The following is a 72089-nucleotide window of genomic DNA, read 5'->3' as shown; positions in this document are numbered from 1 at the left end:
TGGCATGTCGAATAGGTTCTGGGGAGCTTGGGCGGCGCAGAGGAATAGACGCTAGCAGCGGAAAAGGAGGAGTCAGCCGAGGAGGAGAGGGAGGAGGATGGAGTAGGAGGAGGAGGAGAAGAAGAGCCAGGCCTGCATGCAATCTGTGGCGGTAAAACCAAATCTACACGGGTGCCACAGGATACATGCTTGACGGCCGTCAGAAGGTCCCCCCAGTGGGCAGTAAAAGTGATATACCTTCCCTGCCCGTGTTTGCTAGACCACGTGTCTGTGGTCAGATGTATCCTGGCACCGACACTGTGTGCCAGAGATACATTCACTTGCCGCTGAACATGGCCATATAGCTCTGGGATTCCCTTCTGTGAGAAATACTTCCTTCCTGGCACCTTCCATTGTGGTGTTCCAATGGCCACAAATTTTGGAAAGGCCTCTGAGTCCACCAGTTTAAATGGCAGTAGTTGGCGGGCTATCAGTTCTGACAAGCCAGCCGTCAACCGTTGGGCAAGAGGGTTATCCAGCGTCATCATTTTTTTATGCTCGAACATTAGGCCCACGGAAGCCTGCCTTTTTGCAGAAAAACGTGAGCTTGGCGTGATGGAAGGTGGAGTGGAGGACAATTGTGAGGAGAGAGGAGAAGTAGAAGACGAGGCTGGACGGTGAGAGCCTGGAGTGTGGCTTTGTGTGTTCCGTTGCTCCCACTGGGCTCGGTGATGGCTGCTCATGTGCCTTCTTAAGGTGGTCGTCCCTAGGTGAGTTTTGGGCTTACTGCGACTAATGCGTTGACTGCAAAGATTGCAGATGGCAACGCTATTGTCAGCAGCGGAAACGTTAAAAAAAGCCCACACTGCGGAGCCATGTGTCGGTGTCCTGGGAGCGCCAGATGTGACCGTACATGGTCGATGACTCGCTCCTGATACATTTGCAGTCTGCTTTGTCCCTCCTGTGCAATGTAAGTTATTCCTGCTTCTCCTCCCTATCTGCTGGTCCATATCTCCCTCTGAACTCCCCTCCTCTTCCTCTCTTGTGTGCACCCACATGACATCACTAGACACGTCATCATCTACGTCACCTTCCCCACCGCTATAAGTAGAGATCTCAGAGTAGGCAGCAACACCGGGGACCAACCTCCTCCTTGGGCTGATCTGGGTACTGTCGTCAGACTGCTGAGTAGCGGCTGTTGCTACCTCCTCTTCCTGATCCAATACCAAGAGTGGCTGCGCATCAGAAATGTCTTGATATGGATCGGAAAATAATTCCTGTGACTCAAGCGGAAGGTATGTGGTGGTGGTGGTGTTGTTGGTGGTAGTGTCTTTGGGGGTGAGCAGAGAGTGAAGAAGAGGGTACAGATCGAGAGGATGAGGAGGGTGCAGAAGAGTAAGGCTGAGCGAGCCACTCAACCAAGTCTGGTGCATCCTTTAAAGTAATTGAACGCACCTTCTGCAACTTCCCACTTTGGCTCAAGCCTGTTGCTACTGCCCTACCCCTACCACCCCTGCGGAAGGGCCTGCCTCTTCCTCTGCCTGTCATTTTTTAAATGACCCTGTGACAAAACTCTCAGTCCCTATACTGATGAAGGACTGCTGCAGTATAGGGCAGCGGTCAGCAGTAGTGCACCTCAACCCTATGTATTGTGGACCTATACAAGTCCTTACAGAATAGCAGACTGTACCTCACTCAACCCTATGTACTGTAGCACACTACAACAGGTTACCAGTCCTTATAAGGACCTTTGTGGAACAAGTAGGTTGTGTGTGACTGATTAGCAGACTGTACGTCAGTCCCTATACTGATAAAGGACTGCTGCAGTATAGGGCAGCAGTCAGCAGTAGTGCACCTCAACCCTATGTATTGTGGACCTATACCAGTCCTCATAGAATAGCAGACTGTACCTCACTCAACCCTATGTACTGTAGCACCCTAGACCAAATTACCAGTCCTTATAAGGACCTTTGTGGAACAAGTAGGTTGTGTGTGACTGATTAGCAGACTGTACGTCAGTCCCTATACTGATAAAGGACTGCTGCAGTATAGGGCAGCGGTCAGCAGTAGTGCACCTCAACCCTATGTATTGTGGACCTATACCAGTCCTTAAGGAATAGCAGACTGTACCTCACTCAACCCTATGTACTGTAGTACCCTATACCTTACCAGTCCTTATAAGGACCTTTGTGGAACAAGTAGGTTGTGACTGATTAGCAGACTGTACGTCAGTCCCTATACTGATAAAGAACTGCTTCAGTATAGGGCAGCAGTCAGCAGTAGTGCACCTCAACCCTATGTATTGTGGACCTATACCAGTCCTTATAGAATAGCAGACTGTACCTCACTCAACCCTATGTACTGTAGCAACCTAGACCAAGTTACCAGTCCTTATAAGGACCTTTGTGGAACAAGTAGGTTGTGTGTGACTGATTAGTAGACTGTACGTCAGTCCCTATACTGATAAAGGACTGCTGCAGTATAGGGCAGCGGTCAGCAGTAGTGCACCTCAACCCTATGTATTGTGGACCTATACCAGTCCTTATAGAATAGCAGACTGTACCTCACTCAACCCTATGTACTGTAGCACCCTAGACCAGGTTACCAGTCCTCATAAGGACCTTTGTGGAACAAGTAGGTTGTGTGTGACTGATTAGCAGACTGTACGTCAGTCCCTATACTGATGAAGGACTGCTGCAGTATAGGGCAGCAGTCAGCAGTAGTGCACCTCAACCCTATGTATTGTGGACCTATACCAGTCCTTATAGAATAGCAGACTGTACCTCACTCAACCCTATGTACTGTAGCACCCTAGACCAAGTTACCAGTCCTTATAAGCACCTTTGTGGAACAAGTAGGTTGTGTGTGACTGATTAGCAGACTGTACGTCAGTCCCTATACTGATGAAGGACCGCTGCAGTATAGGGCAGCAGTCAGCAGTAGTGCACATCAACCCTATGTATTGTGGACCTATACCAGTCCTTATAGAATAGCAGACTGTACCTCACTCAACCCTGTGTACTGTAGCACCCTACACCAGGTAACCAGTCCTTATAAGGACCTTTGTGGAATAAGTAGGTTGTGTGTGACTAATTAGCAGACTGTACGTCAGTCCCTATACTGATGAAGGACTGCTGCAGTATAGGGCAGCGGTCAGCAGTAGTGCACCTCAACCCTATGTATTGTGGACCTATACAAGTCCTTACAGAATAGCAGACTGTACCTCACTCAACCCTATGTACTGTAGCACCCTACAACAGGTTAGCAGTCCTTATAAGGACCTTTGTGGAACAAGTAGGTTGTGTGTGACTGATTAGTAGACTGTACGTCAGTCCCTATACTGATGAAGGACTTCTGCAGTATAGGGCAGCGGTCAGCAGTACTGCACCTCAACCCTATGTATTGTGGACCTATACCAGTCCTTAAGGAATAGCAGACTGTACCTCACTCAACCCTATGTACTGTAGTACCCTATACCTTACCAGTCCTTATAAGGACCTTTGTGGAACAAGTAGGTTGTGACTGATTAGCAGACTGTACGTCGGTCCCTATACTGATAAAGAACTGCTTCAGTATAGGGCAGCAGTCAGCAGTAGTGCACCTCAACCCTATGTATTGTGGACCTATACCAGTCCTTATAGAATAGCAGACTGTACGTCACTCAACCCTATGTACTGTAGCACCCTAGACCAAGTTACCAGTCCTTATAAGGACCTTTGTGGAACAAGTAGGTTGTGTGTGACTGATTAGTAGACTGTACGTCAGTCCCTATACTGATAAAGGACTGCTGCAGTATAGGGCAGCGGTCAGCAGTAGTGCACCTCAACCCTATGTATTGTGGACCTATACCAGTCCTTATAGAACAGCAGACTGTACCTCACTCAACCCTATGTACTGTAGCACACTACAACAGGTTACCAGTCCTTATAAGGACCTTTGTGGAACAAGTAGGTTGTGTGTGACTGATTAGCAGACTGTACGTCAGTCCCTATACTGATGAAGGACTGCTGCAGTATAGGGCAGCAGTCAGCAGTAGTGCACCTCAACCCTATGTATTGTGGACCTATACCAGTCCTTATAGAATAGCAGACTGTACCTCACTCAACCCTATGTACTGTAGCACCCTAGACCAAGTTACCAGTCCTTATAAGCACCTGTGTGGAACAAGTAGGTTGTGTGTGACTGATTAGCAGACTGTATGTCAGTCCCTATACTGATGAAGGACCGCTGCAGTATAGGGCAGCAGTCAGCAGTAGTGCACCTCAACCCTATGTATTGTGGACCTATACAAGTCCTTACAGAATAGCAGACTGTACCTCACTCAACCCTATGTACTGTAGCACCCTTCAACAGGTTAGCAGTCCTTATAAGGACCTTTGTGGAACAAGTAGGTTGTGTGTGACTGATTAGTAGACTGTACGTCAGTCCCTATACTGATGAAGGACTGCTGCAGTATAGGGCAGCGGTCAGCAGTAGTGCACCTCAACCCTATGTATTGTGGACCTATACCAGTCCTTAAGGAATAGCAGACTGTACCTCACTCAACCCTATGTACTGTAGTACCCTATAACTTACCAGTCCTTATAAGGACCTTTGTGGAACAAGTAGGTTGTGACTGATTAGCAGACTGTACGTCAGTCCCTATACTGATAAAGAACTGTTTCAGTATAGGGCAGCAGTCAGCAGTAGTGCACCTCAACCCTATGTATTGTGGACCTATACCAGTCATTATAGAATAGCAGACTGTACGTCACTCAACCCTATGTACTGTAGCACCCTAGACCAAGTTACCAGTCCTTATAAGGACCTTTGTGGAACAAGTAGGTTGTGTGTGACTGATTAGTAGGCTGTACGTCAGTCCCTATACTGATGAAGGACTGCTGCAGTATAGGGCAGCAGTCAGCAGTAGTGCACCTCAACCCTATGTATTGTGGACCTATACCAGTCCTTATAGAATAGCAGACTGTACCTCACTCAACCCTATGTACTGTAGCACCCTAGACCAAGTTACCAGTCCTTATAAGCACCTTTGTGGAACAAGTAGGTTGTGTGTGACTGATTAGCAGACTGTACGTCAGTCCCTATACTGATGAAGGACTGCTGCAGTATAGGGCAGCAGTCAGCAGTAGTGCACCTCAACCCTATGTATTGTGGACCTATACCAGTCCTTATAGAATAGCAGACTGTACCTCACTCAACCCTATGTACTGTAGCACCCTAGACCAGGTTACCAGTCCTTATAAGGACCTTTGTGGAACAAGTAGGTTGTGTGTGACTGATTAGCAGACTGTACGTCAGTCCCTATACTGATGAAGGACTGCTGCAGTATAGGGCAGCGGTCAGCAGTAGTGCACCTCAACCCTATGTATTGTGGACCTATACCAGTCCTTATAGAATAGCAGACTGTACCTCACTCAACCCTATGTACTGTAGCACCCTACACCAGGTTACCAGTCCTTATAAGGACCTTTGTGGAATAAGTAGGTTGTGTGTGACTAATTAGCAGACTGTACGTCAGTCCCTATACTGATGAAGGACTGCTGCAGTATAGGGCAGCGGTCAGCAGTAGTGCACCTCAACCCTATGTATTGTAGAACTATACAAGTCCTTACAGAATAGCAGACTGTACCTCACTCAACCCTATGTACTGTAGCACCCTACAACAGGTTAGCAGTCCTTATAAGGACCTTTGTGGAACAAGTAGGTTGTGTGTGACTGATTAGTAGACTGTACGTCAGTCCCTTTACTGATGAAGGACTGCTGCAGTATAGGGCAGCGGTCAGCAGTAGTGCACCTTAACCCTATGTATTGTGGACCTATACCAGTCCTTAAGGAATAGCAGACTGTACCTCACTCAACCCTATGTACTGTAGTACCCTATAACTTACCAGTCCTTATAAGGACCTTTGTGGAACAAGTAGGTTGTGACTGATTAGCAGACTGTACGTCAGTCCCTATACTGATAAAGAACTGCTTCAGTATAGGGCAGCAGTCAGCAGTAGTGCACCTCAACCCTATGTATTGTGGACCTATACCAGTCATTATAGAATAGCAGACTGTACGTCACTCAACCCTATGTACTGTAGCACCCTAGACCAAGTTACCAGTCCTTATAAGGACCTTTGTGGAACAAGTAGGTTGTGTGTGACTGATTAGTAGGCTGTACGTCAGTCCCTATACTGATGAAGGACTGCTGCAGTATAGGGCAGCAGTCAGCAGTAGTGCACCTCAACCCTATGTATTGTGGACCTATACCAGTCCTTATAGAATAGCAGACTGTACCTCACTCAACCCTATGTACTGTAGCACCCTAGATCAAGTTACCAGTCCTTATAAGCACCTTTGTGGAACAAGTAGGTTGTGTGTGACTGATTAGCAGACTGTACGTCAGTCCCTATACTGATGAAGGACTGCTGCAGTATAGGGCAGCAGTCAGCAGTAGTGCACCTCAATCCTATGTATTGTGGACCTATACCAGTCCTTATAGAATAGCAGACTGTACCTCACTCAACCCTATGTACTGTAGCACCCTAGACCAGGTTACCAGTCCTTATAAGGACCTTTGTGGAACAAGTAGGTTGTGTGTGACTGATTAGCAGACTGTACGTCAGTCCCTATACTGATGAAGGACTGCTGCAGTATAGGGCAGCGGTCAGCAGTAGTGCACCTCAACCCTATGTATTGTGGACCTATACCAGTCCTTATAGAATAGCAGACTGTACCTCACTCAACCCTATGTACTGTAGCACCCTACACCAGGTTACCAGTCCTTATAAGGACCTTTGTGGAATAAGTAGGTTGTGTGTGACTAATTAGCAGACTGTACGTCAGTCCCTATACTGATGAAGGACTGCTGCAGTATAGGGCAGCGGTCAGCAGTAGTGCACCTCAACCCTATGTATTGTGGACCTATACAAGTCCTTACAGAATAGCAGACTGTACCTCACTCAACCCTATGTACTGTAGCACCCTACAACAGGTTAGCAGTCCTTATAAGGACCTTTGTGGAACAAGTAGGTTGTGTGTGACTGATTAGTAGACTGTACGTCAGTCCCTATACTGATGAAGGACTGCTGCAGTATAGGGCAGCCGTCAGCAGTAGTGCACCTCAACCCTATGTATTGTGGACCTATACCAGTCCTTACGGAATAGCAGACTGTACCTCACTCAACCCTATGTACTGTAGCACCCTACACCAGGTTACCAGTCCTTATAAGGACCTTTGTGGAACAAGTAGGTTGTGACTGATTAGCAGACTGCAGCAGAAGGGCAGCAGTCAAGTATAATATTCTTTCTATATTTGGAAGAAAGAATATTATACGTGTACAAGCCTATTACCATACCACTGATACTAGTCCTGACAAGAACCTTTGTGGACCTAATATAGTAACAGCTACTGATTAATCTGACCCTAACTGCCTCACACACAGCTTCCTGCCTGTCCCTATATAAACTGACAAAACAGAGGCTGCTGGAACAATAACTGGAATAGCACTTTTGTGGACCTGATAGTAACAGCTAATGATTAAACTGACTGTCCCTGCAGCACACACCGTCCTGTCCCTTTCTCTACACTGACAAAAGACACTCAAGCTGCTGCAACAATCACTAGCACAGCACTGCCTCAAACCTATATCCTGAACTACACCTAACACCTATACCAGTCCTGAAAATAACTTTTGTGTACCAAATAGCTAGCGATTTGGGTCACTGCAATCTCTCCCTGCTCCACACAGCAACCTCTCCCTATAGTGACAGAAGAAAGAATGTAAAATGGCCGCCGGATCGGGTGTATTTATAAGTTAGGGGAATGTCCAAGTGTCCATGTGCTGTAATGTCTCAATTGGCTGTCCTGTACCCCATGATGGATGTGTCATCATAGGTCAAAGTTCTTTTACACAGAAAACACGGAAGTCCGCCGGGCGAACGGCGGCAATAGTCCGCCGTTCGGGCGGACCGCGAACAGCCGAAATTCGCAGTGAAATGACCGCCGGGCGAACCGTTCGGCCATCACTACTGGTGTCAGTGCTCTCTATCTCGTGCTGGAGTCAGTGCTCCATATCTCGGTGCTGGTGTCAGTGCTCTATATCACAGTGCTGTTGTCAGTGCTCTATATCATGGTGCTGGTGTCAGTGCACTCTATCATGATCGTGGTGTCAGTGCTCTCTATCTCGGTGCTGGTGTCAGTGCTCTATATCACGGTGCTTGTGTCAGTGCTCTATATCACAGTGCTGGTGTCAGTGCTCTCTATCACAGTGCTGGTGTCAGTGCTCTATTTCACGGTGCTAGTGTCAGTGCTCTATATCACGGCGCTGGTGTCAGTGCACTCTATCACAGTGCTGGTGTCAGTGCTCTCTATCTCGGTGCTGGTGTCAGTGCTCTATATCACGGTGCTGGTGTCAGTGCTCTATATCACAGTGCTGGTGTTAGTGCTCTCTATCACAGTGCTGGTGTCAGTGCTCTCTATTACGGTGCTGGTGATCATCTCCTGCACCCTCTTCATAGCCTACCCTGGCCTTTCCTCTCCTCCATTGCCTTCATGCGCTCCTGAGTCCTGAATTTTCAAAATTTCACAGATAAAAAAAGAATGCTTCTAGTTGTCGATCCCAGATTCACTTTATACATGTGTTATGTCAGTGGCCATGTGGTGGGACTATGTGTGTACAGCTAGTAAGTATTTTGTGGTTGAAAATATGACCTGTAGGTTTTTAAGGTTCGTCTACCATTGAAGTCAATGGGGCCCACCGCAAACTTTGTGTTTCGCAAACTTTTGGCCACGTTCACAGTTCGCGTTCACAAAACGTCCCGTTGGAAGTTCGTCCATCTCGGTGCTGGTGTCAGTGCTCTATATCACGGTGCTGGTGTCAGTGCTCTATATCACGGTGCTGGCGTCAGTGCTCTCTATCTTGGTGCTGGTGTCAGTGCTCTCTATCTCGGTGCTGGTTTCAGTGCTCTCTATCACGGTGCTGGTGTCAGTGCTCTATATCACAGTGCTGGTGTATTTGCAGGGGTTTTGTGCTATTTGCTGAGAGGCATGTTGTGTCCATGGAATATTTTATATTTTGCCACAAGTTTGGGAAATATACAAACCTTTTTTTTGTACATAGTTGTCACTAAATGATATATATTGCTCAAACATGCCATGGGCATATGTGGAATTATACCCCAAAATACAATCTGCTACCTTCTTCTGAGTAGGGATGAGCCGAACACCACCCCCAACCCCCCCCCCGTTCGGTTCGCACCAGAACATGCGATCAGGCAAAAAATTTGTTTGAACACGCAAACACCGTTAAAGTCTATGGGACACGAACATGAATAATCAAACGTGCTTATTTTAAAGGCTTATATGCATCATATTGTCATAAAAAGTGTTTGGGGACCTGGGTCCTGCCCCAGGGGACATGTATCAATGCAAAAAAAAGTTTTAAAAATGTAATTTTTTTATTCGGGAGCACTGATTTGAATAATGCTTAAATTGAAACAACAAAAGTGTAATATTTCTTTAAATTTCATACCTGGGTAGTGTCTATAGTATGCCTGTAAAGGGGTGCATGTTTCCCAAGTTTAGAACAGTCTGACAGCAAAATGAAATTTCTAAAGGAAAAAAAGTCATTTAAAACTACTCACGGCTACAAGGAATTGTTGGTCCGCAATACACATAAAAGTTCATTGATAAAAATGGCATGCGGATTTCCCCACAGGGGAACCCTGCACTAAAATGTAAGCACACAAACTGGCAGGCCACAGGAAAAGAGGGGGGACGAGAAAGCGCCCCCCCCTCCTGAACCATACCAGGCGATATGCCCTCAACATTGGGAGGGTGCTTTGAGGTAGCTCCTCAAAGCACCTTGTCCCCATTTTGATGTGGAGAAGGGCCTCATCCCCACAACCCTTGCCCGGTGGTTGTGGGGGTCTGCGAGCGGGGGGCTTATTGGAATCTGGAAGCCCCCTTTAACAAGGGGACCCCAGATCCCGCCCTTGCGTGAATTGGTAATGGGGTACATAAACGCGTGGCGCGCCCCTCTGACATCATGGGGTAGCCATAGGGAAGTCCCCGTGCATCAGAGGAGGGCATGGTCACCAGGTGGCCCCACCCTCTGTTATTTAAGAAGTGTCAGAAGAATCGAAGCATCACCCGCCTGAAGAATCCCACTGAGGCGGATCAGGCGGATGGAACGGAGAAGAAGCAGGAGCAAGATGCGGGACGAGAAGAGTGGAGGAAGAAGAAGATGAAGAAAAAGATGGAGAAGAAGAAGTTGGAGGAACAAGAAGAACACCGAAGGAAGACCAGAAGAAAGAAGATGAAAGAATAAGTGGAAAGAAGAATTTAATAAAGGACTTGTCAAAAACCGTCTCTTGTGTTTTTTAACCTTTTTGTTACTTTTTTTGTGAAATGGTAGGGGTACATTTGTACCCCATTACCAATCCACATAGGGGCGGGATCTGGGGGTCCCCTTGTTAAAGGGGGCTTCCAGATTCCGATAAGTCCACCTGCCCGCAGGCCCCCACAACCACCGGGCAAGGGTTGTGGGGATGAGGCCCTTCTCCCCATCAACATGGGGGCAAGGTGCTTTGAGGGGCTACCTCAAAGCACCCTCCCAATGTTGAGGGCATATGGCCTGGTACTGTTCGGGGGGTGCTCTCTCGTCCCCCCCTTTTTCGGATAAGGGTCTGTCATGGATTTTTAGGGGGACCCCACGCCATTTTTTAAAATTTTGGTGCAGGGTTCTCCTTAAAAACCATACCAGACCTTTAGGTCTGGTATGGATTTTGAGGGAGGGGCCCCACACCATTTTTTTTTTTTTGCCGCTGGGTTCCCCTTAATATCCATACCAGACCTGAAGGGCCTGGTATGGAATTTAGGGGGACCCCCACACATTTTTTTAAAACATTTTGGTTTGGGGTTCCCCTGTGGGGAAATCCCCATCCCGTTTTTATCAATGAACTTTTATATGTATTGTGGACTGACAATTCATTGCATAAGCGAGTAGTTTTAAATTACTTTTTCTCCTTTCGAAATGTCATTTTGCTGTCAGACTGTTCTAAACACGAGAAATATGCACCCCTTTAAAGGCATACTATAGACACCCCCAGGTACGAAATTTAAAGGAATATTACACTTTTATTGTTTCACTTTAAGCATTAAAATCACTGCTCCTGAAAAAACTGTTGTTTTTTAAACTTTTTTTTTGCATTGATATATGTCCCCTGGGGCAAGACCAGGTCCCCAAACACTTTTTATGACAATACCATGCATATAAGCCTTTAAAATTAGCACTTTTGATTTCTCCCATAGACTTTTAAAGGGTGTTCTGCGGCTTTTCGAATTTGCCGCGAACAGCCAAAATTGTTCGCTGTTCGGCGAACTGGCGAACAGCCAATGTTTGAGTCGAAGATGAGTTCGACTTGAAAACAAAGCTCATCCCTGCTCCTGAGTATGGGGATACCACATGTTTGAGACTTTTTGGGAGCCTAGCCACGTACAGGACCCCAAAAACCAAGCACTGCCTTTAGGCTTTCTAAAGGCATAAAATTGTGATTTTGCTCCTCACTTCCTATCACCGTTACAGAGGCCCTGAAATGTCCAGATAGTACAAAACCTGCCCAAATATCCCAGTTTTGGAAAGTAGACACCCCAAGGTATTTTCTAAGAGGCATTGTGAGTATTTTTTGTTTTTGAAAAGAAAGAAAGAAAGTAAGAAAAGGAAGAAAGAATGTTTTTTTTTTTTCAAATTTCAAAACTTTGTGGCAAAAAGTGAGATCTGCAAAATACTCAACATGCCTCTCAGTAAATAGCTTGGGGTGTGTACTTTCCAAAATGGTGTCATTTGGGGGGGAGGGGGGTTTGTGCTATCTGGACATTTCATGGCCTCCGAAACTGTGGTGGGCAGTGAGGAGTGAAATCAAATATTTATGTCCTTCAAAGCCTGAAGGCGGTGATTGGTTTTGGGGTCCTGTACGCAGTTAGACTGCCAAAAAGTCCCACACATGTGGTATCCCCATACTCAGGAGAAGCAGCAGAATGTATTTTGGGGTGTAATTCCACATATAACCATGCAATGTTTAAACAATATATCATTAAGTGACAACTTTGTGTAAAAAAATAAAAATTAAATTTTCCCAAAACTTGTGGCAAAATATAAAATATTCCATGGACTCAACATGCCTCTCAGCAAATCACAAAAAATAAAAATCACAAAGACAATCAAATACCATCAAAAGAAAGCTCCATTTGTGGAAAAAAAAGGATGCAAATTTTGTTTGGGTACAGCATTGCATGGCTGCGTAATTACCAGTTAAAGTGCTCTGGTCATTGAGCAGCCAAATCTTCCAGGGCTGAAGTGGTTAACAGAAAATGTGTTTACTCATATATTGTTTCCATACCTGAATTGTTAAACTCAGTCATGAAGGATAAAACTATGAAAATCTCCGGCAGTGCTATATAATTAAATCCTAAACTCTTTAGCAAGCCAACACTCCCCTTGATTCACACAGTAACACATTGACACTATTTTTACCAATACGTGCAGTTCTGAAAACCAACTCAATCCTACCTCTCTAGATAAACTTAATCATCATCCCCATAAACAATAATTACAACACAGTGATAATGATCCTTTGGTGATAAAACTGTTTCATGTCTTCCTACAGCTGGATGTTTCTATGCTGCTGTAAAGTTACAAATTTTCAATAAGAATTTATTGAAACTAAATAGAAGCATATTTCCCCTGCCAACTCTCTACCATGTGAGAAGTGATACCTTGAGGAGACATCACATAGATTTGGATTTGTATGGGTGCAATCTATCAGAACATTATAGAGCCATTATAGAGCCAATAAAATACCAAAGGGCTCTGCAATCCATATACAGCCCATTACAGGCAGACAGAATCTTGAATTCTGCAAAAATGAATTGAAGTAGCAAATCAGAATTCTCTCAATGTTATCCTTCCAGTTATGGAAGGATTGAGAGTATAGCCTCAGGTAAATATAAACAAAATATGACGTACCATCATCCAGAATTTTAAAGGAAAAGGAGTTTTTTGGTAAGGGGTTATTAAGGTAGCCGTTCACGCTAACTTCATTATAACCAAACCAAACCAATAATTGATGTATAGACTATACCGGTACTTTATGTACAAAAAGAAGAAAAGATAGATGATAATAAAATTTAACACATACAAAAATGACAAAATACAAAATATCATAAAATCATGATACACCCCAGCGTCTTTAACCACTTCCCACCCGGCCAATGCATATATACGGCCGTGTGGGAGCCGTCTACTCCTGATAGGACGGGGGCGTGGCTTGGCGCATGGAGGAGACGGCTGCCTGAGACCTCGGCTCCCGCTCCACCATACCGAACGGCGCACAGCACGGCCAACTGCATCCTCGCTTTCTTCCCTCATGAGCAGGAGAGGGACCGGAGACACCCCCGATCCTCGGGGGATCTCAAATCCAAGGAAATCGGCAGCTATTTCCCCACGAAGGGACCCGCAGGCCGGACCACGCCGGCCTCCAAGATGGCGGCAACCCGCTCGGCGGCAGCACAGGCGGCCCTCACCGCCTCTCAGGTACCTTCTCCACTCTCGGAGCCCTCTCCCCCCTCACCGCAATCCCCCGGTTCGGACACCCGGAGCCCCCGCTACCCTGCATGTCCCGGAAGCCCACCGCCCCAGCCACACTCTCAACCAGTGACTTGGGACATGGAAAGCTACCTCAAGGCCCTCCCCACTAAAGGGGACATTGAGGCCTATATCACCAGGCTTGAGCGCTCCTATAAACGTGAGATCACAGACCTACGCCATGATATAGGACAGCGCTTTGATGATATTGAAGCGACGGTGGAGGAATCTGTAACCAGAATTATTGAACATGATCACATCCTTCAGGAACACACTAATCAGATCCAACAACTGTTTTACGGTCTCGATGACCAGGAGAACAGAAGTCGACGTAAAAATATTCGTATCCGTGGGGTGCCTGAATCAGTTGAAAACAAGGATCTTGCCAAAGCAGCCATCTTGATGTTTAATCAGTTATTGAACAAGCCTAAGGAAGAGCACCTGGAAATTGACAGAATTCACAGATTCCTGGGCCCCCGCAATCCCAACCCTGCTTATCCTAGGGACGTTCTCTGTCGCATTCACTTCTTTCATATCAAGTCTGACATTATGCAGGCCGCCCGGAATCAGGACTCCATCCTTTTTAACGGATCCCCCGTCATGCTTCTGACGGACCTCTCCAGGCAGACCCTTCTCATGCGGAAAGCTCTGAAGCCGCTCACGGACGCACTTCACTCCAAGCAAATCAAATATCGCTGGGGCTTCCCTTTCCACCTGTTTGCATCCCATGAGGGTAAATCGGCCACGTTTCGCACCCTGGGTGATCTTCCTAACTTCCTCGGAGTGTTTGAACTGCCACAGATTCGGATTCCGGATTGGCCCTTGGAGGCAGCTACTCCCGGGTTCCCTAAAACGCCTCGATGGGAGAAGCAATCTAGGAAGAAGAGATCTAGATCCCGCACCTCTAAGTCCCCACCTGGCTGATTTTTCTTTTCTTTTTATACTTTTGTATTTTTTCCTTGCCACCTGCTGGCTTCCAGGCTTGACTCTCTGTTATGCATTGTTCCTTTTTCCCCCTCTAGGTGATTTTTGACTTGGCCATTCGGCTTTGCTGAGGACTTACAGCCTGGGAAGCTCTCCGTTTTTCTACAAGACTGTCCGCTGACATTTCTTATTTTTATCACTCTGTTTTTGTTCTGACCCTTACCTGGGCCTTTTTGTACACCATTCATATTATGGTTGGTCGCAGGCCCCGGACAGTGGCTTGGACAGTATTTTTGCTACTATGTTACTGACTTTACACTGTTGTATTACTGTTTTATTGCTCCGCACGTGCTGTGCTGTGCGCTTTAGATAAGCACTTTATCTTTATTATTGTCTGTTTTGTTATGTTGGGGCGGAGCCCCTGAGTTTTGCCCTTCCACGTTCCCCACGTTAGGGTGTGCAGAGTCTTTACTGCCTCTGTTTTTTGTTATTTTTTAGGAAACCTGTGTAGTGTTCACCTCCCTTTTCCCCCCTGAACACTAGTGGGTGGGGTTTGACTGCTCCCTACCCGTCCTACCTGAAGGCACCGTATCCTGACCCACCCACTCGGGTTCTTTTGAGCCCTCCTGGAGTTATTCAGCTTGACGCCCTCTCCCCCCCTGACCCTACGATTCACTTGCCGACCTTCTGTTTCGTCAGCTGGAGACTACCTCCTCTAGCTCCCATGACAGGAACCCTGACGCACCCCCCACGTCCCCCCCGCTTGGTGTGCCCTCCCTAGGTATTAAGATCTCTTCCCTTAACTGTAGGGGGTTTAATACTCCGGAGAAACGTAGACAGCTCCTGCATCACTTTCACAAAGCCAAAACGCACATTTTACTATTGCAGGAAACCCATTTCAGGACAGACAAGCTCCCTACTATCTCCGACAAGCGATACCCATGTTGGTTTCATAGCACCAACCCGGACGCCAAGACACGGGGGACCTCTGTGGCCTTCCATGCCTCTTTTAACCCGACCATTCTCGACCAGGAGATAGACCCTAACGGTAGATATGTATTTTTGAAGCTGCAGATTCAACAAACAGTTTTAACCATTGTTAATGTTTATTTCCCAAACCAGAACCAGCACCGATTCCTCTCCTCCGTGGCATCCCGCCTACGTGCTTTTGGCACTCATAACTTGATCCTGGGTGGTGATCTGAACGTACCATTAGTACCGAGACTGGACTCATCCACCGGTAAGTCAAACGTACCTCCTTCCTCACTGACTAGTATACGCTCCATTTTGAACGACCTCTCCTTAGTGGATCCCTGGCGGGTACTTTACCCCTCTGCGCGTGACTATACCTACTACTCCCCTGCACACAACTCCTACAGCCGACTCGACTACATACTGATTTCCCAAACTTTGCTGGACTGTGATCCTACCTGTGAAATCGGACTGAGAATTTGGTCTGATCACGCCCCGGTGCATTTGTCACTGGGGAGACCCCCACACAACTGCGCCCACAAATCATGGCGACTTAACGATAACCTCCTGCGTGACTCCGTCTGCAGCGCAGCGATCACTGCGGCAATCACAGAGTTTAACCTGGTCCATGCTGACTACAGCACCTCTAGCCTGACCAAATGGGAGACGCTTAAATGTGTCCTCCGGGGCATTCTAATTCAAAATGGCTCCAGACTGAAAAAGGCCCGTACGGCTGAAATTTCCAGGCTATTCGCACTGATCTCTACCCTTGAGGATTCCCACAAGCATTTTTCCGATCCTAGGATATTAGTAGAACTTTCTAACGCACGTAGGGATCTCCAACGGATTTTTACCGAACGCTCTGTGATTGCCTGCGCTAAGGGCCGGCATATTCACTACGCCCACGCGAACAAATGTGGGAGACATCTTGCTCGCGCAATCCACCCCCAACAACGCAGACAGCATATTTCCCACTTAGTGTCCTCTACTCAGGTTAAACGCACTAAAAACTCGGAGATTGTTTCTGATTTCCGGGATTTTTACTCTTCCTTATATAACCTTCCGGTAGCGCAGGCACCCTCCCCCTCTTCGCATTTAGACCTCTTACAATATGTACAGGACACCTCTTTACCGCAACTTCCCCCAGACGCCGTGTCAGACTTGGAACGCCCGTTGACCACCTCAGACTTCTTGACTGCCATTAAGGGGCTTAAGCAGGGCAAGAGTCCGGGTCCTGATGGCTACACACCTTTATTTTTCAAGCAGTATGCCCACCAATTGGCCCCATTGATGGCGCGGGCATTTGAGGAGGTTGGCGACGACCATCCGCTTTCTACCGAACTCCTGCAAGCTCAAATAGTGGTGATCCCTAAACCTGGGAAAGATCCTACACTCTGCAGTAATTACCGCCCAATCTCCTTATTGAATGTTGATCTGAAACTTTATGCCAAAATTCTTGCCACGCGCCTAGCCCCCCTCCTTCCCTCTCTGATCCATGGGGACCAAGTGGAGTTTGTCCCTGGCCGCGAGGCCAGGGACAACACCACGAAAACGCTACATTTGATCTCCTATGCCAAGGCACACAATATCCCCACCTGCCTCTTGGCCTGCGATGCCGAGAAGGCATTCGACAGGGTGAGCTGGCAGTTCCTTCGGGCATCCCTGCAACAAATAGGCTTAGGCCCCAATTTACTTTCCAAGATTATGGCTCTCTACTCTCGCCCAACTGCTCGGGTCTCAGCTAACGGGGACTCATCCACACCATTCCGAATTAGTAATGGTACTAGGCAGGGCTGCCCCCTTTCGCCCTTGCTGTTCGCAATCACAGTGGAGCACCTGGCACAAGCTATACGCAACAATGCCTCTATTTACGGTATTCCCACCCCCTCGGCTCCCCGCAAGCTGTCACTCTATGCAGATGACTTACTTTTGTATGTCACAAACCCCCACACTAACCTACCGCATATTCTCGCGGAATTGGACCGCTTCGGTAGCTACAGTAATTTTAAACTTAACATAGCAAAAACTGAAGCCCTGAACATTTCCCTGCCGGAGCGGGACCTGGCGGCCCTGAAAAGGAACTATCCGTTCCGGTGGCAGTCACGCTCTATTAAATATCTCGGGACTGAAATCCCGAGAGATCTGCAAGACGTTTACTCCTTGAACTATAGCCCCTTGTTGACCAACATTAAACGTTCCCTTGATTCCTGGTATAATTTGAAGCTCACTTGGTGGGGGAGGATGAACGTCATTAAAATGGACATACTGCCCAAGGTTTTGTATCTGTTCCAAACCCTCCCCATACTCCTCCCCCGGGCGTTCTTCCTCTCACTCCGATCTGAGATAATCAAATTTGTATGGCTACGCCACCCACCTCGACTGAAACATAGGGTCCTTTGTGCCCCTAAGCTCCGCGGGGGGACTGGCCTGCCGGACTTTCAACTGTATCACACGGCATCCCTACTATCCAGACTGTTGGAGTGGTTCCCTAGACCCCTGACTAAACTCTCAGTGACTATTGAACAGGATATGACCCCTAGGGACCTTAGGGCCCTCCTATGGGGACATCATGCTATGTTCCGCTCGCTTCGTGGGGTCTCCCCCCTGACGATCGCGGTTCTGACCAAATGGTATACCATCTACAGTACAACGGGCCTGTCCACGGATCCTAGCCCTCTTTCCTCCCTTTTTGACAACCCACTTCTTCCCACTCTCCTTTCGGCTACCCACGTTGGGGCATACCGCAGGGAGGACTGGCCCATGGCTACTCAATTTGTCCACCCTTCCACTGGTCGATTAAGAGACCTAGCAACCTCGTCACTTTTGCCGGGCTTGGATTGGCTCTCTGAGCGATCCGTCAACCAATTTTGCAATTCGCTCTTCCTATCCGGTAATACTCATAGACCGCTTACCCTATTTGAGGAATTTTGCACTCTTCCCCACACACCGAAGCACACGCTATCTCTTCTTTACAAAGAAATCCAATCTCTTACTTACACCTCACTTCCTACTTATACGGACAAGTGGTCCGCTGACGTTGAGACCGAAATTACCCCATCGCAGTGGCATACCTCCTTTATCCTTACCCACCAATCCTCTAGGTCAGGGTTTACTCAAGAAAAGAATTACAAATTACTGTCACGATGGTACAGAGTTCCAGTCTCGGTACGCAGGATGTTCCCCGGTTCAACGGATGTGTGCTGGCGGTGCCATGGTGCGACAGGTACATTTCTTCATGTTTGGTGGGATTGTTCTATTGTTCGCCCTTTCTGGGAAAAGGTCTTTGAAACTTATAATGCTATGTATCAAGTTGCCATGTCCCCCTCGCCCTTGGTTGCTTTATTGTCCATTATACCGGGCTCCATTAAAAAGCACAAAGCTTGCCTACTTAGATTTCTCCTCTCTGCTGCCCGCCATAACATCACCCTTTCTTGGAAGACGGACCGGGTCCCGTCGGTGGTTAGATGGGTAGAAATTCTTAACGATATGATGGTCATGGAGGAGCTGCAGGCGAAGGCGGACGACAGATACGACAAGTTCACTATTTTGTGGTCTATCTGGCGCCATCACTCTGCCTCATCGGGCTTCCTTAGTGGTCTCCGATAGGACAATGTCCCGTCCCATATTTCCAGGTGCTGAGCATTAAGCCATCGTCCCGGGTCCGCCCTGGAGGCTGAAATATTAACCAATGTGATTTCTGTTTCAGGGTTCCTGTCTCCCCCTCTCCCTCTCCCTTGCCATCCCTTGTCCCTTCCCCCTCCTTCTTCCACCCCTCCACCCCTCTTCCCCACCTACTGATTCCTTTCCTTATTTCCGTTTCAACGGGTATTAATTAGCTTTGTTATTCTCGCAGTTTTTTTTTAATGCTTTTACATCTGTACCCCACTGTTTGTGTATTTTCGGAAACGTACTGCCATTTTGTACTCCTTATTTGCACTGATTTTGTGATAATAAAAAAAATATGTTCAACCTTACTCCTGATAGGACGTTCCTGAACGTCCTTCAGAAGTAGCGGGATCGCGCGCGCGTGCCCGCGCAGCGGCGCGATCCCGATGTGCTCGTGTCACCCGGACACGGCACATCTGAGATCGGCAGGAGGGCTCTGTGATTGGCCCTCCTGATCACATGATGGCCGTGTCCAATCACGGCCGTCATGTGATGTAAACAAACAGCCGGTTGCTAGGCAATCGGCTCTCCTCTCCTCACACGGAAGTCATCGCTGAGGAGAGGAGAGCAGAACGCTGCAGCCGGCTGATGATCAGTGAGTATGGGCTGCTTTTTACAGCTTTTTACAGCTTTTTACTCACTGATCATCAGTCTAGTGTCAACACACAACACACCACACAGTACAAAAACAGTCCCCACATATGTCCCCAAACCACACATGTCCCCAAAACATACATGTCCCCAAATAATAAAAACACATGTCCCTAATAATAAAAACATGTCCCCCACATATGTCCCACTAAAATCACATGTCCCAATGATTATCTGCACACATATGTACGTGATCACCTGCACACATATGTACATGATCATTTGCGTACATATGTCCGTGATCACACAAACCAATTATTATACATTATTATTTTTTTTACCAAAAACATGTAGCAGAATACATTTTGGCTTAAATTTATGACAAAATTTGATTTTATTGGATTTCTTTTCAAATAGAAAAATGGAAAATTTATATCAAATACTTACCGTAATTTTCCTTTCCTGATGGGCTCCATGGCAGCATACGTGTGGGGTTAGCCCCGCCTCCATAATTACCCAATAGGACCTCTACTCCCATAAATCTTTGCTCCAAGCTGCTATCCGTGTTCCGTAACTAGCCTACTCCAACATTTGGGAGGGAACTCCTGCTGCCATGGAGCCCATCAGGAAAGGAAAATTACGGTAAGTATTTGATATAAATTTTCCATTTTCCTGACAGGCTCCATGGCAGCATACGTGTGGGAAATAACTCGCCAAACACACCCGGGTGGGCTAAAAATGTTGAGCAAAGAAACTAGAATTTTATTTTTCATTGTCCACTGACAATACTTGTAAACCAAAATTAACAGAAGAAAGCGCAGCTGGCTCTACACAATAATGGGAAACAAAGGTATTAATTGAAGACCAGGAAGCTGCTCTACAGATAACTTCTGGTGCGACATGTCGAACTGCTGCCCAAGAGGTCGAGATGCCCCGAGTTGAATGAGCCGTCACTGCCTCAGGAGGAACCATGCCCTTTGCCTTGTATGCCCTTTGAATCGTTTGGACCACCCAAGATGAGATTGATCTTACTGATGCTCGCATCCCTTTATTTTTGCCATGAAGAAGGACAAAAAGAAAGTCTGTTCGTCTGAACGAGGCTGTAGCGTCCAGATATTGTTTCAAGGTGCGACCAACATCCAGGGGATGAATCTCTTGGTTGTCTGACATTCTAAACGTAGGTAGCACGATCTCCTGATTTTCGTGAAATACTGATGTGACTTTTGGATTTGATCCAAGCATAGGGATCAGGACCACTCTGTCCAGAAAGAAAGTTAGAAATGGTTCAACTGACCCAAGATTCCTAATTTCCGACACTCTTTTGGCTGAAGTTATTGCCACCAGAAACACCGTCTTGATAGTGAGATCTCCTAAAGACAGGGGAGCATCCAAACCTTTCCCAAGATCAGAAAGAAAGTCCAATACTAACGGAAGGTCCCATTTGGGAAACCTGGGCCTCTTTTGAGGCCTAAGCCTGATGGCTCCTTTAAAGAATTGTTGAATTAAGGTGTGATTCGCCCACGAAACTCCTGTAAAGGCTGAAATGGCTGAAACTTGTACTCTAAGAGAGCTAACTGCCAGAGACAAGTCTAACCCTGACTGAAGGAAAGACAAGATATCTTGAACTGCCGGAGAATTATATGAATTTGACCTAGAAGACATGTGGCCCATAAACCTGGCCCATATACGTTCGTACACTTTATTGGTACTCTTCCGTCTGGCACTAAGAAGGGTTGGAATCGCTTCTTCTGGGCAACCTAGAGCTTCTAGCCTTCCCCTCTCAAGAACCATGCCCTGAGGTGTAGACAGGATGGGCACGGGTGTAACAGCGTGCCTTGAGACAGTAGATCTGGCCTGAGAGGCAGGGGAACTGGGTCCTGATAGCTGAGGAGCAACAGCAGAGGAAACCAAGGCCTGTTGGGCCAGAATGGTATTATGGCAATGATTTCCACCTTCTTCCCTCTGAGCCTCCGAAGGAACTGTAGGATTACAGGAACTGGAGGGAAGGCATAGGCTCTCTGGAACTTCCAACAATCCGTGAGAGCATCTATCCCGAACGCCTGAGGATCCCTGAACCTCGAGTAGTATCTGTGCATCTTGTGATTGTACGGCGAAGCGAACAGATCGACCTCTGGAGATACTCCCAGAGTCAGAAGCCACTCGAAGACATCCCTGTGAAGGGACCACTCGTTGTTGTCTATTTTGACCCTTGACAGAAAATCTGCTTGAACATTCTGGACTCCTGGGATGTATACAGCAGAAATGTTGACCACATTCTTCTGAGCCCAGTTCATTATCGGTTCTACTTCCCGTAATAGAGACCAACTGCGAGTCCCTCCTTGTTTCTTTATATAGGCCACTGCAGTTGTGTTGTCCAGTCTTAACATTACTGACGACCCTGCCACCAGATGGCGAAATGCTATGAGTGCTTGAAAGGCTGCTCTCAACTCCAGGATGTTGGAGACCACATACCGCGACGGGAACGACCACCTTCCTTGAGCTACTTCCGTAAGGCAATGGGCGCCCCAACCTTTGTTGCTGGCATCTGAGGTTACTATTATCCAGGAAATGGGGACTATCGAATGATGGTTGCATAGATTCTTCCCTTGAAGCCACCAGAGGAGAGACATCCTCATCGCTGGTGTAAGGCGTATGCGCTGTGTTTGATTGGACGAGTCCCACTGTTGCAGAAACCCTTTCTGGAAGGGACGAGTGTGCCACTGGGCCCACTTCACCATAGGGATGGTGGCCGTCATTGTGCCGATCACTTTCAAGCATTGTAGAGCCGAAAGATGAGATGATTCCCAAGCCTTGTGAATCCTGTCCCGGATCACACTGATTTTTTCCTCCGGCAGGGAGATAGTGCCTTTTAATGTGTCGAACTGAGCCCCTAGAAACACGATCACTTGAGTTGGAACCAGATGGCTCTTCTCTAGGTTCAGGAGCCAACCAAACGTCTGCAGAGTGGAGATGACTAAACTCTTGTGTTCCAGAATTTGATCTCTGTCCTGAGATAATAGGAACAAATCGTCCAGATAATGATGGAGACGAACTCCTTTGACTCGTAAAAGAGCTACTATCGCTAGGAGTACCTTGGAGAAGACCCGAGGAGATGTTGTCAACCCGAATGGGAGACAGGTAAACTGGAGGTGTTGATCGCCAACTGCGAAACGGAGAAATTGCTGGAAATCCCTTGCTACTGGCACATGAAAGTATGCGTCCTTCAAATCGATTGAGATTAACCAATCCCCTAGCTGCACTGACTGTTGGATTGTAAGAAGAGACTCCATCTTGAACTTTTCCTTGCGAATGAAGAAATTGAGGTGGGTCAAATCTATCACCGGCCTCCATGCGCCATTTCTTTTCTGAACCATAAACAGAGGAGAATACATGCCTTCGCCACGTTCGTCTTCTGGCACGGGCACGGCTGCACCTTGATCCAGCAAACAACTTACGTAGGTCAATAGGACCTGTTTCTTTTCCTCTGAGCCTGGAATTGTTGTGGGAATGAACCTTAACCACGGAGTGTTGATGAAAGTCCACTTGTGACCCGAGGAAACCGTCTTGACGGTCCAATAATCTTGAATTGAGGCCGCCCAAACATGTCGGTAGTGAAGAAGGCGAGCCCCCACCTGACATGTTTGAGCGGGCCCAATTTCAAAAAGATTTGGTAGAATCTTGATTACCTGCGGAAGCCCCCTTTGAGGTTTTCTTAAGGGAGGATTGTCTGGACCTCCAAGATCTAGAGAACTCCCTGCCGGGCCTATAACTGCGCGCTTCTCTAGCGCGATCCGAGGTCTGCCTTCTTGAGAAAATACGTTTTTGGTTTTGAAGACGTCTGTCTTGAGGGAGGAACCCAGACCTCCCACCCGTGGCCCGGGATATGGCGCTATCTAGTTTATTACCAAACAAGGAGGTACCCTCAAATGGTATACGACACCATGCCTGCTTAGATGTTGCATCCGCCAACCAGGGACGGAGCCACAAAGCACGGCGTGCCGAGACTGCTGTCAACATAGCCCGAGACAGAAGGCGGGTAATGTCAATAGATGCCTCCCCCAAAAAAGCTGATGCCATTCTGATCTCCTGAATAGGAGAGTCTTTAGCCGTATTCACTGAGATACCTCTCAAGAACTCTTCAACATTGTCGGCCCATGTCTCAATAGCCTTTGAGACTGCGGCTAAAGCCAAAGTTGGTTTACAAGCCATCCCTGAAGTTAAATAAATTCTTTTCAGATCTGAGTCAATTCTTCTCTCTAACGGATCTTTGAAAGATACCGTGTCTTCCAAAGGGAGAGTCACGTATTTAACTAAACGCATAAGTGCTGCGTCTACCAGAGGAGCTGATTCAAGGTGCTTCACATCATCCTCCTTAAAGGGGTACAATTTAGACACCTTTGATTGCATGGAGCTCTTCCTATCAATCTTGCTCCACTCTTCAGTAATGATTTCTCCCAATTCAGATAGGAAAGGAAAATGTTGCCGTTCCTTTTTGAGTTGTTTGAAAAACTTTCTTTGTTTGGGGAGGGGGGAAGTAGTGGGTTCTTCCCATTTTAAAGCTTCTTTCACTGCCTTGACAAGAGCAGGTACTAAAGCATAATCAAATCCTACTCCTGGATCCTCTGGATCCGATTCGCTGTCAGACAAGAGCACAGAGTGGTGGCTTGGTTGAGAAGATTCCCCAGTCTCTTGTAAGAGCCCTTCACCTCCTGAAGGACATAATGGGTCTGAGGGGGATTCCATAGCGTGATGAGCTTCCCTCTGCTGCAGGGATTCCTTTACCACTCTTCTCACCATCGATTCCAAGCGTTGATCCGCACCATCTCTTTCATCTGCGACTTTAGAGAAGCAATGATCACAGAGCGATTTGTCTGATGAAATGGGCATCTTACAGCCCCAACATGAATTATCTGGTCCTCTGCTTGAGTGCGAGTGACCACTGCGTTGTTCAGATCTGGAAGACCTGCGGTAACCAGACTTTGACGATGATTTGCGGTGGTGCGATTTTGACGATCCACTGCGACTATGCGCACTGTAATGCGGTTCAGACCTAGAAGGGCTATAAGGAAATATACAAGAAAGAGAGAGAGATACAGACCAGGCTGGTATCAAATGCTAAGGAATACTCCACATATACACAGCAATCCAGCCATGCACATACCTGTTACAAGCGGGCAGGTCACTAGTAGGCAGTGAGGCATCCATGACTAAGAACGCTGACTGTAACAACAATAGACCCTCATAAGCAGCCATACAAAACACAGGAGCAATAATACATCAGAGCAGATCATAACCTACCTTACACCAACCAGAGAATGGCCCCGGGAAGTCGCTGAATTTCCTGCAATCATTCCCAAATTCTGACATCTCTCACTGTGTTTTAAATATGGCGCTCATGACGTCATAAGCGGCGTCAGACGCGAGATGCCCGCGCGCATGCGCGGGAACCAAGCCTCGCTTTGGATTTGGGTCCGCGCATGCGCAGAACGCAGCGCTGGACCCGGAAACAGGGGGAGAAAGGCTGCTGGAACGCGGAAGCGTCAGCGCCTATGCACAAGAACCAGCTGGCATATGAAAGACACAGGTAGAAAAAAGAAAAACACATAAACACTGCTGCCATGAAAAACGGAATTTTTACAGCTCACCACTCCACCAACGATCGTCTGGCCGAACAGGTTCAAGCACACACCACCGATCCACCGGGCAGATAATGGCCACCTTACATAGCAGGTAATAAGCCGTGCGCACTTTATCTTCGGACAAACCAAGCCTTCAGCGCTACTCTGCCATACACTCCATACCCATGCTTAACAGACAGGGCCTATCGGAGGAACAAAAGCTTGATAGTCGGCCGACTTGATCGTAGTGAAGATCTCTTCAGATAGGAAACACCTGTCCTATGGAGGAGGACAAAAAAGGAACACGGATAGCAGCTTGGAGCAAAGATTTATGGGAGTAGAGGTCCTATTGGGTAATTATGGAGGCGGGGCTAACCCCACACGTATGCTGCCATGGAGCCTGTCAGGAAAAAGAAAATATTGTTTTTTTTCCAAATTTCCGCTTTTTTTGCGCTTATATCGCAAAAAATAAAAAACGGAGTCGTGAATAAATAACACCAAAATAAAGCTCTATTTGTGCAAACAAAATGATAACAATTTCATTTGGGTACAGTGTAGCATGACCGCGCAATTGTCACTGAAAGCGCGAGAGCGAAGAAAGCTGAAAATTGGGCTGGGAAGGAAGGGGGTGAAAGTGCCCTGTATTGTAGTGGTTAACATATATAGATACTCATAGAAGAGTTCAGTTCTGGTGGCGTATGAAAAAAGAGATTCTTTTTTCATACGCCACCAGAACTGAACTCTTCTATGAGTATCTATATATGTTAAAGACGCTGGGGTGTATCATGATTTTATGATATTTTGTATTTTGTAATTTTTGTATTTATTTAACATGTGTTAAATTTTATTATCATCTATCTTTTCTTCTTTTTGTACATAAAGTACCAGTATAGTCCATACATCAATTATTGGTTTGGTTTGGTTATAATGAAGTTAGCGTGAACGGCTACCTTAATAACCCCTTACCAAAAAACTCCTTATCCTTCCAGTTATAGAAGAAGTTAAAACCCAGGGCTGTCAAATAATCATTGAACTCACATTACAAAATAAACTTAATACAGAAACCTCATAACCTTTAGAATTACATCAAAGATAAACCTCTTATCCCAGGCAGAAAAAATCTGACTTAATAAAAAGAGCAAAGCATAAATAGGTCTGCCAAGATTACAGCGAAGGTCACGTATACCCATGGTTGAAAGACATGAACATGCATGAGGTCAACACAAGCACAGATCCAGATGTTGTCAAACTTGACATATAAATCTTTCAATTTGAAAGACAAAATATGTTAAAACAATACCTTTCCACTTTCCGTGGCCTTATGCTGACAGGCAATACAGAATTGAAACTGATAAGTGCATTGTTTTCCTCTTGGAAAATTCTCATCCATTGAGGCTTTCATCAAAACAGTCCGTAAAGACACTTTACAGTTTGGCAACTCTTGTATATGGTCACGTGATAGGTTACATTTTTGGGGTTGTGTTCGATATGTGCAAAGAGAGATCACGCAAATACTTATAAGTATAGCATTTATTAAAAGTAATGACAGATACAGATAATATTAGAAAATTTAACAAGAATATGTAACTAAAGATGCTGTTATCCCTACGGCTCCCTCCCATGATTGCGTGGCACAGGAAACCACAGATGCATACATGAATGATCTGATTTGAGGCAGTATTAAAAGCTGTGTGTGTGTTATATAGAAGTCTTGAATGTAGGAAATAGTCAACCCCCACTGCAAGCAATATGACCTTCTAAGGAAAATTGCACATTCCTGAAAGAGTGGGCTGTCTTGACCTTATAGTCAGTTACCGATCACATTCCTATCATGAAAAATAAATGGCTTGGGGATGTTATAATTATATGGCTAATAGTGTGCACCCTCATCCCAATAAGGTGAGTTAAAGGGAGGTGTTGATGTCTCTGGTCTCCTATCAGAGGTGTCAACAAAAAGGAATGTGAGCATGGGGACTATTACGGGGCACATGTAAATTTTTACAAATAGATTGGAATCAAAATATGAATTCATATTAAAAACAATTTATTCAAGGAAAATACAAAAATATAAAGATCTAATATCTCAGAATATTGATCACAATTGGTAGAGATGGATGAGGTAATTACTCGACTAGTTTCGCTTCACAGCTTCATCAGCTTCACCTATGTCTGGAGATACATTAGTTTAGTATAGCAAGTCATTAAACATTAAAAATCACAGTATAGAAATATAGTCTTTTTAGTATGGAGACATAGTTAAAACATTTTGGCGTGAGAGCACGTTCCTACCTCTCCAACCCTGTTCCAGCTCCAGGTCAAGTCAATGGTGTAAGAAAGAGGAGAGAATTTTTCCCGGCGACTGGGAGGGCAATGTTTCGAAACACCGACTCGGATCCAAGTATAATTAACATTGACTGAACATAAAAGAATATGGAAAATAAGCATGATATTTTGAAAAAAAAGATTTATTAAAGTTGTGGATAGAAGAAACCACCAAGTGTAAGTGAATTAAACCGGATATGAGAAGGTGATAAAAGTAAGTGGATATAAACCTACGAAAAGTGCGATAGATATTAATAATCCATTATTATGGGCAATAGGTGAGCTCTAGAGTCTAGTTATAAAGTCCCAGTTCTAAATATAACGGATTGCACCCATGTGGGGAAAGGTCTAGGTGACACACCAAGGAAGTGGGGGAGGGGGAATGAATAGAGCCTGTGTATACTACTTAATTGATCTGAATGGAAACTATATTACATTCGCCACCCACCTACACTCCCTGTGTATAATATTATTGGTCAAGTTAGACCATTATGTACCTCCGGGACCAATTCTCCCCTTCTTCAATCTAATAAGGGATAACTATGTCTGAACATTTTTTTGATAACTTTTCTTCCCACGTTTGGTGTCCTCTTGGTTCATTCCCCCTCCCCCACTTCCTTGGTGTGTCACCTATACCTTTCCCCACATGGGTGCAATCCATTATATTTAGAACTGGGACTTTATAAATAGACTCTAGAGCTCACCTATTGCCCATAATAATGGATTATTAATATCTATCACACTTTTCGTAGGTTTATATCCACTTACTTTTATCACCTTCTCATATCCAGTGTAATTCACTTCCCCTTGTTGGTTTCTTCTATCCACAACTTTAATAAATCAATTTTTTCAAAATATCATGCTTATTTTCCATATTCTTTGATCCTTCAGGTCTGGTATGGATATTAAGGGGAACCCCGCGTCAAATTAAAAAAAAATTGACGTGGGGATCCCCCTAAAAATCCATACCAGACCCTTTATCCGAGCACGCAACCTGGCAGGCCGCAGGAAAAGAGGGGGGGACGAGAGAGCGCCCACCCTCCCTCCTGAACCGTACCAGGCCACATGCCCTCAACATTGGGAGGATGCTTTGGGGGTCTGTGACCCCTCAAAGCACCATGTCCCCATGTTGATGGGGACAAGGGCCTCATCCCCACAACCCTGGTCGGTGGTTGTGGGGGTCTGCGGGCAGGGGGCATATCAGAATCTGGAAGCCCCCTTTAACAAGGGGACCCCCAGATCCCGCCCCTCCCCTGTTTGAAATGGTAAGGGGGTACAAAAGTACCCCTACCATTTCACAAAGAAAGTGTAAAAAATAGTTAAATAAGACAAACACACTTTTGAAAAATTCCTTTATTAAAAATAAAAAAAATAAAAAAAAGATTCCAGCGGTGGTAATCCCCTCTTGCTATGCAGCGACGGACGATCATCTCTCCGGGGTCCAGCGATGGCTCATCTGAATCAGGCAGCGAATCCATCCATCTTCTGTCTCCACGGAGGAGACACTGCAGGGGATTCCGGTGGCCTGACGTTTGTTAATTGCGGAGGGCGGGGCCACCCGTCACCTAACCCCGCCCCCTCTGACGCAAGGGGAAACCCGGGATTCCCCGTGACGTATGGGTGACCCCGCACCCCTCTGATGTAACGGAAACCTGCCTGTGTTACATCAGAGGGGTGCGGGTCACCCATATGTCACGGGGAACCCCTGATTTCCCCTTGCGTCAGAGGGGGGCGGGGTCAGGTGACGGGTGGCCTGCCAGGTTGTGTGCTCGGATAAAGAGTCTGGTATGGATTTTGGATTTTTAGGGGGACCCCATGTCAATTTTTTTTTTATTTGACGCGGGGTTCCCCTTAATATCCATACCAGACCTGAAGGGCCTGGTAATTGAATTTGGGGGACCCCACGCTTTTTTATTTATTTTATTTTTTTATCAATGACTTTCAATCCCCGGGTTTCCCCTTGTGTCAGAGGGGGGCAGGGTCAGGTGACGGGTGGCCTGCCAGGTTGCGTGCTCGGATAAAGGGTCTGGTATGGATTTTGGATTTTTAGGGGGACCCCCACGTCAATTTTTTTTTTATTTGACACGGGGTTCCCCTTAATATCCATACCAGACCTGAAGGGCCTGGTAATTGAATTTGGGGGACCCCCACACTTTTTTAATTTATTTATTTTATCAATGACTTTCAATGAGTGTTCTCTGTATTACGGAGCCGACAATTCATAATAGCTGCGAGTGATTTTAAAGGACTTTTTTTCCTGCATAAATGACACTTTGTGCAGGGACAGTTCTAAGCACCAGAAACATGCGCCCCTTCACAGGCATACTATAGACACCCCCCCCCCTACGAAATTTAAAGGAATATTACACTTTTATTGTTTCACTTTAATCATTATTAAAATCACTGCTCCCGAAAAAACTGCAGTTTTTAAAACTTTTTTTTGCATTGATACATGTCCCCTGGGGCAGGACCCGGGTCCCCAAACACTTTTTAGGACAGTAACTTGCAAATTAGCCTTTAAAATTAGCACTTTAGATTTTGAACATTGGAGTCCCATAGACTTTAATAGGGTTCTAAAGTTCACACGAAGTATGCTATATACTAGCTCCGTCAAATCTTCTTTATACATTCGACAGACACCATAAGCCTTCAAAGACAGATTAGACCGTAATTCATGTGGATTTGCGGACTAATGCAATGTTTGAGCAAAAAACGAAATAGATAAAAACGAATTTCAGGAGTAACTAAATAAATTAATTTTTCGGACGAAAACGAAATTCCGAAAAAAAATATTTTACTGTGCACATGTCTATTGCTTGTATATCAAGTCAAACTTTATTACAAAATTTTGCTTGACTTGCAAAAAGCTCTCAAACCAAGGTTTTACTGTAACTGTGTTTTTCCTGAGTGGCTATAAAATACTCATTCAAAAGCTTGTAAATATTGGAAATTACGCCTTTTTTTGATGAGTTTATGGGGAACCACTCAAAAGGGGCCAGTTTAGAGAATTGCAATGTGGGGGCAAAAGAAAGAGTATAGTAGTGTATCTGGAGGCAACCAAAATAGGCTCTACGAATAGCCTCAAATGAGAGTAAATTTCGCTTTGCAAAACAATACAAAAGTTTGGGCAATATAGTAATTTTGACTGAAGCAAAACGGCCCATAATATCCATACCAGACCTGAAGGGCCTGGTAATTGAATTTGGGGGACCCCCACACTTTTTTAATTTATTTATTTTATCAATGACTTTCAATGAGTGTTCTCTGTATTACGGAGCCGACAATTCATAATAGCTGCGAGTGATTTTAAAGGACTTTTTTTCCTGCATAAATGACACTTTGTGCAGGGACAGTTCTAAGCACCAGAAACATGCGCCCCTTCACAGGCATACTATAGACACCCCCCCCCCTACGAAATTTAAAGGAATATTACACTTTTATTGTTTCACTTTAATCATTATTAAAATCACTGCTCCCGAAAAAACTGCAGTTTTTAAAACTTTTTTTTGCATTGATACATGTCCCCTGGGGCAGGACCCGGGTCCCCAAACACTTTTTAGGACAGTAACTTGCAAATTAGCCTTTAAAATTAGCACTTTAGATTTTGAACATTGGAGTCCCATAGACTTTAATAGGGTTCTAAAGTTCACACGAAGTATGCTATATACTAGCTCCGTCAAATCTTCTTTATACATTCGACAGACACCATAAGCCTTCAAAGACAGATTAGACCGTAATTCATGTGGATTTGCGGACTAATGCAATGTTTGAGCAAAAAACGAAATAGATAAAAACGAATTTCAGGAGTAACTAAATAAATTAATTTTTCGGACGAAAACGAAATTCCGAAACAAAATATTTTACTGTGCACATGTCTATTGCTTGTATATCAAGTCAAACTTTATTACAAAATTTTGCTTGACTTGCAAAAAGCTCTCAAACCAAGGTTTTACTGTAACTGTGTTTTTCCTGAGTGGCTATAAAATACTCATTCAAAAGCTTGTAAATATTGGAAATTACGCCTTTTTTTGATGGGTTTATGGGGAACCACTCAAAAGGGGCCAGTTTAGAGAATTGCAATGTGGGGGCAAAAGAAAGAGTATAGTAGTGTATCTGGAGGCAACCAAAATAGGCTCTACGAATAGCCTCAAATGAGAGTAAATTTCGCTTTGCAAAACAATACAAAAGTTTGGGCAATATAGTAATTTTGACTGAAGCAAAACGGCCCATCCAAGACATTTGATGGTGTTTCCACTGGGCTAGCGGAGCTGTTATCGAGGCGAACAGTGGTTTAAAATGAGCACCATAGCAGGATTCTTAGTGTGAAGGGATATGAACTCCTAGGTATTTAAGGGCAGTGGACTTCCAAGTATATGAGAAACACCCCGAAAATTACTGTACTACCAACGGAGGAATATTAAGTGGTAGGGCCTCTGATTTGGAAGGATTAACATTATAGCGACAAAGTGTCAAATTCGGCAAGGAGCCTATGCAGATTAGTAAGGGTTACCCAGGGGTTGCGTTAGGGTAAGCAGGACGTCATGTGCGAGCCACAAGATTTAAAATTTCCATCCCGTAATCGATCTCCATGTATGTTTGTATCACAATGTACTTGGATTGCCAGAGGCTCAATGCACAGAGAGCAAAAAGCAAGGGGCAAAGAGGGCAGCCTTGCATCATCCCATTGGAAATGGTAAAAGAGGGAGAGGTGGCAAATGGAATCTTAACTTGAACGGACAGAGTCGTGTATAAATCTTTAATTGCTCTGAGAAAGGGGCCTTGAAAGCCCAAATATTCAAGGCTGGTAAATAAAAATGGTAGAAAAGAACTGTGACCAGATGCCTAACGTACCATGCCACCGTTCTCACATATAACATACACACAACTGATATTCACTCATGGGACTTTAAATGAGGCATAATACAACGGTCATAAAATCTAAAGTTTGTACAAGGATTTGACATATAAATGTATAAAGTACACATACAAATTTTTTGGCATAACAAGCTAATGGGTTACACGTAACAATATATAATGTACATCAAGCTAGTATATTTTCAAGTGCATGTTTTACATAACCAAGATGATTGCAATATGGGAGAGGAATGTATCTTGTAACTCGACGTGTTTCATGAATACTTTTACTTCTTCAGGAGTAGATGCCTCTAAAAACAGAACTTTATCAAGCCAGCTTGGAACTCGACAAACATAGTGTCTCCAAATGGCGACCATTACTAAGTGTTTTACATGGGAGTAGTCAAAGGGAACCAAGACACCCAATGGAAAAACCAATGAGGTGACACAAGAAAGTTTATGGCTGCGGTAAAAAAAATGCCAAAGTACCAAAAACCAACCTAGTGTTTGCAAAGGTAAGTGATGATTCTCCAACCAAACAGATCATAATCTCAAAGGAAAATATCTCCTTTGAGATCATGAGCTTTTTGGTTGGAAAATGATCACTCATCTTTGCAAACACTAGGTTGAGCCACCCTATTGGTTTTCCCATTGGGTGTCTTAGTCCCCTACCACTACTCCTGTGTCAGGCACTGAGCAGTGGTCACCATTTGGAGGCACAGCAACATATAGATAGATGGATTGAGCACTAACTCCCACACTGTGTTGACCACCAATCGAATTGCTCACAAAAGAAGACTGCATGTACAAGGTGACAAATGCAAATGTGACATATAAACAGATCATGGCTTAAAAAAGTCCATATAATTTTGAGGAAAAATAGCAGCTTTGGAAGACAGCCCTGTTTGAAGAACAAGTAGTAACAAGCAATCTTCTGGAAACATTGGAGATAGAAACAAAGGCGCTGTGCAGTAATAAAAATGGTACTTTAATAAAAGCTGAAAGTATGGTACTCACAAAAGTACACAAGTAACAAGCGTATAGGCATAAACTGGCGGATGTCCGTGGAGTGGATCCATTCATGGGGCTGGATGGCATCGGTGTCCAGAAAGCAAGCTGAGTCAATAATTGCTGACACTTCCGGTCAATGGAACACACGCCAACAACCAGGAGAATGACGTCACTTCTGGATGTTGGAGCCGATAGGCGACACGTTTGCAGAGCTACGCTCCTTCCTCAGGCCTAACGTAGGCTGTGATAGGGCAAGAGTTATATGGCTAGTGAGCAGCCCTTATAGGTCAAAAAAGCACACATACACCTGCTGATTGGATGGCACCGGGGTCACTCACGAAATAACATCCACAATAGCGATGATGGCAAAATAACATACATGGAATACCTAATAGGTAAAAATAATTTAAAACGAAGCAATTTAAAAACAAATGTTTTAGAAAGAATTGTGGGAAGCCAGAAGTAAAAACCAAAAAGTACAAATATTAAATGCCTAAAAAAAACTGATTACAACCTCTGCTAAGGGGTCATATATGGACCGATAGGCTGGACTGAGAGGGACAATGGGAAAATATATATGGGAAAAATAAGGTATGTGTGGCATTTAAATAGGAAAAGAAAAGAGGAAGAGAAGTTTTTTATCTCACTGTGTGAAATATATATATATATATATATATATATATATATATATATATATATATATATATATATATATATAAAATATGAATAAATAATAATAAATAAATAATTGATAAAAATAAAAACTGAAAAAAATAAGCAAAAACAAAAATACAAATACTGGGGATAGGGAGAAGGGAAAAATATTGCTATATGCAATTAACAATATTATCTAGTGGCAACATAACCATTTGGAGGCACTATAATCTGATAAGGGGACCTTATACTTTTGGCTTTAAATACTCATTTCCAAAAAGGTTGCAATGTTGATGTGCAAAATGACAGATTTTTTTTCTTGTTTGACTCCACAGTTTCCTTCAACGCCACAGGAATGGCAGACTGTGGCCTCCCACTTTGCCACACATTGGGACTTTCCCAATTGTGGAGGTCCAATTGATGGCAAACACGTCCGCATCATCCCACCCCCCAACTCGGGGTCCTACTATTATAATTACAAGGGGTTTAATAGTATTGTGATGTTGGCAGTGGTGTCAGCGACATATGACATCCTGTATGTGGACATGGGGAAAAATGGCCGGATGTCAGATGGTGGAGTGTTTGCGCAGACGGAGTTCTACTGGCGTCTCCAGAGTGGCAGTCTGGGCTTGCCACCTCCAGAGGAGAATGTGGAAGGACTCTCCTTCGTTTTCGTCGTGGATGAGGCGTTTGCTCTGGCAAACCATCTGGCCTTTCCCGATGAGGACCCTCACCTCGGACCAGAGGATTTTTAATTTCCGGCTGGCCTGAGCCAGAGTAGTGGAGAACACTTTCAGGATAATGGCCAACTAGCTCCGCCTATTTTTGACTCCAATCCACATGGTGGCATATAAAGTCAATCATATTGTGCTTTCATTCTGCATTCTGCACAATTTTTTTGAAGAAACACTCACCAAACTATGTGGCCTCAGTTGGGCCTGATGCAGACTTGCCTGAACATGCCAACCTGACAGCCCTTGAAGCTGGCCATCCTGGCTTGCCCCCCCCCCCCAAAATGCCCATAAGAGCCACAAACTGGAAGGAAGCCTGGAGGGAAGTGCCTAAGGAAGACAAGAGAGTGATGGCCTGGGTTCAGTCTGGTCTGACAGAAGATGCAGGCTCTTGTATGATCACAGCCTGAGGAGATAGATGTCATCTGCTCTTCCTGATCTCTTTGGACTTCTGGACCAGACTGTTCTCCCTTTAGATCTTATGTCTGATGCCTGGGGAGCAAAGGCTTTGCCAAATTGACCAGTTTCTCCAGCATTGCTTTCCTGTTTATTTGTTTATGACACCTAAATAAAGTTTTTTTTTTGGTTCAAGAAATACTTGCCTATGTGTTTTACTTCAAAAATTTAAATTAATAACAAGGGGCACCAACACCAAACAACCTCCTAGAGATTAAAAAAGAAAACAATAAAATAAAAAGCTAATAATGGTGTTGTGGTAAGTTGACACACAAAACACACCAAAAAAATTACCAAGATGAGCAAAATGTCAAAAAAGGAGATATTGATTAAAAAAACAACCACAAAATTTACAGAAAAAAAAAATCAAAAATGATTGGGGAGATCTGACAAATTAAAATATTGTATTCATGAAATCAGGTACAAGAATAAAGAAATATGTTTTGGAGAAGTGTGTGTGAATATGAGCAGCAAAACAACTTCATTCTTGTAGCATTATAAAGAAAAAGAGAATTCGCTGCATTAACCACCTCAATACCAGGCACTTAAACATCTTCCTGCCCAGACCAATTTTGAGCTTTCAGCACTGTCGCACTTTGAATGACAATTGCGCGGTCATGCTACACTGTACCCATATTAAATTTTTATCATTTTTTTCCCACAAATAGAGCTTTATTTTGGTGGTATTTGATCACCTCTACGGTTTTTATTTTTTGCTAAACAAATAAAAAAATGACTGAAAATTTAGAAAAAATAAATGTTTTTTTTTTTGTTTCAGTTTCAAAACTTTGTAAATAAGTAAGTTTTCTCCTTCACTGATGGGCACTGATGGGGCTGCACTGACAGGCACTGATAAGGCGGCACTGATGGGCACTGATGAGGTGGCACCAATGAAGTGTCACTGATGAGGTGCACTGATATGTGGCACTGATGGGCACTGATATGTGGCACTGATAGGAGGCACTGATGGGCACTAGGAGGTGGCACTGATGGGCGACATGGATGGACACTGATAGGTGGCATGGATGGGCATTGATAGGTGGCACGGATGGGCACTGATAGGCGACATGGTATTGTATTGTTTTGTACTGATGGATGCCAATCAGTGCCAAACAATAATGCATGCCAATCAGTGATGCCCATTGTGGGAATTGATTGGCATCCATTGTGGGTACTGATTGGCATCCCTGGTGGTCTAGGGTGGCATACCTGGTGCTGGGCATCCCTGGTGGTCTGGTGGCATCCTCGGTGGTCCAGTGTGGGCATCCTCGGGGGGCTGTGCTGATAATCGATCAGCATAGACCCCCCTGTCAGAGGAGCAGCCGATCAGCTCTCCTCACTCACGTCTGACAGACGCGAGTGAGGAAAAGCCGATCACTGGCTCTTCCTATTTACACTGTGATCAGCCGTGATTGGACACGGCTGATCATGTGGTAAAGAGTCTCCGTTGTCAGACTGACACCCCGCAACAACGATCGCCGCTATACGCGCCCCCGGGGCGCGCAGTGGCTCAAAATCCTGAGGACGTCCTATGACGTCCGGTCAGGATTTTAAAACCACTTTGCAGCCGTCATTTGCCTATAGGGCGGGTGGCAAGTGGTTAAACTATTTTTAACATTGCAGCGCGACAAATGTGCTATATTGATTACGAACGGTAGTTTTACCTGACCGAGCGCTTCCGTCTCAGAATTTAGTCTGAGCATGCGTGGCACTTTGTCCGTCGGACTAGGCTACACACGATCGGAATTGACGTGCATTGGATCATGTTGTCGGAAAATTTTAGATCCAGCTCTCAAATTTTGGTCGTTCCGACTGAAAAAGTCAGATGGAGCCAAGGCACGATTGGATTATCCGACAACACGGTCCGATCGGACATTTTCCGGGGAAATGTCTGACCGTGTGTACGAGGGCTTAGATATATCACACCCACACATAAAACACAAAAAACAAATAGATAAAGAAAGAGGAAAATATATATTTTTTAGATAAATAAATAGGACTACTTATTTTTAGCGCTATAAATGAATTTGAAAAATTTTGAATTTTGAATTTACAATTTAGTTTACAATTTAGTTTCTGTAATAAAATTTAGCAAATTATAAATTTTTCTTCATAATTTTTGGCCACAATTTATACTGCTACATATCTTTGGTAAAAATAACCCAAACTAATGAATATTATTTGGACTTTGTGAAAGTTAGAGTCTACAAGCTGTGGTGCAAATCATAAAAAATTGATCACACCTGATGTACTGGTGGCCCATCAAATCTCTTACGACCCTAACAAGCAAGGAAAGTACAAATACCCCCCCCCCCATGACCCCTTTTTTGAAAGTAGACATACCAAGGTATTTAGTAAGATGCATGGTGAGGTTTTTGATGTAATTTTTTCCCACAATTCTTTGCAAAATGAAGATTTTTTTTCCACAAATTTGTGATTGTAATAGGTTATTTCTCACACATGGCATGTGTATACCACAAATGATGCCCCAAAATACATTCTGCTACTCCTGTATTATGATACCACATGTGTGGGACTTTTTCACAGCATAAGTTACACCTCTAACTTTTGACTACCTATTACACTTTTGAAGGCCCTGGAGCACCAGGACAATGATACATGACACTGACCTGGCACTGATGACAGATGGCACTGATACATGGCACTGATGACAAGTGACATTGATGTGGCAATGATGACAGATGACACTAATACGTGGCACTGATGACACTTGATACTGATGACAGATGGCACTAATATGTGGCACTGATGACATGTGGCACTGATGACAGATGGCACTAATACATGGCACTGTTAACACATGGCACTAATACGTGGCACTGATGGCAGATGACACTAATACGTGACACTGATGACAGGTGGCATTAATACTTGGCACTGATGACAGATGCACTGATACGTGGAACTGATAACATGTGACACTGATAACATATGGCACGTGACACTGATGACAGATGCCACTAATAGGTGGCACTGATGACACGTGGCACTGAAGTGACACTGATAACAGATGGCACTGATGACAGATGGCCCTGACAGGTGGCACTGGGGACAGATGGCACTTGCAGGTGACACTGGGGACAGGTGGCATTGACAGGTACTGTGGGCACTTTATTTTTGTATTTTTTTCTTACACTGGCGCTGCAGCCGTTCACTCTCCCTCCTCACACGCGGTCTCTGTGTGAGGAGGGAGAGCCGGCAATGAGAGATCATCTCATATGTTTATATATGAGATGATCTCTCATTGGACACTAAAATTGAGTGCTAAATGGCCACTGTGATTGGCCATTTAGCACGATCTGTGATTGGCTGTGTCCAAAACGGTGCAGAGGGGAAGAAAACAAGAGGACATCCAGGGACGCCTTCCCGGCAATTGGAGTCCGTCTTTCGGCTATAGCGTGGACGCCTAGTGGTTAAATGCCAATTCCAAAAGCATGACAGTGACATTCATTTGGCCCTTGGACTACACAGCCTGCAAAAAACAATGATATGTGAAAAACTGGTTGTTAAATTTTGTTGATACACTACCTCAAAAATATTGTACATGAATTGCGTGCCATGGTTATAGATCACATTTCTAAGTCCCAGAGGGCTCAGTGATTACGGTATCTGAAATCAGACATTGCAAACTGTAAAGCCCATGGATCTTACATTAACTTGTCACATGTTTTCTTTTTACAAGGACATTATTTCTATTGAGAATGTTTTCCCATTGTGAACAAAATCATTACATTTTTTGCACATAAATGCTGTAAAAATAAATAAATCTCTTGGCATATAGATTTTTTAATGTTTCCATATTTTCCTATGTTTTAGATTTTTTGGGTGTTTTGTATTGTGGCACACTGTTGCTTGAAGCTGCAGCCTGCTTTTTCCTTTTTTTTGTGTGTGTGTTTTTTTTTCTTAATTATTTTTTCCAGTTTAACATTGTTCATTTTGTCTTATTATTTAACTTTTGCACATTGCATATTATACCCCAACTTTTTCCATTTTCTCCATAGCCAGAGTGCCCTGTCTCCTTACAACCCACACCGATCCTTCATTGGAAAGTCTGGTGGGGAAATACAGCCTTTGTCTTGTATGGTATGCCACTTTCAGGTGGTGGAACACAGTTTTAGGTCAGGTGGATCAAACACTATTGCACACTGGTCCTGAGCTCCAACTCTCTGTATTGAATTTGGTGCTACACACAGGTAAGACCTGGCTATTTCCTTATTCCCTTTGGCTGAATATCAGTAGCAGCAGCATTTTGGATAATCTTTTGCCATCTTGTAATGGGTTATATATTTTTTGCTCTTGTGATACCTTGTCTGGGGCATTAGCAACTTCATTTGAGGTCATCAGCTAATTTTGCATCTGTTGTCTATTAATATTTATATAAATAGTCGCACTGTGGTTGCTTATTTTACTCTGTTTGCTCCCTGATAAAGGGGCCTTTGTGTGCCTAAAAAGTCTGTTTTATTTCTGATCTGGGACATTAGTGAATTATCTACTTAAATTGTATTTACAGGCTTTTTCTGCATTTTGAAATGTTGAACAATTCGTAGGACTTAACTTCGTCTGGTTGGGCCCCAGTCCAATTCTAGATCTCTAATACTACCTACAAAGTATGACAACGACTAGTTTTGTTGTACTTAAATATATCTATATTATGGACTCTAACAGGATATAGAAAGACAAACATTTTAGACAGGAGCAGTGAGAATATTAATTTATTTTATTTTATTTAATCAACAGAATTAGCATTGCTACATGTTTATTAGGACTATCCTGCATGAAATCCAGTGTAGTTTTCACTTCTTGTTTCCTCCTGATCCTTTGTTCTGTTGGCTGGAGTCTGGAAGTAGAAAGCCAATTTAATTATGTTTTTTTTTTGTAAGCAGACTGTGACCATCATATTTAAAATATAATAAACCAGTGAGAAATATAACAGAATTGTTAGATAACATTTTAGAACTGCAATCCTTTCATGCAAGTCACAACTGTTTGAAAGGTTGCTATCCAATAAATACATATGAACATATAGCATGATGTCACTTACAACTCATTTATGATCCATACAACTTTCATTTGTTTGTTTTAAAGTTTAAATTAGAATATTTAAATTAAAATATCTATGGCTGAGCTATAGACACCATAGCCATTCTGTGATTTTTTTTTTTGTTTTGTTTAGAGGGCACACCCAGGAATTGCAAAGCAATGATGCATTAATTGAAGCAGTTATTTGGACCAATAGAAGTCAAATCATCCAAGAAGTATCGCAACATGATTAAATATATGTTAATAAGCAAAATAAATAATGAAGTAAAAAACATATTTGGTGACCCTTTATGCAAGTCACACCAATTACAAATGTCCTAACAACATATAAAGATTACCTGATTTGCTACCCCCAATACCACCTTGATCATAGGAACCACCGCCACAGCTGCCCCCTAAATGAAAAAAATGAGCATGATTATTAGTAACACTAGTACTAGTAAGTTTTTTTTTTTTTTTTGTTTGGAAAATCTATTTATTGAATAGATCATAACATACAGCAGAAACAGCAGGTACATAGTATGTGTTACAAACAAGCCAGTACAATCTCAGTAGAAATTCTATTAAAACAACAGTGCAATTTGTTAAGAAATTCTAGCATATTTCTTTTCTTTGGAGATACAAAGGTTTCCACATCTCACTCCGTTTGATCTGTGACCAGATCCAAGAAGGTAGCGACCGGAGTGTTCCATACAGTGTTATATGAATGCATTGGAAGAATACCCTAACTGTTCTACTAATTGGTTGCTGTACCTCTAAATTGCGCTACCGTAAGTGTCTGGAATGCTACGTCTAATATATGATGTCCAGCATCAAAATATAGGGGGAAGGAGGGGGGGGTGGAAAGGAAAAGGGAGGGTAGGTGCACATTAGTATGCTAAGAATATTGCCTGAACCGATCATGACCTGTGGTGACCATGAAAGCGTCAAATGGCAACGACCTTCCGATTAATTCTTTAATCAACCATATACCGTTTATAGTCATCTGTTGTTTGGAAGTGTTTCCAACATGCCCAGGTGTTAGTGAACTTAGGTGATGTGTCAAGGATTCGATGCGTGAGTTCTTCCATGTCCATTATTCTGTTTACTCTACGTAGCCAATCCTTGACACAGGGGGTCGTAGTTGATTTCCAATAGACTGGAATGCACATCCTGGCTGCATTGACTAAGTGTATTATAACTGACTTCCTGTAATGGCGCTGAGACAAGGTCGTATGATGAAGTAAGTATTGTGCCGGTGTGAAATCTAGTGTGAAAGTCGTTATGGTAAAGATAAATTGGTGGATCGTCTGCCAGTATAAACGAAGTGCTGAGCATTCCCACCAGATGTGCAGGAAGGTTCCATTAGCTGTACCACATCTCCAGCATGCTGAAGGAACCGAAGGGTAGAAGGAATGCAGGATATCAGGGGTCCTATACCATCGGGAATAGAGCTTAAAACCATTTTCCTGTACTGATACATTCCTAGAACCTTTGTGAACATTTATTAGTATCCGTTCCCAATCGTCGTGTGTTAGGTCTATACCCGTGTCTGTCACCCATTTAGTGCGTAGTGATGTCACGGAGTCGTTCGTAGTAGGAAAGAAAGCAGTGTAGAGTTCAGAAACCAGATGTCTCTGTGGAGTTGTTTTAGTGCAAAGTTGTTCAAACGGGGTCAGGTCCCTGCCCCACGTAGTGGCTGGAGACTTCTGGAGTAAAAAATTTCATATTTGTAAGAAATTAAAGAAAGGTATCTTTCTGTCCGGGAATCTAGTCAGTAGAGATTGGAATGTAATCATTCTACCGTTGTCGAAGAAGGATCCTGCTCGAACGTAATTTCTGGTTATATCGTCAGTGGAAAATGGTGCTTGAAAACCAGGGGTGAAGTCCGGATTGTGCTCTAAGGAGGTGAGCGGGCCATGTGTGGAGGATATTTTGGTGCTCCGGCAAACTGTTTTCCATGTATTAAGTGTGGTGCTAATCAAAGGGTGATCTGAGATCGCTGTCTGTATTGGGGCTGTGCCTATCCAAGGAAGTAAATGTATCGGTGCTTGTACAAATGCCTCTTCGATCGTCACCCAAGCTTTGTTTCGTCTATGTATGTGCCAATCCACGATTCTGGTCAGTTGACATGCCCAGTGATATTTGCGTATGTCCGGGATTCCCAGACCCCCCCGTAATTTGGGGAGAGTCAGGGTCTCCCATTTAATGCGGGCTTTTTTGTTAGCCCATACAAATTGGGAGCAGAGAGTTTTGAACGTCGCGAAAAAAGTGGGGGGAAGTGTGATTGGAATCGTTTGTAGAAGATATAAGAACCGTGGGAGAATGTTCATTTTAAGAATCGCTGCTCTCCCGAACCACGAAATAGTAGGTATTTTCCAATTTAGCAAATCAGTCCGAACGGAATTAAGTAGTGGTAAATAGTTGCGAGGATAAAGGTCTGTTAGTTTGGTCGGTAATTGAATTCCCAAATATGTGATAGCATGCTTTTCCCAGCCAAAGGGGAAGTTCGTCTGGCAGTGTGTCAGTACATCGTCGGGTAGAGTGATGTTGAGGGCCTTCGATTTATGGAAGTTAATTTGCAGGTTCGCTATTGTCTTAAATTGAGCAAAGTCCTTGAGTAAATTGGGTAAGGTGATAAGTGGGTCTGTGAGAAATAAAAGGATATCGTCCGCGTATGCAGCTATTTTATAAGTCTCATCCCGAATTCGGATTCCCTTAACATTGATGTTCGTGCGGAGTTTGTGGAGTAAGGGTTCAATCGTTAAAATGAACAGAATCGGGGATAGTGGGCAACCCTGCCTCGTGCCGTTGGACAGGGAGAAGGCGTCCGACAAATGCCCATTAACTTTAATTCTGGCTGTGGGGGAAGAGTACAGTGCCGTAATATATTGTAAGGTACGTTCTTTAAAACCCATTTTCCTAAGGGTGGCCAGCATGTAATCCCAAGCCACTCGGTCGAACGCCTTCTCCGCGTCCAACGATAAAAAGAAGCCCGGACTGTGGGAAACCGATAGCCATTTATGGACATTGATCGCTTTCAGCGTGTTGTCGCGCGCTTCACGGCCCGGAACGAAACCTACTTGGTCCAGGGAAACCAGGGAGGGCAAGAAGGGGAGAATACGATTCGCAATGACTTTCGCGTAGAGCTTCATATCTACATTTATCAACGAAATCGGTCTATAATTAGGGACCAAAGCGCCGTCTTTCCCTGGTTTTCGGGATCATTGTAATGTGTGCCTCATGGAGATCTACGTGAAGCGACGGGGAGTACTAGTACGTTTTTTTAATGTCACAATGTTAAGCCAGAAATGCGAAATATTGTTTCTCATGGATTTTTATCATTAAGACTGAAAAGCATTACAAGTACGGTAATAATTTGGATAGTATTTTACCAGATTTGTCACCACCAAGTCCACCTTTCCCCTGGCATTGTCCAGCATCACCACTTCCTATGATGGAAAATATGATGGTTTTAAAAAAATATATTATAAAAGTGTGCATAGAAGTGTATTATTAACATCATTATTTAGGATTTCTTTATGTTATTAACAAAGTAAGTTAAAGTAAACCTGATCTGCTCTAAAATGTTTCTAAGGTAACAGCTGTGAGGAAGTGTAGGTAGCTTGTGGTGCCTGCTAGTGCCTGTGTTAAGCTGACCATACACTAATAGAATTACACCAGAAATGTTTTCTTTTAGTTAATTTTCTAGTTGTTAGTAAGGTCAAACTGACATTCGTTTTTGACCAAAGCGATGAGAAAATTTGAAGGACAGTATGAAAATTTTTCTTTGAACAAATTAATTTCTAACAGAAAGGTGGTATTCATTTGGGAAACTCCATTTGTTCCAAAATTTAATGCTAAAAGCACACCAAATTTTGCTGTAGTTTTCAATGATTTTCATCCAGTCATTGAATGTACAAAGGTTTTTTCATATGAATGCTTGTATGAATATTCGTATGAAAGCTCATTAAAAAATGTATTTGTGTATAACCAGCTTTAGTCCTTAAATGAATCCCTGTACAGCTCCACAGATCCTAGGTGCACGCAGTATATGGAACCTCATTTTCCCTAGTCTAAATGAAATCCTCCATCCTGCCCCCCCCCCCCCCCCCATTCCCCGTTGGCTATCAAATGAAGCTCATAAAATTTGCCGTCAAATTGAGCAAAAGTTGGGGCCTCAAGTTCTGCCTAGGGTGCTTCCAAGGGGCTGCACAGTGACTGAAATGAGGACACAATGTTCTGTATTTCACCATATTGTGAATATAAACTTTTATCAGTTTTTACTTTTGTATTTGCAGTAAATTTAGTGTTTTATACGTTTTTTGAAAATTCCGTTTTTGTTCTGTACATTACCTAATTTGCTGCCACCATGATCCCCTTGATCCTTTGACTGTCCACCGCAATCTCCTAATGTGGAATGGCAGAATGTTTATCATTAGGTAAGACCAAGAACTGCAACTATATCAAATTCTGTATTCTGTATGAACACATTAGGGTCGATTTACTAAAGGAAAATAGGTTGTTTACTTTGCCAGGGCATTTTCACTTTGCAAGGGAATCATCCCTTAGCTTAGCGAATGCAGTAAAAATTCACATTGCAAAGAATACCCAATTGCGTGGAAGGGAAAACAAAATCTTGCTTGCACATTATTGAATGGTGGAAGTCAGAAGAGCCTTATCCCATTCACTAGGTTAAAGCAGAATTCCATCCTAAAGTGGCAGATTTGGTACTTTTTTGGTCGGGAGGGATACCTGTCTTAGATGTTAGCGGCTTGGCTTTCTCCTCCTTCCTCCTCCTTCCCCCTCCTTCCCCCACTGCCAGGCCAGTAAGAGTGTGCAGCGGTGCCTCGCAAATGCACAGTAGGGACCCGGCGTGAAACTGTAAAGCTCCACCATAATGGCGGCAGTAGCACCCGACAGCTGATGGAAACATCAGCTGTGGTGCCAACATCGCTGGACACCAGGACAGGTAAGTGACTTATTATTAAAATGGGCACACCTTCTCTTTAAGGGAAACTTCCCTTGCAAAGTGAACATCTTGTTTACCTTTAGTAAACCAACCCCATCATGCATTCAGAGTTAAAGTGATACCATTTTTTGGTTAACTTGAAAAATGAAATAAGGCAAGCTACTGGTATTATGCTTTTTGTCATTAAAAAATGTTTGGTATCTATAATAGCCGTTTCAGATGGCTTTCCTATTTCTAATTACAAGATTAAAACACTAGTAGAATTTGAAACCATTAGTATTATCATAATTTCAATATTATTCAATCACTTTTGTAGAGACCACATTGCTGTGGTACATGAACTACTTTTGGCAGGATGACATGTCTCTTACTAGCTAAGATCTAACTACCTGAAACCATATATTTTGTTCTGCAGATATGATTTAAAGTAAAATAAAAGTCTAATTTAATATTTAATTCCTATCATCATTGCATGCAAGCATTTTGTAAGTAAAAAATATTTAAAATATAAAAAGACGAAGACTGTTTTCCCCTGAGATTTATCAGACTATGCCTAAAAGTTAGTTAATAGGCCTCATTTTCCTTCAAAAAGGTTCACTTTAATCTTAATATGAATATATGTTTTGTGAACTTGTTTACCTTTATAGAATTACTTTTTTTGCAGTGTTAAGACTAGATGATTTGTCAGTACATTAGGTTACAGAGGCCTAGCATAGAATGGAAAACATTTTATACAAAATTATACTAGAAATGCATTTACCTGTTTTGCCTGCTCCATGAGAACTCTGATCTTTGCCATGTTCGGCTCCACCACCTTAATGGAATTTGAAGGAGATTGGTTACAATTTACATGGTTTCATACATAACTGACCAGCATCTATTGACATTTGATGACTGTCTCTGTCTGGTCATTTGTGGCTTGATCAAGCCTTTAAATTCCAAAATATGTCTATATAAATGCCTATAAAACACCTGGAAGATGCAGATGTGGCAGGATGGCATGTCTCTTACCTAGTTAAGATCTAAGATGGTACTGCTGTGGCTTTGGTAACATGACACTGCTGTCATTTAGAGCAAGGCTTTTTATGTTCAGTACATAGTTTGCAAACACTAAATATATGAGTAAGGAATATGCTGTTGTCAAGACACCTCTTTATTTGGACCCTACTCTCATCTATAGAAAAGCCCCTAAATGATAACTATTTATAAATGAATGATTAAAGGCAAGATTACCAAACAATGGACCCATCACTCCTTTAAAGGTGCGGGGCATGCTGGGACCAGATGTACTCAAGGCAATTGTGGACATTATGGGGGGAGATTTACTAAAACTAGTGCACAGAGTTTGATGCAGCTGTGCATAGTAACCAATCAGCTTCAAGATTTTATTGTCAAAGCTTAAGACTATGTTCACATTGGAGCGATTTGTCATGCAATTTGAGAGATCAAATCGCATGACAAGTCACATCCTATTGGAGGCAATGGCACTGTTCCAATCAGCGTGACACCGATTTTGCAGTGTCGCACCAATTTGCAAAAGTAGTTTCTGTACTACTTTTGCCAATTCCAGGTGCAACTTCAATAGACATCTGTGCATGAAGCCACACAGATGTCTATCAAGTAGCACCTGAAATCGCTCTGACCATGCTACTTTGAAATCAAGCTACCTCAAGTGAAGTAGCGCAATTTCTTTGTAGCATCAATGTGAACCAGGGCTAAGCGAACAAGCTGATGTTAGAAGCTGATGTGTTACTATGCACAGCTGCACCAGATTCTGTTTGCACCAGTTTTTGTAAATTAGTCCCTATGTGTTTGTGCACCCAGTGCATACATATACTCTACCCGGCAGCAAATGCTGCAAGACTAAAGTGTTGACTACTTTTCTTTTTAGAAAGTACAAATACTGGTTTCTATTGATCCAATTCTATTGTAAATTAAGTTGCTTAAGAGAGCTTTTCATTATGTATGTATATTCAAAATAGTTACAGCTGGATTTTGTGATATTATGTCTATTTAGTTTTACAAATCACTCTTTGTAATTATAGAAAATATTCAATTTGGAAATAATTTATCCTAAAGGAAAACCATGGGATTTTAACATCAGTATTTTCTCAACTCCTTTTTCCCTTATATAGAGATACCAGGATAAGAAAACAAAATGATATCTAAGGCTACCTACTACTTATTATGGAAAAAAGTGCACGTACAGAAGTGCTGCATAAATGCGCAAAAATACTTTTATTTTAGGATGGGGATTCCCTGAAATCCAGTCACATTTGCCACTTTACTTCTAGCCTGCGTGGGTATGTAAATAAGTATAATGCTGGCTAATACCCAACGTCTTACCTGATTTACCACCACCACAAGAACTTTTATCTTGTCCCCACCCAGAATCACCTCCTGCAAAAACAACAGGAATAACTACCTGCAACCATATATTTTGCAGATATGATTTAAAGTAAAATAAAAAGTCCAATTTAATATTTCATTCCTATCATCACTGCATACAAGCATTTTGTAAGTGAAAAAATATTTAAAATATTGTTGGTGCGCGAGTCGCGCTCTGCTGACTGTTTGGTCCCGGTAGGCTCCCGTTAGCGGGGTGTGGGCGGGCTGACCCTATGACATCAGACGTCGCCATTTGGCGGCGTGCTAGGACACCATATGGGTTGGGGAGCTCATATAGTGGCTGTTCGCAGTCCACTAATGAGCAGCATTAGGACCTCTGATGCTGGGCGTTTGATCTAGGCGATATCTCACACAGGTCAGTACTACTAGTAAGTCCTTTAGGTTCATTAGCATGTGGACAACTTATATACAGTTGTCATATTTAGCCCTCTTGATTTTTACCTTTATCTTTTCCCCAGCCTTTATCCTACTGGATGTCTCTACGGCTTCTATCTTGGAACCTTATAGATCACATTCGCCTCCAGTTCCCCAGCTTCTGTGGGAGGGAGTGGCCTCTATATTTATTGGATATCTAGTGTTCCCTCTGCTATATCTGTGTGACTCGCCTGTTTGATCAACCCATGCATAGACTCTGGCTCCATTACCTTATGTGGTGAGTGTATTTTATTGATAATTTACTTTGATGGATGGACCAACTGGTGTCTGGGTCCTTGTGGTTCTCATTCTCTTTTCTTTCAACTCTTATCACCTACCTGCATGTTTCCCTTACCCTGCTTACTATCCCTATTCTGTGTGGTTGTGTGTTTTTTTTTTCCTGGTGTTCCTGCTGTTTGTTACCTGATCACTTTTCGGGATTTTCACCCTCATGTCACATGGTTTGTGTGCACTTAAGTGCCTTGGATTACTACTTCTCAACCTGTTATTTTTTTGACGCCAGAGTTGGTCCTATACAATCCCCCGTATTCACCGCTGGGGGAATTTTGTGGGTCCCGTGATCTGCTGCCTCTGGTTGTACTGGTGAGCCGGTCTCCATATTTAGATTTGATTGTAAAATTATTTTGTCAATATGATGTATATTCTGCTGTGTTTGCTTCTATTCTACTATATTTATCTACTTCATAGATCCCCCTCCTGAAGAAGCGGTTTTTGACTGCAAAACCGGTAGAGGAACTGTGTCACACTACCTCTCAACATAAATCCTATGGGGAAACCCGATAGTAATTGTTTGGTTGCGGTGGATATGTTTTTAACTTCCTGATTGTCTCATATGTTTTGTATAATTTTTTGATTGTTATTAAACTTTTTGTATACATTTTGTTTATTATTCTTGATTGATATCTATTACCAAGTACTGAGATAGTCCACAAAGTTCCCATAAATCTTGTAGGTTTGGATATACCAGGTACAGTCTCAGCAACTGTTTTCGGTGTTCCTATAACCTCTCGTCTTTAAAAATTAAAATATAAAAAGATGAAGACTGTTTTCCCCTCAGATTTATCAGACTATGCCTAAAAATTAGTTAATAGGCCTCATTTTCCTGCAAAAAGGATCACTTTAATCTTAATATGCATATTTATTTTGTTTACCTTTATATAATTACTTCTTTACAGTGTTAAAAGTAGGCAATTTGACAATAAATTAAATTATAGAGCCCTAGCATAGAATGAAAAACATTTTATACAAAATTATACTAGAAATGAAAAATAATTGAAATCATAGTTGTATATGCTAATGTCACAGAGCATATCTTCAGCATATCTTGTTTACTGTAAAGCCCAGTCAAGCATTTACCTGTTTTGCCACCTCCATGGGAACTATGATCTTTGCCATGTTCGGCTCCACCACCTTAATTGAATTTGTAGAAGATGGGTTACTTTATAATCTAAAGCATATTATACCATTTACATGGTTTCATAAATAATTGATCAGAGTCTATAGACATTTGATGGCTGTCTCTGTCTGGTTGTTTTTGGCTTGATCAAGTCTAAAAATACCTATATAAATGCCTATAAAACACCTGGAAGATGCAGGTGTATCAGGAGGGCATGTCTTTTACCTAGCTAAGATCTAAGATGGCACTGCTGTGGCTTTGGTAACATGGCATTGCTTTCATTTAGAGCAAGGCTTTTTATGTTAAGTTCATAGTTGGCAAACACTATATATATGAGTAAGGAATATATTGTTGTCAAGACACCTCTTTATTTGGACCCTACTCTCATCTATAGAGATGCCCCTACATGATAACTATTTAGAAATGAATGATTAAAGGAAAGGTTTCCAAACGATGGACCCATCACTCATTAAAGGTGCAGGGCATGCTGGGACCAGATGTACTCAAGGCAACTGTGGACATTATGGGCGGGATTTACTAAAACACAAAATTTGGTGCAGCTGTGCATAGTAACCAATCAGTTTCAAGATTGTATTGTCAAAGCTTAAGTGAACAAGCTGATGTTAGAAGCTGATTGGTTACTATGCACAGCTGCACCAGATTCTGTGTGCACCAGTTTTAGTAAATCAGTCCCTATGTGTTTGTGCACCCAGTGCATACATATACTGTACCCTACCCAGCATCAAATGCTGCAAGACTAAAGTGTTGACTACTTTTCTTTTTTTATAAAGTACAAATACTGGTTTCTATTGATCCAAATCTATTGTAAATGAAGTTGCTTAAAGCGGAGGTCCACCCTAAAGTGGACCTTCCGCTCATTGGAATCCTCCCCCCCTCCGACGCCACAATTGGCACCTTTCAGGGGGGAGGGGGGTGCAGGTACCTGTACAGTACAGGTATCTGCACCCACTTCCGGCGTAGATTCTGCAGAAGGGACGCCCCTTTCCGCAGAATCTACGCCCCTTTCCGAAAGTCCCCCGCTGCCTGCTGGGAAACACACGGATCCCAGAGACAGCGGGGACCATCCTTATTGCGCAGCGCGACTCGCGCATGCGCAGTAGGGAACCGGGAAATGAAGCCGAAAGGCTCCACTTCCTGATTCCCATACCCAAGATGGCGGCGGCAGCACCCGAGAGACGATCGAGAGATCGGCTTTGGGTGCCGACATCGCGGGCGCGCTGGGCGGGTAAGTGTCACTATTTTAAAAGTCAGCAGCTGCAGTATTTGTAGCTGCTGGCTTTTAAAAAAAAAAAAACGGCGGACTCCCGCGGACTCCCGCTTTAAGAAAGCTTTCTTTTATAAATATGTATATTCAAAATAGTTACAGCTGGATTTTGTGATATAATGTCTATTTATTCTTACAAATAGCTCTTTGTAATTATAGAGAATATTCCATTTGGGATTAATTTATGCTAAAGTAAAACCATAGGATTTTGTCATCAGTATTTCCTCAACCCCTTTTTTCCCTTTATAGAGATACCAGGATATGAAAACAAAATGATGTCTAGGACTACTACTTGTTAAGGGAAAAATTAAGTGCAGCATAAATGTAAAAAAAAAAAATTCTTTTAGGATGGGGATTCCCTGAAATACAATCATATTTTCCACTTTACTTCTAGCCTGCGTGGGTATGTGAATAAGTATAATTTTGGCGAATACCCAACGTCTTACCTGATTTACCACCACCACAAGAACTTTTATCTTGTCCCCACCCAGAGTCACCTCCTGAAAAAACAACAGGATTAATTACCTGAAACCACATATTTTTTTTCTGAAGATATGATTTAAAGTAAAATAAAAAGTCCAATTTAATATTTAATTCCTATCATCACTGCATGCAAGCATTTTGTAAGTGGAAAAAATATTTAAAATATAAAAAGATGAATACTGTTTTCCCCTGAGATTTATCAGACTATGCCTAAAAGTTAGTTAATAGGTCTCATTTTCCTGCAAAAAGGTTCACTTTAATCTTAATATGCATATTTGTTTTGTGAACTTATTTACCTTTATATAATTACTTCTTTAAAGTGTTAAAACTAGGCGCTTTGCCAATAAATTAAGTTACAGATGCCTAGCATAGAATGAAAAACATTTTATACAAAATTATACTAGAAATGAAAAATTATTGAAATCATAGTTGTATATGCTAATGTCACAGAGCATATCTTCAGCATATCTTGTTTACTGTAAAGCCCAGCCAAGCATTTACCTGTTTTGCCACCTCCATGGGAACTATGATCTTTGCCATGTTCGGCTCCACCACCTTAATTGAATTTGTAGAAGATGGGTTACTTTATAATCTAAAGCATATTATACCATTTACATGGTTTCATAAATAATTGATCAGAGTCTATAGACATTTGATGGCTGTCTCTGTCTGGTTGTTTTTGGCTTGATCAAGTCTAAAAATACCTATATAAATGCCTATAAAACACCTGGAAGATGCAGGTGTGTCAGGAGGGCATGTCTTTTACCTAGCTAAGATCTAAGATGGCACTGCTGTGGCTTTGGTAACATGGCATTGCTTTCATTTAGAGCAAGGCTTTTTATGTTAAGTTCATAGTTTGCAAACACTATATACCGTATATGAGTAAGGAATATATTGTTGTCAAGACACCTCTTTATTTGGACCCTACTCTCATCTATAGAGATGCCCCTACATGATAACTATTTAGAAATGAATGATTAAAGGAAAGGTTTCCAAACGATGGACCCATCACTCATTAAAGGTGCATGGCATGCTGGGACCAGATGTACTCAAGGCAACTGTGGACATTATGGGCGGGATTTACTAAAACACAAAATTTGGTACAGCTGTGCATAGTAACCAATCAGTTTCAAGATTGTATTGTCAAAGCTTAAGTGAACAAGCTGATGTTAGAAGCTGATTGGTTACTATGCACAGCTGCACCAGATTCTGTGTGCACCAGTTTTAGTAAATCAGTCCCTATGTGTTTGTGCACCCAGTGCATACATATACTGTACCCTACCCAGCATCAAATGCTGCAAGACTAAAGTGTTGACTACTTTTCTTTTTTATAAAGTACAAATACTGGTTTCTATTGATCCAAATCTATTGTAAATGAAGTTGCTTAAAGCGGAGGTCCACCCTAAAGTGGACCTTCCGCTCATTGGAATCCTCCCCCCCTCCGGCGCCACAATTGGCACCTTTCAGGGGGGAGGGGGGTGCAGGTACCTGTACAGTACAGGTATCTGCACCCACTTCCGACGTAGATTCTGCAGAAGGTACGCCCCTTTCCGCAGAATCTACGCCCCTTTCCGAAAGTCCCCCGCTGCCTGCTGGGAAACACACGGATCCCAGAGACAGCGGGGACCATCCTTATTGCGCAGCGCGACTCGCGCATACGCAGTAGGGAACCGGGAAATGAAGCCGAAAGGCTCCACTTCCTGATTCCCATACCCAAGATGGCGGCGGCAGCACCCGAGAGACGATCGAGAGATCGGCTTTGGGTGCCGACATCGCGGGCGCGCTGGGCGGGTAAGTGTCACTATTTTAAAAGTCAGCAGCTGCAGTATTTGTAGCTGCTGGCTTTTAAAAAAAAAAAACGGCGGACTCCCGCGGACTCCCGCTTTAAGAAAGCTTTCTTTTATAAATATGTATATTCAAAATAGTTACAGCTGGATTTTGTGATATAATGTCTATTTATTCTTACAAATCACTCTTTGTAATTATAGAGAATATTCCATTTGGGATTAATTTATGCTAAAGTAAAACCATAGGATTTTGTCATCAGTATTTCCTCAACCCCTTTTTTCCCTTTATAGAGATACCAGGATATGAAAACAAAATGATGTCTAGGACTACTACTTATTAAGGGAAAAATTAAGTGCAGCATAAATGTAAAAAAAAAAATTTCTTTTAGGATGGGGATTCCCTGAAATACAATCATATTTTCCACTTTACTTCTAGCCTGCGTGGGTATGTGAATAAGTATAATGTTGGCTAATACCCAACGTCTTACCTGATTTACCACCACCACAAGAACTTTTATCTTGTCCCCACCCAGAGTCACCTCCTGAAAAAACAACAGGATTAATTACCTGAAACCACATATTTTTTTTCTGAAGATATGATTTAAAGTAAAATAAAAAGTCCAATTTAATATTTAATTCCTATCATCACTGCATGCAAGCATTTTGTAAGTGAAAAAAATATTTAAAATATAAAAAGATGAAAACTGTTTTCCCCTGAGATTTATCAGACTATGCCTAAAAGTTAGTTAATAGGTCTCATTTTCCTGCAAAAAGGTTCACTTTAATCTTAATATGCATATTTGTTTTGTGAACTTATTTACCTTTATATAATTACTTCTTTACAGTGTTAAAACTAGGCGCTTTGCCAATAAATTAAGTTACAGATGCCTAGCATAGAATGAAAAACATTTTATACAAAATTATACTAGAAATGAAAAATTATTGAAATCATAGTTGTATATGCTAATGTCACAGAGCATATCTTCAGCATATCTTGTTTACTGTAAAGCCCAGCCAAGCATTTACCTGTTTTGCCACCTCCATGGGAACTATGATCTTTGCCATGTTCGGCTCCACCACCTTAATTGAATTTGTAGAAGATGGGTTACTTTATAATTTAAAGCATATTATACCATTTACATGGTTTCATAAATAATTGATCAGAGTCTATAGACATTTGATGGCTGTCTCTGTCTGGTTGTTTTTGGCTTGATCAAGTCTAAAAATACCTATATAAATGCCTATAAAACACCTGGAAGATGCAGGTGTGTCAGGAGGGCATGTCTTTTACCTAGCTAAGATCTAAGATGGCACTGCTGTGGCTTTGGTAACATGGCATTGCTTTCATTTAGAGCAAGGCTTTTTATGTTAAGTTCATAGTTTGCAAACACTATATATATGAGTAAGGAATATATTGTTGTCAAGACACCTCTTTATTTGGACCCTACTCTCATCTATAGAGATGCCCCTACATGATAACTATTTAGAAATGAATGATTAAAGGAAAGGTTTCCAAACGATGGACCCATCACTCATTAAAGGTGCATGGCATGCTGGGACCAGATGTACTCAAGGCAACTGTGGACATTATGGGAGGGATTTACTAAAACACAAAATTTGGTGCAGCTGTGCATAGTAACCAATCAGTTTCAAGATTGTATTGTCAAAGCTTAAAGAGGAAGTAAACCCTTCCAAACAACTTGGACCTATAGGTAAGCCTAGATTAAGGCTTACCTGTAGGTCCAAGCAATATCTCCTAAACCTATATGGTTTAGGAGATATTTGCCTGAAAATGGGCACCGCTGTCTACGGCGCATGCGCCGTAGACAGCGGCGCGCAGGCGCACTACATGCGGCAAATCCAAGAATGGATTTGCCAAATTTGTCGACTCCCGTGCGCATGCGCGGGAGTGACGTCATCGCGGCTTCGCCGTATGGCAGCGGCGGAGCTGCGAGACGCGACTCCCGTGCGCATGCGCGGGAGTGACGTCATCGCGGTTGCGCCGCTGTGATTCGTCGGAGCTGCGAGACGCCACAAGCAACATGGATGCGGCGGACTACAGGGGACAGCGGCGACTTCGCTGGTTCCTGTGTCAGGTAAGTGACACATAATGAGCTACTATGCGATGCATAGTAGTCCATTATGCTTTACCTTTGCAGGGAAAAAAAGAGGAAGTAAACCCATCAGGGTTTACTTCCTCTTTAAGTGAACAAGCTGATGTTAGAAGCTGATTGGTTACTATGCACAGCTGCACCAGATTCTGTGTGCACCAGTTTTAGTAAATCAGTCCCTATGTGTTTGTGCACCCAGTGCATACATATACTGTACCCTACCCAGCATCAAATGCTGCAAGACTAAAGTGTTGACTACTTTTCTTTTTTATAAAGTACAAATACTGGTTTCTATTGATCCAAATCTATTGTAAATGAAGTTGCTTAAGAAAGCTTTCCATTATAAATATGTATATTCAAAATAGTTACAGCTGGATTTTGTGATATAATGTCTATTTATTCTTACAAATCGCTCTTTGTAATTATAGAGAATATTCCATTTGGGATTCATTTATGCTAAAGGAAAACCATAGGATTTTGTCATCAGTATTTCCTCAACCCCCTTTTTCCCTTTATAGAGATACCAGGATATGAAAACAAAATGATGTCTAGGACTACTATTTATTAAGGGAAAAATTAAGTGCAGCATAAATGTGCAAAAATACTTTTCTTTTAGGATGGGGATTCCCTGAAATACAATCATATTTTCCACCTTACTTCTAGCCTGCGTGGGTATGTGAATAAGTATAATGTTGGCTAATACCCAACGTCTTACCTGATTTACCACCACCACAAGAACTTTTATCTTGTCCCCACCCAGAGTCACCTCCTGAAAAAACAACAGGATTAATTACCTGAAACCACATATTTTTTTTCTGAAGATATGATTTAAAGTAAAATAAAAAGTCCAATTTAATATTTAATTCCTATCATCACTGCATGCAAGCATTTTGTAAGTGAAAAAAATATTTAAAATATAAAAAGATGAAAACTGTTTTCCCCTGAGATTTATCAGACTATGCCTAAAAGTTAGTTAATAGGTCTCATTTTCCTGCAAAAAGGTTCACTTTAATCTTAATATGCATATTTGTTTTGTGAACTTATTTACCTTTATATAATTACTTCTTTACAGTGTTAAAACTAGGCGCTTTGCCAATAAATTAAGTTACAGATGCCTAGCATAGAATGAAAAACATTTTATACAAAATTATACTAGAAATGAAAAATTATTGAAATCATAGTTGTATATGCTAATGTCACAGAGCATATCTTCAGCATATCTTGTTTACTGTAAAGCCCAGCCAAGCATTTACCTGTTTTGCCACCTCCATGGGAACTATGATCTTTGCCATGTTCGGCTCCACCACCTTAATTGAATTTGTAGAAGATGGGTTACTTTATAATTTAAAGCATATTATACCATTTACATGGTTTCATAAATAATTGATCAGAGTCTATAGACATTTGATGGCTGTCTCTGTCTGGTTGTTTTTGGCTTGATCAAGTCTAAAAATACCTATATAAATGCCTATAAAACACCTGGAAGATGCAGGTGTGTCAGGAGGGCATGTCTTTTACCTAGCTAAGATCTAAGATGGCACTGCTGTGGCTTTGGTAACATGGCATTGCTTTCATTTAGAGCAAGGCTTTTTATGTTAAGTTCATAGTTTGCAAACACTATATATATGAGTAAGGAATATATTGTTGTCAAGACACCTCTTTATTTGGACCCTACTCTCATCTATAGAGATGCCCCTACATGATAACTATTTAGAAATGAATGATTAAAGGAAAGGTTTCCAAACGATGGACCCATCACTCATTAAAGGTGCATGGCATGCTGGGACCAGATGTACTCAAGGCAACTGTGGACATTATGGGAGGGATTTACTAAAACACAAAATTTGGTGCAGCTGTGCATAGTAACCAATCAGTTTCAAGATTGTATTGTCAAAGCTTAAAGAGGAAGTAAACCCTTCCAAACAACTTGGACCTATAGGTAAGCCTAGATTAAGGCTTACCTGTAGGTCCAAGCAATATCTCCTAAACCTATATGGTTTAGGAGATATTTGCCCGAAAATGGGCACCGCTGTCTACGGCGCATGCGCCGTAGACAGCGGCGCGCAGGCGCACTACATGCGGCAAATCCAAGAATGGATTTGCCAAATTTGTCGACTCCCGTGCGCATGCGCGGGAGTGACGTCATCGCGGCTTCGCCGTATGGCAGCGGCGGAGCTGCGAGACGCGACTCCCGTGCGCATGCGCGGGAGTGACGTCATCGCGGTTGCGCCGCTGTGATTCGTCGGAGCTGCGAGACGCCACAAGCAACATGGATGCGGCGGACTACAGGGGACAGCGGCGACTTCGCTGGTTCCTGTGTCAGGTAAGTGACACATAATGAGCTACTATGCGATGCATAGTAGTCCATTATGCTTTACCTTTGCAGGGAAAAAAAGAGGAAGTAAACCCATCAGGGTTTACTTCCTCTTTAAGTGAACAAGCTGATGTTAGAAGCTGATTGGTTACTATGCACAGCTGCACCAGATTCTGTGTGCACCAGTTTTAGTAAATCAGTCCCTATGTGTTTGTGCACCCAGTGCATACATATACTGTACCCTACCCAGCATCAAATGCTGCAAGACTAAAGTGTTGACTACTTTTCTTTTTTATAAAGTACAAATACTGGTTTCTATTGATCCAAATCTATTGTAAATGAAGTTGCTTAAGAAAGCTTTCCATTATAAATATGTATATTCAAAATAGTTACAGCTGGATTTTGTGATATAATGTCTATTTATTCTTACAAATCGCTCTTTGTAATTATAGAGAATATTCCATTTGGGATTCATTTATGCTAAAGGAAAACCATAGGATTTTGTCATCAGTATTTCCTCAACCCCCTTTTTCCCTTTATAGAGATACCAGGATATGAAAACAAAATGATGTCTAGGACTACTATTTATTAAGGGAAAAATTAAGTGCAGCATAAATGTGCAAAAATACTTTTCTTTTAGGATGGGGATTCCCTGAAATACAATCATATTTTCCACCTTACTTCTAGCCTGCGTGGGTATGTGAATAAGTATAATGTTGGCTAATACCCAACGTCTTACCTGATTTACCACCACCACAAGAACTTTTATCTTGTCCCCACCCAGAGTCACCTCCTGAAAAAACAACAGGATTAATTACCTGAAACCACATATTTTTTTTCTGAAGATATGATTTAAAGTAAAATAAAAAGTCCAATTTAATATTTAATTCCTATCATCACTGCATGCAAGCATTTTGTAAGTGAAAGTATAAAGTATAAAAAGATGACTGTTTTCCCCTGAGATTTATCAGACTATGCCTAAAAGTTAGTTATTTTTCTGCAAAAAGGTTCACTTGAATCTTAATATGCATATTTGTTTTGTGAACTTATTTACTTTTATATAATTACTTCTTTACAGTGTTAAAACTAGGCACTTTGCCAATAAATTAAGTTACAGATGCCTAGCATAGAATGAAAAACATTTTATACAAAATTATACTAGAAATGAAAAATAATTGAAATCATAGTTGTATATGCTAATGTCACAGAACATATCTTCAGCATATCTTGTTTACTGTAAAGCACAGCCAAGCGTTTACCTGTTTTGCCTTCTCCGTGGGAACTATGATCTTTGCCATGTTCGGCTCCACCACCTTAATTGAATTTGTAGGAGATGGGTTACTTTATAATCTAGAGCATATTATACCATTTACATGGTTTCATAAATAATTGATCAGAGTCTATAGGCATTTGATGACTGTCTCTGGTTGTTTGCAGCTTGATCAAGCCACAATATAATGCCTATAAAAACTGTATTATATTGCAGCTTACCAGTCCTTAGACATGGTGGCTGCATTCGTTTACCTTTTCTGGGCTTTTTTCCTCTTTATTTTTATCCGGTGTTCTGCCAATAACACACTTTCTGTTCTAGGGTGAAAACTTTCGCTTACTGATTGTACCATATGAATGGAAAGCAGCATTATCACCATAGAACAGTCCTAGAAACACTTCCTCTCCTCTTATCTTCTCTATAACAGAGGGAAGGGTTCTGTATTTCTCAGAAAATGCTGATAAAACTGCAACTGATATGAATGCAGGGCAGGCATAAAACACAGAAAGCTCATAAGATTAATGGTAGGATGACCAGGTATTTTTTGCCCTTACCAAACAGATATAACTTAATGCTTTTACTGGTATATTTACCAGACAAAAAGAAGAGAAGTTTTATGTCAGGGTTAACAAACCTTTTAGGCCCATCAAGTGAAATAGTGGGCAGACTGGTTAGAAAACCTTGTTTGATTTCTATTTTTTCCCTGATAAGCTTAAATCAGATATGTCTTCATGTTCTCACTACCACCACTCCATAGGTTAAATGGAAACTGTCATCTGAAGTAATCATTTGTATTAAGGAATCTACCAGAAGCTAAAGATTCAAGGCATTCGTCATATTGTACATGTTGCTCTTTAGACTGGCCATAGATGACTTGCTTTTTTCAGTCAGCCACTGGAATGATTGAAAAAGAGCAAACAGATGCCCCCATTCACACAAGCAAGATGGCTGGAGGAATCCTTCCAACTGTGACATTGTATTCTAACAGTGGGTCTCTTTTCCTGTCAGAACACACCTATTTAGCACTGATTGATAACAGTTTTACAACATTCCCATTGAACAGAAGTCATACATGGTCCCTAATGAAGTGGCTGAATTTTGATCCATCTATGGACAGCTTTATTTTCTCTGTCCATCTTAAAGGGTTCTCTACTGTTGGGGTACCTGGATTTATTTGATGTTAACTGTTCTGGGCTTCTTATCTTTTAAAAGTGCACGTACAGTACATATTATTATTATTATTATTATACATGATTTATATATAGCGCCAACAGTTTACGCAGTGCTTTACAATGTAAAGGGGGGGACAACACAATTACAGTACAATACAAAAGGTACAGGAGGGCCCTGCTCGTAGAGCTTACATTCTAAATGGAGGGGGTGGTGGTACAAAAGGTAATAGCATATTACATCCATACATATCAAGTCCAGGCTTTCTCAAGGCAGCTGCAGACCTAACATGTTGCTTGTGAGGATAGAATGCCAACTAGTTTTTGAAGAATTTCCAATACTGGCTTTTCTGATTGAAAATTTACATTAACTGCCTTTTATCCAGACAAACTCCAAATTATGATATATACATATATCAGTTGCAGCTGGATTTTTCTATTCTTGCATAACATTCATTGTACTGATCTAATTTTTTGTACCTAGCAGGCGAGTTCTCATTAATGGATGATTCATCATCAAAAAAAGGAATTAGGCTTTGGTATTCCCTCAACATTATTTTTTAACTAACAGTTAAAATAGAAGCGCAGTGCAGTGGTAAATGTGTAGATAGTGGTATGTGGATAATTACCCAAAGTCTTACCTAATTTACCACCACCAGAAGAAGTCTTATCTTGCCCCCATGCAGAACCACCTCCTGCATTAGAAAGAACAAACAGAAGTATGAACTACCGTATATTAAAAAAATTCATGGTAAAATACCAATTTATTGTTTAATCCTTATCAACTGTCATTGCATGCATGCATTTTGTAAACTGAAAAAATATTTCTAACATACGATTGAGGCACTGATCTGCTGAGGTTCATCAGGTTCTATCTCCCATTAAATTTATAGACCTCATATTCATGCACAAACTTAATTTCTTTTATTTTGCAGATTTTTTTTTACCTCCTAGAAGTATCCCATAAGCTCAATAAAAAAATGAAAAAAGCTATATAAATATATATATAAAATGCTGTTATACTGTGTGTGTGTAAATAGTTGTGTATATATACATTTTATTTATTATTATATGCCATGCATGAAAAATAATATAAATCATTACTGAATAATGATGTGATCATTTAATATTTATAAGGCAAATCAGCCATTCTATGTTTTCATGCAATTTCAAGTGCACTTTGCACTTGTAGTTTGCACTTGCAGTGCAAAGTGGTTTTGCCGTTTGTAAATAACTCCCCCATTTTCTTCAAAATTGGTGCTCTTCTTTTGTTTATAACGCAAATTATACAAAACACAGAGGTGATAAAATACCATCAAAAGAAAGCTTTATTTGTGGAAAAAAGGACGTAAATTTTGTTTGGGTACAGTGTTGCACGATTTGCGCAATTGGCAGTTAAAGCAACACAGTTCCGCATCCCTAAAAATGGCCGGGTAATTGAGCAGCCAAATCTTCTGGGGCTGAAGTGGTTAAAGAGACCATACCTAATTTTGTTTGGTTATTTAAAACAACACATGCGGCAAGGAGGGCGACCATATGCCCATGCTTACTGGCTCAAATTATTAAGCCCTTTCAGTCCATTCTAACCAAACCTTTTCTAATTCCCCATTCCCCATTAGAATTCCCATTCTAACCCAAAAACAGGGGCTTTAGATATATCTTAAAACATAGGCATAATTAGGTATGATTATAATATAGAACCTAGTGACATAATACATGTTGAAAACAAACAGTTTTGTATACTGTAGGATCAAATTTACATTTTGTACATAGTAACTTTTACTAAGTTGCCAAAGTTAAGGCATTCAATTCAAGAGATGTTATTTCACCATTACCTGTCTTGCCTGCTCCACCAAGGCTTTGATCCTGACATTGTCCTGCAGCACCTCCTTAGAAAAAAAAAATAATGTTATCTATTAAACCATACATTTGCTTACTAAAAAAAACAAACACATTATATCATCAAGTGTCCTTAATGTGTTGTTGTGTTACAAACAGTGGTTAACTAATAGATAGTGGAGGTAAAGCAAAGACGGTAGTGTAATTCTTGAACCATATATTAGATTCAGAAGGTTTAATGAGGTTACTAAACGTCCAGGATCATGCAGCATTATAAAGTATTATTGGCTGAAGAATTTGGATCCATTCTGACTAAATTTACCTGTCTGTGGTCAATGATATATATATATATATATATATATATATATATATATATATATATATATATATATTATTTCTAGAACAGACATTGGGGGGATTTTACAAAAAAAGAAAAGCCTCCTATATATATATATATATATATATATATATATATATATATATATATATATATATACAATATTTTTACTATTTAGTCAATATTACTTCATCTTGTTCAGAGATTTCAACTGACTGACAATTGCACTCATTACACACAATTGAATCTTGATATGTTTTGCTAATAATAGTTAAGTAGATTTTCTGTTACCTCCATGAGAGCTCTTATCTCTGAACTGTTGTCCGGCACCACCAGCTATTTCAGACACAAAATATAAATGTTATTGCAAGCAAATTATAGCTGTTTTATGCTGTTTATACCTCAAAGTATGTCAAACTTAGATGAAACAGTGGGCCCAAATCTAAAGGACTAAATCTTCCAGGGGAACTCATCTACTGTGAAACTCTGTATGACTGCTTAAAGCTCCCTATACATTAATCAATTATTTTTGTTCAACCCAATTCCCCCATTCACACATTCAAAGTGGAAGGGGGAATTCTCTCTGCTGTGTGTTTGTATTCTGACAGCAGGGAGACTTCCTCAACATCCAAATTCACTGATCTGCGCTGAAGTGCTTATCATGCAGAAATTTTCAAACAGGCTGGTTAATACAGTAGATCAGCTTCTCTTTAACCACAGTGCCCATACAAGGATCCAAATCGGCCGGTTCAGCAGGGACTGGCCTAATTTCAATCCATATATGGTTAGCTTACCATGTACCATGTATGGTACTAAACCCACAACAGTAAAATCAATCTATATATGCAGTAAATCATACTGGTTATACTCACTGTGGAACCTAAGGGGTTAGTCCTCTGCATTGTGTAAAAAGGTTTGATCCTGTCTTCACTGATCCTCCCCTTCTTTTACTGTCCTCAATCCATCTCTTGATAGTACAGAGCCTTGCAGGCACTGTGCACATGCTCAGTTTGATGTGTATTGCTAGAGAGTTTTTTGGGGGGGAGGGTGCATGTGATCAGCACTACGCCAATCAGCACTGCCAAGGCAGAGGGTCAGGGGTCCTGCAGCCTCATAGGACAGTCAGGGGAGAATTAAAACTCAAAATGCATTAACCGTGGGGTCCACACCATGGGGCCCTGAGGTCTCTCCAATACCCACAGAGAGGCAGAGCTAGTGCCGCAACAGGCTACAGTAAACAGAAGCAGAAGTAACCACCATGCATGCATGGACTTAGGCCAGAATAGGAGTGTGGTGAACTCACACAGACAGTGTCTGCTATGAAGGCTGGATGGACGGCGTCTCCTGGCTGGACTAAGCTGGGCTGGACTGGACATGTGAGCCGCTGGGATAGACAAGCCTATAGGAGTGGCGGTTCAGCAAACTGTGAGTTCACTTGACCTGATTTTGGTTCTCCATTGACACTCTGGTGATCCCCTGTGCGGTCTTGCCTTTTGCATTGGTGGTGCTTGCCCAATGTAACAGTGTAGACTCACACAGAGAGCTCTTGCTATATTGAATGAAGGAACCACTCGGTTCAACAACAATATGCTTTACAACTTTGAATAACTTGAGCACTTGGATGTTGGCCACTGTATATCCAGTTTATGCTCTCTGAATTTGGAAACATCAGGGGCTAATAGGTGAAATATATGATGAACTCTCATCTGAGTAATTAAAGGGGCATACACTTATTGCAACTCCACTACTTGTCAAGTCCTGTGGTTCATGTAGCTATGCTAGTTTACATATAATCTATAAGTACATACAACCTCCATAGATGAGGCTGTTTATTTACAAGGTGCAGCTGAGCCATACATTTGTGAGACACAATTGGTGCAATGTATCTGAGGATGGTATATGAAATTCTAATTACGTATGGTGTCTTGTAGAGTTGGGGCCCTGTCTACATGTGTGTGCATGTTTTTAATTAACAACGTTGTTATTTTTAGCGAAGGATGGAGGTGAATTATACATTTTTGATACAATTTATTGATTTTGCTTAACACAATAAAGGTTTTTTGATATATACATACCATCTGGGCTCGCATTAATACTCTCTTTTCTTGGGGGCGCTGTCCCCCCAATATTTGATAAATAAAAAAGGATCATAAAATATTTCACTCCAAATTTTTTTTTAAAGTCTATAAACCACTGAAGGCCACAGAAAAGAATCTTGAAGGCAATACAGTATGTGGCCTATAAAACACTAGTTTGACATGCCTGCCTTCAACCATTTAATATGACCACATGTAGATGGTTTTGGTTTCTATTAAATATTTATATGTGCATTTACCGCTTCAGAATTTTAAACGTGAGAAATGCATCTTTGACAGTTATAGTGGGAGGGGCCAAGAACTCCCGCTGATGTCAGGAGGAGCCGATCAGTCACCTGAGTGTCGGGAGGTGCTGAAATAAGTTAGAAATAGTCATACTTTTTCTATATAGCACAGACACTGGGGCACATATCATTATTAAACAGAGGAGATTGTATGATTATGTAACAATTATGATAGCAGTAGGAGAGGAAGGGGAGGCGGAGCTGACAGGCAGGGAGAAGAGGGGGGAAGACAGAGGAGGACAAAGAAAAGCTGCAGATGATGGAAGCACGTAAACTGACCACAGTGTCAGGGCTCAGCAGTCATGATAAACCGTGGTCAGATTACAGAGCGGAGAGCAGAACCAGGCAGGATTAGCCAGGTATTTTAGGTTATACAGGGGGCCAAACTACAGAGCACAAGCACTGTGCTGTTATGCATGCTTTAACTGAACAGGATACATTTTTTATTTTATTTAGGGTAGCAAAAACTTTAATTCCTTTTTAAAATAATTTTATTTGCAATGTTTTTCAGTATTGCATACAATTTGCTAAAAAATTGCCATGCTTTGCACCAGAAACATTATTTTTATGTAATTTTTAAAGGGACATATTATTGAATAAAATACATACATTTTTTACAGTAATTTTTTTTTTTAATGAACACTGGTCAAAATAGAAAAACATTTTTTTATACACCTCTATAGATTACATCACAAATATAACTGTGCAATGCTTTTTAATGAAAACTATTTAACCACACAAGCTTAATTTTCTGTGTGAGCAACAGAAAACATTTTTATTTTTCAAAGAAAACTTCATAAGAATGTGTTTATAGAAAAGATTTGAAGATCCCATTTTATGGTACACACAATTTTTTGCAAATATTGATTAAATATTTTATTTGTTACCTCCATGTGAGCTTTGACTCTGTGACGGTTGTCCTGCTCCAGCTGTTTTAGATATTATCCCAAGTAATATTTCATAAAATGTTACATTTCCCAAACTGATAAGGCTATGTTTTTCTGTATGACCCTTTTTCTTTTTCAGAAATGGACCTATTAATGCTGGCACAGCATCAGTTGATTACGCTTTAGAGAGAGAAGTACCTGGGTGACATGCAAGGTTTCCTGTCCTCTATGTCTTGCATTTAAGAGGGGGGTCATTGTACAGTAGATTGCCCTGGACTTAGCCTTTGTATGAAAGTTTAAAATAACTGTAGCTTTTACCAATTCTGAACAGTTCGTGTTCATGTTTTGTTCATCCTATTTAGTATATTCTTAACAATATCAACATTGGTTTTATTAAGCTCTTTAGATAGGCTGTGTTTTTGCCTACACTGATTTTACTGAAATAACATTTTATAAGAATAAATGATCATGTATGCTTAGCCTAATTTTTCTACTAGTTTTGGGTCAGAAGCTTTTCAAAGTATATTTTTGAATTTTAATATAAAACACACAACACATGTCTACCCTTAGAAATGTTAGCCTGCTTTGAGCAGTTGACTTTTTTGACTTAGATATAATAAATGTTTAGAAAGTATTAATACTTACAGCCTTGGCATTCAGCCTGCTGATCATCACCGCACTTAGCCAAACCCTGGCTTTGTTGGCTTTGTCCTCCTTTCTTAGCTCCTGACATGACTAATCTGTGTTTTGCAAAGCTTACCTCCTTCAAAAGCAGTGTAACAAATGTATTGTGTCTTCTCTGTTAGAGAAGGCCCCTTTTATACTTCTGAGTGGATGTACATGCTATTGGGTTGAATTTCATTGGCTACTCTGGGTTTAATTCCCTGTTCAAGTTTACAAGAGTAATATGTATAATTTAATAATCATTCAAATTTGCAAGTATATGCCTGTAACTTCAATGCAGGGTGTTCCCAATGCTTGTGCTTTACTCAAGATGTTGTAAAACCCATAATGTGAGGCAACTATATTATTTATTGAAGAGTCATGTAAACAACTGTTTTACAGTGCCTAACTTAGAATGTTTTAAAATTTTACTGCTGTACCTCAAATTTATTTTAGGATAATAATATATTGTGTTAACATTGTAAAAATCTATGCAGCTATTTATGCAACAGCGTGACCTTTTTATTATCGTAACTGTATCTATGTATTCTAAATATACAATTTGAAGGAATTCCAGGTATGAATAATTTTACATAGTTACATTGGTCCAGCTTGGACAAATGTAACTATGCATATACCATACCTATGGGATCCCCCTGGAAGCTGAGCTACTACAATGATCTCCACTAGCTTTTGGGTTCAATGCCAAGTAGCTGCCCTGCTGCACTGTAAACACAGGAGGTCACACAGGCCTTAGTTATGGGCACCATTCAGAGAATGCTTTGCATTTTCCTAATGAATGCAAAGCATTCTCTGATAGGACAAGACTGAGAGTGTGACATCTAATTACCTCATCCATTTAGAGAATGCTTTGCATTCAACTAAGAAAATGCATTGTGATCTCTGAAATCTAAACCCAATCTGGATTATATTTAGTTTACAAAAGCCATGTGTATCATAAACCCTTCCAATTTTTATTTATTTTTCATAAACACTGTTTTAGCTTTTTTTCATCTTTTTTTTTTTTTTGCACAAGATTGTTGCTAATCTCTTCCAGCTCTTTAGATACTTTTGGCCTTCATGCACTCACTAATGCATCAGATGCACATCATTGCTCAGAAGCAGTTTACTGATAGTGACTAGGGATGAGCTTCGTGTTCGAGTCGAACGTACGTTCGACTCGAACATTGGCTGTTCGTCCTTTCTGCGAAATCCGAACACTTTGGTCCGTTCGCGTCAAATTCGGGTGGCGCTCACGGCCCACAATGCACTGCGATGGCGCAGTGCATTGCTGGCTCATGATTGGCCAAGCATGCACTGTGACCCCGCATGCTTGGCCAATCGCAGCGCCAGCAGCGAGGAGAGCCATGATTGGCCACAGGCAGGATGCCTGTGGCCAATCATAGCTCAGGCTGTGTAGTGCACGCCCCACACTATATAAGGCCGCCATCGCGGCGGCCTCATGTAGTGTGTTGGCATCTGAAGCAGTGGGTGTTCTGTGTACCTTCAACACAGTACACACCGATCGTTTTCGACCGATTTTCTATCTTGCTGTTGTGTAGTGGTTATTGTCTGCGTGCCCTGACCGCAGTATACACCGCTATATTCAGTGGGTGTTGTGTGCCTCCAGCACAATATAAACTACCCAACTGCTGTTTTACCCAACTCCCTTCAGGCCATTACCATGTCTGGAAGGCCAGCAAGGAGAGGCAGACAGGCGCGAGCCGATAAAAGAGGGCAAGCAGGCTCTGTGTCTAGAGACAACAGTGCTGGTCGTGGACGCGGTGCATTGTCATCAGCACGTGGCCATGGGACATGCTTGTCCTTCTTTTCGGCAGCTGGACATGTTGAACCGCAACATGCCAACGACTTGGTAGAGTGGATGACCAAGCCCTCTTCATCTTCCTCATCCTCTCTCACCCAGTCTCAGGGTAGTAGCAAAGCAGCTGCCAACGCATCGTCTTCCCTCCTCTCAATGTCATCATCAGTGACTCCTTCCCTAGACCCACCACGTCCTCCTGAGGAGTCTCCTGAACTCTTTGAACACAGTGTTGGGTACATGCTCCAGGAGGATGCCCAGTGTTTTGTGGGCTCTGATGATGACACTCAGCTAGAGGAAGGCAGTAGCGTGAGCGCAGAGAGAGGGGATGCTCAAGAAGGACAGCAATCTGGCATTCATGTTCCACAAGCTGCAGCATACTGCCAGGTTTGCTACAGCGATGAAGAGGGAGGGGATGATGAGGGCACTGACTCCACGTGGGTGCCTGGAAGGAGGGAGGAGGAGGAGGAGGAGGAGGAGGAGGAGGCACATGTCCAACGAGGCAGGATGCCCTCCGGGGGCCAGCTTAGGGGCAGCACACCGACTGAATCACACCGCAGAGCTCCGCCTGTGCAGAGCGCTGCCTCTGCGCGTTATTCTAAAAGTTCTTTGGTGTGGGCCTTTTTTGAGACGAGTGCATCAGATCGCACCGCAGCTATTTGCAACATATGTCTCAAGCGTATCTCACGTGGCCAAAACATCAGCCGCTTGGGCACCACATGCTTGACCAGACATATGTTGACCTGTCATGCAGCTCGTTGGCAAGCGTACCTCAAAGACCCACACCAAAGAACAAAGCGGACCTCTCCTTGCTCCTCATCAACTGGCATCTCCAACCCCACTAGACCTTCAGTCCTCTCTGAAACCTGCTCTGAGAGGAATGAAGGTGTAGAATTAGGTGTGTCACAGCCAAGTGCTTCCGGGAACTCTGCTAGCGGTACACCCACGTCCGATTATAGCAGGCAAATGTCCCTGCCCCAGCTGCTGGACCGGCGAAAGAAGTTTACTCCCAGCCATCCACATGCCCAGCGGTTGAATGCTAGCTTGGCTAAATTGCTAGCACTTCAACTGCTGCCTTTTCTGTTGGTAGACTCGGCCCCCTTCCGTGAGTTTGCACAATGTGCGGTTCCTCAGTGGCAGGTCCCCAAACGCCACTTTTTCTCACGGAAGGCGATTCCGGCTCTCTACCGGCATGTGGAAGGCAATGTCCTTGCCTCGCTGGACAGGGCGGTCAGCGGTAAGGTGCATATTACCGCTGACTCATGGTCCAGCAGGCATGGACAGGGACGTTACCTGTCTTTCACGGCCCATTGGGTCACTCTTCTGGCAGCTGGGAAGGATGCAGGACAAGGTGCAGTAGTGTTGGAGGTTGTTGCGCCACCACGCCTCCAAAATGCTACTATTGGTTGTGACACACCTCTCTCCTCCACCCCCTCCTCTTCTTTTTCCTCCATGGCCTCTTCCAGTGCTCTGTCCTCAGAACCAGCGGTGCTCCGTAGGCGTTCCAGGGGCTACGCAAGTACGCAGGCAAAATGATGCCATGCCGTGCTTGCGTTGGTTTGTTTGGGGGACAGGAGCCACACTGGGGCGGATGTTTTGTCAGCTCTGCAGGGGCAGGCCGAGAGGTGGTTGACGCCACGCCAGCTTAAGCCAGGAATGGTGGTTTGCGACAATGGCACCAACCTCCTCTCCGCCCCCCGACAGGGACAACTGACCCATGTGCCCTGTGTAGCTCACGTCCTTAACCTGGTGGTGCAGCGGTTCTTGGGCAGGTACCCCGGCTTACAGGATGTCCTGAAGCAGGCCAGGAAAGTCTGTGTGCATTTCCGCCGATCATTTAATGCCTGTGCTCGGCTGGCTGAGCTCCAAAAGGAGTTGAACCTGCCCAAGAACCGCCTTATATGTGACATGCCCACCAGATGGAACTCAACATTGGCCATGCTGCAGCGGCTGCACACGCAGCAGAGGGCCATCAATGAGTACCTGTGCGACTACGGCACCAGGACAGGGTCAGGGGAGCTCAGTTTTTTCTCACCACGCCAGTGGGGCATGATCAGGGATGCATGCACTGTCCTGTCACCGTTTGAGGAGGCCACAAGGATGGTGAGCAGTGACAGTGCATGCATCCGTGACACTGTACCTCTTGTCCACCTCTTGGAGCATACGCTGCGTGGAATAATGGACAGGGCACTTGAGGCAGAACAGAGGCAGGAAGAGGAGGACTTCCTTGCCTCTCAAGGCCCCCTTTATCCAGACAGTGTTCCTGTTGTGCCACCCATCACACAGGAAGAGGATGAGGAGGAGGAAGAGGAGGAGGAGGATGATTGTGTCAGCATGGAGGTGGAGGCTGGCACTCAGCATCAGCATCAGCAGCAGCAGCAGCAGTCTTGTAGGGATTATTTACAGTCCCAAGAAACACGTGGACTTGTACGTGGCTGGGAGGAGGTAGCTGTGGATCATGTTGCCCTTAGTGACCCAGAGGACTCCGGACCGAATGCCTCAGCTAACCTACGCTGCATGGCCTCCCTGATCCTGCAAAGCCTGCGGAAGGATCCTCGTATTCTTCGGATCAAGGAGAGGGACCATTACTGGCTGGCCACTCTCCTTGATCCACGGTACAAGGGTAAGGTTGCCGACCTTATCTTGCCATCGCAGAGGGAGCAGAGGATGAGACATCTCCGGGAGGCCTTGCAGAAAGGTCTGTGCAACGCGTTCCCAGAGACTGGGAGGTTACAAACTCCTGGTCCTGGACAACGTGTTGCTGAGGCATCGGTCAGAAGGAGCGGTGGAGAAGGTGGCCATCTGACTGATGCTTTCAGACAATTTTTTAGTCCGCAGCCCCAAGGTATGATCGGTTCCAGCACCCATCGCCAGCGTCTGATTTACATGGTGCAGGAATACCTAGGGGCAAGGTCAGACTTGGACACCTTTCCCACCAAAAATCCTCTGGCTTACTGGGTCTTGAGGATGGATCACTGGCCAGAGCTTGCACAGTATGCAATTGAGCTACTGGCCTGTCCTGCATCCAGCGTTCTTTCGGAACGCACCTTCAGTGCTGCTGGTGGCTTTGTTACCGATCACAGGGTGCGCCTGTCCACCGAATCAGTTGATCGACTGACCTTCATCAAGATGAATCAGTCTTGGATCACCCACAGCTACCAAGCACCTGAAGCTGATGTAACAGAATAATTTTTTTTGAAATATCACATCCCTTCAAGACTGCCTATGCTGATGCTGAGTGACTGTCCTGTTATGTTGATTGTCTATCCTCTTCCTCCTGCGCTGATATGTTGGAAGAACATTTCTGGTTCTGGTTGATGCCATCAGCCCAATTTTTCTGCCCCTGTTTAACAGGGGCGTTTAAGTAAAATTTTTGATGCAATGCTTTGCAGCAGGGCTAATTCCTGCAATCAAACAAGAGTATATGGGAGAGGTTGCAGTGTGGTGGCACCAGCACCAGTGTCTAAGGCCCAATTTTTCTGCCCCTGTTTAACAGGGGCGTTTAATTACAATTTTTGATGCAATGCTTTGCAGCAGGGCTAATTCCTGCAATAAAACTAGAGTATATGGCAGAGGTTGCAGTGTGGTGGCACCAGCACCAGTGCCTAAGGCCCAATTTTTCTGCCCCTGTTTAACAGGGGCGTTTAAGTACAATTTTTGATGCAATGCTTTGCAGCAGGGCTAATTCCTGCAATAAAACTAGAGTATATGGCAGAGGTTGCAGTGTGGTGGCACCAGCAGCAGTGCCTAAGGCCAAATTTTCTGCCCCTGTTTAACAGGGACATGTAATTACAATTCTTGATATAATATTTCACAGGAGGGCCCCTTCCTGTGCCCACCCAGAGTAACGGTGAGGACTTATAGTGTTGTGGCACCAGCACCACAACCACCAAAGGTCAATTTTTCTACCACTGTTCAACAATGGCATGTAATTACAATTCTTGATATAATCGTTCACAGCAGGGTGCTCCAGCGCCCACCAAGAGTCACTTTGAGGGCTTACAATGTTGTGGCAAAACCAACACCTTGTTCTGCCATTTCTGCAGAGCATATAGGGCAGGCCCCTACTTTCAAACATCCAATT

General features: G+C 42.8%; 1 protein-coding gene across 6 annotated transcripts; it reads right to left on the bottom strand.

Annotated features, from left to right (window-relative positions):
- Window positions 1–40126: 40126 nt before the first annotated feature.
- On the bottom strand, window positions 40127–66308 carry LOC143930353 (uncharacterized). Of its 6 annotated transcripts, XM_077454614.1 has the most exons (19): window positions 66169–66302; window positions 62548–62592; window positions 61916–61969; window positions 60722–60775; window positions 58901–58954; window positions 58381–58434; window positions 56581–56634; window positions 56043–56096; window positions 54243–54296; window positions 53705–53758; window positions 51931–51984; window positions 51393–51446; window positions 49622–49675; window positions 47768–47821; window positions 46182–46235; window positions 44806–44859; window positions 43845–43901; window positions 40809–40865; window positions 40127–40267 (listed from the first exon to the last, which is right to left on the bottom strand). In XM_077454614.1, exons 1-19 carry the CDS (start codon window positions 66254–66256, stop codon window positions 40224–40226), a joined length of 1047 nt encoding a protein of 348 aa, XP_077310740.1. In that variant the 5' UTR covers window positions 66257–66302; the 3' UTR covers window positions 40127–40223. The 6 variants fall into 6 exon arrangements, 4 of the variants coding, with proteins under 4 accessions (XP_077310740.1, XP_077310744.1, XP_077310741.1 ...); XM_077454618.1 differs by lacking the exon at window positions 40809–40865; XM_077454615.1 differs by lacking the exon at window positions 47768–47821.
- Between the last annotated feature and the right edge of the window lie 5781 nt (window positions 66309–72089).

The sequence above is a fragment of the Lithobates pipiens genome, unplaced genomic scaffold (genome assembly GCF_037356315.1).
Source record: "Lithobates pipiens isolate NorthernLeopardFrog02 unplaced genomic scaffold, aLitPip1_a1.2 Scaffold_25, whole genome shotgun sequence".
NCBI lineage: Eukaryota > Metazoa > Chordata > Amphibia > Anura > Ranidae > Lithobates > Lithobates pipiens.
This window is presented reverse-complemented; position numbering and strand designations above follow the sequence as displayed.

Excerpts from the sequence above, each read along its gene's own strand:
- LOC143930353 (XM_077454614.1), bottom strand. The coding sequence starts at position 66,256 with ATGTCAGGAGCTAAGAAAGGAGGACAAAGCCAACAAAGCCAGGGTTTG. Across the intron at positions 56,097-56,580 it reads CCATGGAGGTGGCAAAACAG|GAGGTGACTCTGGGTGGGGA; the intron begins GTAAATGCTTGG and ends TTGTTTTTTCAG. Across the intron at positions 49,676-51,392 it reads TTGTGGTGGTGGTAAATCAG|GTGGTGGAGCCGAACATGGC; the intron begins GTAAGACGTTGG and ends AATTCAATTAAG.